The 72,089-nt window shown below is 36.2% G+C and overlaps 2 protein-coding genes across 2 annotated transcripts; both read left to right on the top strand.

Annotated features, from left to right (window-relative positions):
* The first annotated feature begins 12,605 nt into the window (after positions 1-12,605).
* Positions 12,606-17,034, top strand: LOC145957405 (uncharacterized). Its single transcript, XM_083073654.1, has 3 exons — positions 12,606-13,026; positions 15,072-16,757; positions 16,954-17,034. The coding sequence occupies exons 2-3, from the start codon at positions 15,078-15,080 to the stop codon at positions 17,032-17,034; spliced, it is 1,761 nt and encodes a 586-aa protein (XP_082929780.1). The 5' UTR covers positions 12,606-13,026; positions 15,072-15,077.
* Positions 17,035-39,659: 22,625 nt separating this feature from the next.
* On the top strand, positions 39,660-40,569 carry LOC145956884 (histone H3.3-like; the record flags this gene model as incomplete). Its single annotated transcript, XM_083072678.1, has 4 exons — positions 39,660-39,774; positions 39,879-39,954; positions 40,041-40,131; positions 40,226-40,569. Coding segments are annotated over 4 exons (420 nt in total), but the record flags the coding sequence as incomplete, so codon positions are not given.
* Between the last annotated feature and the right edge of the window lie 31,520 nt (positions 40,570-72,089).

Here is a 72,089-nt window from a genome sequence, read left to right as displayed (position 1 = left end):
TTTATCCAACTCATCATCAAACATGGACAAAGCTTTCTCCAATGGTGATGAATTCTTGAAATTGCTTTGAGTTTCCAAATACACATCATCAAACACATCAATTATGAAACAATCCTTATTGCCTTTGGGAAACTTCATTGCTTCAAAAACATTGAAATTCACCTCTTCATCTTGAACTCTCACCTTCAGCTTTCCATCATCCATGTCTATGATAACTCTAGCTGTCTTCATGAAAGGTCTGCCCAGAATCAATGGAACTTCCAAATCTTCCTCCATGTCCATCACTACAAAATCAACTGGGAACATGAACTTGTCAACCTTCACGATCATATCTTCCACTATGCCATGTGGAAGCTTAATTGATCTGTCTGCCAACTGTAAAGTCATTCTTGTAGGTCTAACTTCCACTTCTCCTATCTTTTTCAACATGGATAAGGGCATCAAATTAATACTGGCTCCAAGATCTAAGAGTGCCTTACCCACTGACAGATTACCAATTGATACAGGGAGAGTGAAACTGCCTGGATCTCTGGACTTCTGAGGTAGAGACTTCTGTATAATGGCACTGCATCCTGCTTCAAGCTCCACAGTCTCTTCTTCAAGAATTCTCCTTTTCTTAGTTAACAATTCCTTCATGAACCTAGCATATGTGGGCATTTGCTCCATGGCTTCAGTGAAAGGAATATTAATCTGGAGCTTTTTTATGATATCCAGAAATCTCAAGAACTGCCTTTCTTTTTCTTTCTTGGAAGGAGCATGAGGGTAAGGTAAGTTCTTTACAGGAACAACAGAATTAACTTCCTTGCCCTTCTTTTTATTCTTCTCCTTCTCAACTTCATTTTTCTCTCTTATTTTCTCATTATTTACATTCTCACTCTTATTGTTTTCTTCCTCATTCTTCTCACTTTCTTCCTCAACCTCCTTCAATTCATTATTTTCTCCCTCATTCTCAGCACCCTCATTATTCTCACTCACTCCAACATCTGCACCAACTACCTTCCCACTTCTTGTTGTTATGGCCTTGCAATGCTCTTTAGGGTTGGTCTTGGTATTGGCTGAGAATGGTCCTCCAGACATGTCAGCTAATTGTTTAGCTAGCTGACCCACCTGCACCTCCAAGTTCTTGATAGATGCCTCTGTATTCTTCTGGTTGTTCATAGACACCTGCATGAACTGGTTCAGAGTATCCTCCAACTTGCTGGTTCTTTCATGCATAGAAGGATAAGCAGGCTGGTGTTGTTGTTGTTGTTGTGGTGGTGGCCTATTGGATGGTCCAGCTTCATTCCTCCATCCATAACCTTGGTTGTTATTGTTGTTTCTCCAACCTTGATTCCCCTGCATATAATTGTTAGTATTATAATTACGGGAATTAAAATTACCTCCTTTCTGTTGGTTCCCCACATAGTTGACCTCTTCTTTATTTGGAATTTCTGAACAGTGACCATTGGGATGATCTCCTCCACAAAAATCACATTTTAGGGAAGGGTTTGGTTGATTTGAAGAAGAAGCAATAGCATGAAGCTGTTGTGGAATCTTGGCCATCTGCTTAGTCAATACTTCAATCTGTTGGGACAACAATTTATTCTGAGCAAGGATTGCATCATTAGTTCTAAGATCAAGAACTCCTCTTTTATGAGATTGGTGTCTCCCATGCTCTGCTTGGTGATCAGAAGATGCCAGAGATTCTATGATTTGAGTGGCTTCCTCTGGACTCACAGTCATCATAGTGCCACCAGCTGCAGCATCCAATAACATCTTCACCTCAGGCTTGATTCCATTCACAAAGAAATTGAGTTGAGCTATATCTTCAAACCCGTGGTTAGGACATTTCCTAAGCAATGACTTAAATCTTTCCCAGGCTTCACAAAATGGTTCATCTGCACCTTGCCTGAAAGTAGTAATTTCTGACTTGGCCTTAATATACTTGGATGATGGATAGAATCTGTTCACAAACTTGTTTTCCACATCACCCCAGCTTGTCAAACTCTGATTTGGGTGAGATTGTAACCAAACTTTAGCTTTTCCTGTTAAAGAGAAGGGAAACAACCTCAAATATACAGCTTCCTCATCGCCTTCAGGAATTCCCATAGTTCCACATAACTCATAGAAATTTGAAAGGTGTGAGTGTGGGTCTTCATGATCAAGGCCAGCAAATTGTTGTGAGCTAACCAAGGTAAGGAAGGCAGGCTTCATCTCCATTGCTCTAGAAGTATTTGGAGCTGCAATGCTAGAGAAATGCCTAGGACCGTGTTGTTGTGCATAATCACCTAGGGTCCTTCTTGGCTGCCTACCTGTTCCACCTGTTCCCTCTTCAGCCATTTCTGTTTCGAAGTGTGGTTGATTTGATGAAGTAGAAGAACTCAGAAGATCTTGCTGTTGTTTTTGGATTCTCTCTAACTGTCTCAGCCTTCTTGTTCTACTGTTGTTTCTCCTTGCCGTTCTTTCAATTTCGGGATCAAAATGCAATTCTTCGGCTGGAGTTTTTCCTCGCATACACTTTTAAAGAAGTCTGCACAGCAAGGTAAGTCCACAAAACACAACAAGACAAATATCTATATATTATAAATATTCACAAAATGAATTATCTACACAATTACTAAATCACAAGATTAAGAATTACTAAATAGCACCAAATCCCTGGCAACGGCGCCAGAAACTTGATGAAGATTTTCGCAAACCTATCACTTGGCAAGTGAACCAAGTTTCGAAGTAGTATTTAAAGATCGTCCTCAGGGATTTGCGTGTTTAGTAACTCTCGCTCAAATGATTTAAAAGAGAATGAGTTTAAAAATTCAATTGAGTGAAAACAGATTCAAACAACACAATAAGGCAAATGTAGTAAAGACAATGATTAAGAAACAAGGATTGGCTCAGATGCACTTGCTAACTCATAGATCTTCTTAGCATAAATGCAATTCTAATTTCATTATTTCCACGTTCATTAAATAATCCAACAAGATTCCTTAAGGTTGAATCCTAAAGTCATCAAGCTCAAAACATGATTCCTCAATGTTTTGAGTCTAACACTTCGCATTAAGAACAATAACTTGAACAATGTGACTAACCAAATCAAGTCTATTCCTAGAACAAGAGGTGATTAGGTGCAAGATTCAGTTCGGGTTTTCGAAAGCGTTTTCCAACTGGATTCAAAAGCCAAAAATCATACAACGGTTGATCAAGCCGATATAAGCGTTAAGCGAAGAATCATTACACAAATAATGAGATCAAAATGCATATATTTAAGAAGAAGAGGAGTTAGTAGTTACATCTAACCAATCCTTAAGAAGTTTAGCCACCCATGGCCATTACAGAATCAAAGAGTGAAAAGAAGAAATTACAAAGCAAAGGATGAAGAAATGGAGTTGATCTTCGTTCCCAAAGGATCCAGCTTCCAAGTCTCTGTTCTTCCTTCGTTCTTCCTTCTTCCCAAGCTTTTCCCCTGTTTTTCTCTGTTTATTTCATGCTCTGTATATCCTCTGGTTCTCCTCCTTTTTCCCTTTTTATATCAGCTCTAAAACTAGGCAAAAAGTGAAATTTTTAACTCCACCGCTGCAGCTGTAGAACCACATCTATGGCTGTGGAGAATCCTTCAAGGTGAAGTAACTTCTGGCGCTGCAGCTGTAGCTTTGCAGCCATGGCTGTGGAGACTCCTTCATTATTAAGCAACTTCCTGAGCTGTAGCTGTGGAACCACAGCCATGGCTGTGAGTCTCTGTGGCTTCTCTTGATTTCCCAAGCCTCAACGCTCAAGCCTTGGACCCTGCAGCTGTAGCTTCAAGTCTCTGGAACCAAAAATGAGCACTCCAGATTTCCACAGCTATAGCTGCAGAACCACAGCTATAGCTGCAAGTCTCTGGACCTCTAAATCCTTCCCAGACTTCCACAGCTTAAGCTCCAGATCCACAGCTATGGCTGTGGATCTCTGCCTAGCCAAAAGATCCTGCACAAAATGAGAAAATTCATTAAGATTGCTACTACTCCTCTACTCTTATAGTATGACTTAATTCTATAAATTAAAGGGGTGAAATACATATATATTATCTACAATTATATATAAAGATTGCCAAAAATTGAGTGCAAAACTACAAGAAAGGACACTCAACAGAAGGGTAGTAGCTTATGTTTCTAGGCAATTGAAAATTCATTAGAGGAATTACCTTACCCATGACCTTAAGTTAGCGATTGTAATATTTACACCTAAATTTGGAGACACTACCTGTATGGTTCCATGCTTGAGGTATTTAGTGATCATAAGAGTCTTAGATATCTTTTGACTAAAGGAGTTGAATATGAGACAAAGGATATAGTTGGAATTTCTTAAGGAATAAGATTTTAATCTTATTTGTTATTATATGGCTAAAGCCAATGTGGTGGTTGCTGCTTTGAGTAGGAAACCTTTACGTTTATCTTCCCTTATGATTAGAGAGATGAATCTTTCGGCTCAAATTAGGGATTTAAGTTTGACATGTGAGATTACTCCTAGCAGTGTGAAACTAGGTATGACTCGAGTAACGAGTGGATCGTTGAAGGAAAATGGAGAAACATAATTAGTGGATTCAATTTGGTGACAAGACTTGGAGACCAAGTATGAGTACGGAATGAACTTACACTTAGGCGCTTAATCCTTGGAGAGGGTCATAAAATTAAAGCTAATATTGTGACAGATGCCTTGAGTAGAATGATCATTCATCTATCATTTTTGATGATGTAAGGGTTGGATTTGATTGAAGAGGTTAGAGACTTGAGCTTGATGTGTGAGCTCACCATTAGGAACATTGAATTGATTATGTTGAAAGTGACTAGTGAATTATTGGATGAGATTAGAGAAGCCTAGGAGTCATATCCTTTCTTAGTGAACCAAGTGGAGAATTTTGGTAGGAGTAAAAATAACATTTTTTGAGTAGGAATCGACGTTGTTTTGGTGTTCAAGAACAAAATTTGGGTGCCTAGTAATCCTGAATTAAGAGAATGATCTTAGAAGAAGGACATAAGAGTACTCTTAGTATTCATTTGGGAGCTACTAAGATGTATTAGAGTGGTGCAACGGAAGCGTGGTGGCCTAAGGTGAAGAGAGGAGTAGAGGAATTTGGGTACTCATGTGTAGTATGCCAGAAGTCTAAGGTACAACACTAGAAGTCTTTAGGATTTTTATAGCCTTTAGACGTCCCATTTTGGAAGTGAGATGGTGTGTAAATAGACCTTGGTTGTAGGTTTGCCTATACACACTTAAGAAATTTGATTTTTTGGGTTATAGTGGATAGACTCACCAAGTTTGTTAGTCTTATCCTTATTAATATTAGATATTCCTTAGAGAGATTGATAGAGTTGTACATCAGTGAGGTAGTGAGGTTACATGGGATTTTCTAATAGTATATTTTGTGATAGGAAATATACTATTAGTCGAGTCCATGACATCATTGCATGATAAATGAGTGTACATGTGATGTTGATTATGTATATGTAATGTTTATGTGTGATTGGTAACTTGTAATATGTTTGTTGTGTGTGTGTATACTATCTAACCTTTATTTCTGCACCTGAACCTGAGTGAGATGTTTCTCACTCCCTTATATTTATTTGTATGTATTTAAATTGTGTTGCAGGTGATCATCAACGTGAGGATGTTGGTGATGAGGCTTAAGCTTCAGTTGGGCATGCTCTGATAGGATATGTGACATCGGGGCATAGCTAGGCTTAGTTTAGGATGCTATTTCCATTAACTATTTGAAAACTCAGTTTTATTTCTTGTAATTTCACTGACATGTTATTTGAATTAAGTTTATGAATGTGAACTCTTTACCCTTATGTGGTTGGAGGTTTGGTTTTTAATAATGAGGAATTTTATTTTTATAATTATTGTATATGTATGTTGGGGTAAAGGGTGTCACACCAATAGTTAAACATTTTTAATTTTTTAATTATTAGTTGTCTTTATTGGTCTAAATGTGTGTAACAAAATATAGATGTGTGGATTAATCTATCTAGGAATTATATATGTTTTCATTGATGGTTAAAACATAAATAAACAAAAGATGGGTGTGTGAATCAATCTAACTAAGAATTATATTTGTTTATTATAGGTTAAATAAACATTTTTATTTTAAAAAAAAGACACATATACATCAGTTCAACTGTGAACAAATGTAAATGAGAACATAATTTTACATTTGTGACACCCATCTACCCCAAGTATGATACCAATTAAATTCATATGCAAAACATATAAAAAAAAAATACCAACAACAAACAAGGAGTGAGAACAATCTCACTTTATATGGAATGAGCTACAATCCTTGACATCCCATCCCTTCACGATAAACGAATATAATAACAATTAATACTTCAAAATATAATAACAACAACTCATACTTCAAGCTATAGTAATCACAATTCATACTTCAAACTATGATAATCATAATTCACAATTCAACTTCAATAATAGAAAACATCAATTCCATCCATCAACACACACATAGAAATGTAATGCGATGTGCACCTACATTTAAATGCATGGGTATCCGACCATCACCATCAAAAATATACTGTTGATACCTAAGTCCCGAGTTAACCTTGGGCTATACCAACACAAAAGTGCTCCCACCAAAACACCAATAGGTTCCCACTAGAACCACAGAGATAGGTTCCCACCAAAATCACAGAATTATGCAAATATGACACATGTCACAACCATGCAAATGCTTTTATATAACTTCATCACAATCATCATATCATTTATTGTTTATCAACATCTATATTCATCCACATCAATTGTCACCCATACAGATAATAATCATCATTCATAATATATATATATATATATATATATATATATATATATATATACATTCATCATCATATAATCAATCATAAACATCATAAAAACATCATTTACAACATCATAAACCCTTATACGCCTAGCGTCATTCCACATACCCAACATTAAATCACAACAGAGAGCATCATAATCCTTATACGCCTAGCATCACACTTCCACTCAACTTTAAATTACAATAGAGAGCACCATAATCCTTATGGCCTGATGTGGACATTTTCCCGCTTGGCACCAACACGTTTGGGTAGATCCTTCATACAGATGAAGGCACACTCGGGGTCAAGCACATGAGTCTAGTGCTAAGTGCGATCCAACACTGAAACACCTCAACATCAGACAAAAATCTCGAAGCAAACATCACCCAATCAATCATAAGAATTATAATCACTCAAAACAAATTTTACATCTAGGAAATTCACCAATTTCGGCGTCTATAACTTCCACTTCTGAATTTCATTAAATTTCTTCCCTTAGGGTTCTAACCCCTTTCTACATAGCACTTAATTAATTACTCTCACAACGTCTGATCATCAAATAAATTACATATTCAAGATCTACTCAGTAAATCACATCAAACGCACATAACATGTCATCAAATAGATAACTTATGGGATTGGGGCCAATCTTTCTACCTTTCATGCATACACCTAATCCTTAGAAATGAGTGTTCTCACTCCCCCCTTACCTAGAGTGATGCAATATACGAGTCTTTTTGGAGCACCCGAACGTTAAGGAACGTGAAATGAAATAAATGAATAATAATATCCCTCTTTCTCCCTTTTCTTACAATATATAACTCATATTTCTCTAAATCCCCTCTTATCTTCATTATTTCTAATACTTTCCTGAATAATTAAATCTATTAAAATGAATAAAATAAAATTATTAATAACAAAATAAAATAAAATAATCATTATCTTCCTAATTAATAATTACTAATTATTAGAAAAATCTTAGGATGTTACAACATTAGTTCACTTAAAAATTGATGTAGATTGAGACATAAATCTACATCGATTGTTTATGAAAATCGATGTAGCTAGATTCATGTACTAATCTATATCGATTTTCATTGAGAACCAATGTCGATGTGAATATTTTATTTTGATTCAAAAATTGATGTAGATGTCTATACATTTTCTAAGTCACCCTATTTTACATCAATTTTGGAATTGATGTAGATACCTTCACACATGATTGATCTAGATAATACTTCTTGGTGACCTTTTGCCTTACCAAGGTTTTGTTTTGTCCAACTAACAAGTTGTGGTTGGATATAGTTAATATTAATCCAACAAAAAATGAAAAATAAAAAAATTAAAATATTAAATATCTTTGTTCAATTGGCTTGTGCTATAAGTTGGAAGTATGAGACTAACATCTCTACCTTAATATTCAAACTAAATAATCTTGACTAACAAGAATCTATATACCAAAGGTGATCACAGGGAGATACTAGGAATTTCATTTACGCCTTCGAGTAACTTTCACTAGTAATAAATAAAGGCTAGTAAGTGGATGAAAAGGGATAATTAAAAAAATTACCTTTCGTGGTTGATAAAATGGCTACAAAAATTGTCTCCAAAAGCTTTTTGTTTTAGTGGATTTTTACCAATATTTAATATAACAATGAGTAATTCTTTTACTAACGTTTGATACACCAACCTTAAATTAATTGTTGGTAAAATTTTAGTAACTGTTTAGAGCATTTTCTATTGTGATTCTTATTAGTAATTTATTAAAGTTTTTATTTTACATTAAATATGATCTACCTTACCACATCATTTTTAAGTAATTCACTCTACATTTTTACAAATTTTACATCAATGTTGGGATTTTATAAGCAGCCCACACTTTTATAATTTTTTTATATACACTTCATTTTTTTGACAACTTAAAAAATTAAATTAATTATTATATATAAATATTAAGTTAATTAAACATAATAAATAATATTTTACCTAAAAAATAATTTATATAATTAATTTAATGCATATATAAAATATTAAATAATAAAGCAATTACATTCATGATATAAGAATGATGGATAAGTAGTTTTCTATTGGTGGGTGATGAAGAGTTGATGATGCATGTATATGTATTTTTTTATATGTGAGAGTGATTTGTATTCTCTTTTGGTTATTGAAAAAATCAAGACTAAAAAATGTTATTTTTTTAATTCATAAACTTATTTAAGGATTGTTGCTTATTTTTAAATACAACATCTGTTATCTGTGGCAACAATATAAAAACGTTGTTGAAAGCCAAAAAAACCGTTCCTAAAAGTTTAGGGAACGGTTTGGCAACGGTTTTTCAAGCGTGGATTTATCAACCGTTGCCTATTTCAATATGCAACGATTTTTTGGCCTGTGCCCACGATGTCAAAAAAACCGTTACCTAAACTTTCAAGAACGGTTTTCATGATCTTCAGTGGCAACGATTTTTTTTTTTAATTTAAGGCAACACTATTAATTTTTAAAGAACGGTTTTAGAAATGTAGTTTGTTTTTATAGGCAACACTTTTATGACCGTTGCTAATGACATTAGGGAACATTTTTTTAAGGTTGTCAATGAGATAATATAGGTAACAATTTAGACTAAATTTAACCGATGTAGATTGTCTTTAAAAAAAATAAAAAAACTCATGCTTATTTTTGGATTATTTCTGATTACCTTAAATGAACATATATATAGCTTTAGAAATTTCATATTTCATATTTAATCCCCAAGGAGCTGGTTAGGAGCAGTAACCAAACTGAAGAAAGAATATGAAAAAAATACAATAATATGAACTTCTAACGGAGGAACCAAAAAAACCCTCTGAGCAGATTTTCCTTAATCTTTCCAATATATATAATTCTCAGCCAGGAATTTACAGCTACCACAAAAGTATAAACAATCAAATAAACCAAATATACACAAGTATAAATACAATAAATAAGGAATTTCCAATATATACACCATGTAAAGCTTTTCAGGGACCTTGAATGCTTGATTTTCATCCCGCAAGTGATGTCAGAAATTCCATCACCTGCAGATACAATACAACATTGGTTAAATTATGACATCAAAAAGCAATATCAATATAAACAATCAAAAAGTAAACTAAACTTAGATTCTTAAAATAAAAAAAGTAAGGCCAGGGAGTGCTTTATTTTCTTAAATGGACTAGTTCATCTAATTAGATTCAGATTCAGTTCAAAAAATAAGAAAACATACAACTTACAAATTAATTAAAATCAAGAGAATTACCTGAAGCAGCCTTAACCAGTTATCTGCAGCCTGCAAGAGAGAATTTGATAGTTGACTCTCACTAACTCCATTTTGCTTCCAAATAGATCCCTTTAACTTATAAGAAGCCATTGCGAAAGTTCGTAAGGAAATCTTTGGTACACCATCCATGTCATTTGGATAAACCAAAATTGGAGCCCGAGTACCTCCATTTCCTACAAAATGTAATTAAAAACAGTTCAAGAAATAATGAATATTGCTCATAAAGTGTAATCATCTTCACATTTTTGCAATAAACCATTGCTTATACATTAGAAACCGAGATAAAATCAATCAGCAAGCGATCTATGACTAGAATCAATTTTCCTGTTCTTATTTGACAATTCAAATTATGTCTTTCAGAGTGCCATGCTTCTAACAAATTGTTCCTTACGAGTTTGTCTTTAATTTTGATTTTTTTTAGCATTTATATATGTGTAGCACAAATTATTTAATCTACATAAAAAATTTCAATATATGACCATCCTTCTATGTGCTATGCCACTACAACATTTTTAAGATTGGCTTACCGTTCTTCAGCAAATTAAAATTCATAATTAAAATGTTAAAATTATTTTAAAAATCAAATTATTTTTAAGATTGGCTTACCATTTTTAACATTTTAAAAATGTTAAAAATCAAATTATTTTTATTTTTAACATTTTTAAACATTCTTCAGCAAAATTAAAATTCATAATGGCATAGAAGCAGCAATGGATTAACATACTATGAAAATTGTAATAGTAAGTTCACTTATACTAAATCATAGACACTATACAGGAAATTAGTGGCCAGAACAGGGGAAGAATAAAGAAAGAATACAATGTTTAAAAGGTTTTCAATAACTGAGATTAAAAATAGTCATGGTTTACCAAAAGCCAAACCAATTGGTAGTATCTAAAGACCAATTCAACATAGCACAAAAGAGATCCATGAAGCACCTCACTGAAAAAAATTATATGTTCAAATATAAGAGAAATTTCAATATTCCCTCAAATGTTGCCTGCCTTCAAGACTACACCAACAGTAAGTGAGACCTAAAGCAAATTTTGAGATCATTTTTTTTTTCTTTAAATGAAAGAGATATATATTAGGTCTTTTATCCAACATAGGAGACATTTTGTCAACATGTGTAACCTTTTATTTTATAAAATCTAATAGCAAATAATTTTTTGTTGGTAGGCATAATTCCTAAAGCTTAAGCTTTTATTGCCTTACTACTCTTGGGCCGGAATTTTCGTATAAAGAGATATAGTGGTAACTGCAAAAGGATTTGTGATCTCTTACAATGCAAGGATAACCAATTTTCCATGGTAAAGAAAAATCAGAATTAAATCCATCTTACTCACTATAATAACCAGTTCCTATCCTAATTCTTCCTGATTTTCGGACGTAGACTATTTTCAAGTCTTTAACTTTTGATATCCACAACACACATTAATATCAAGCTCCTGGTAAAAAATGTAGTCACAAATAATATTACCTGCAAACAACTTAAATTTCATAATTTAGCTTGAATCTAGCACAGCAGCTACTACTACACATATATTTCCCAGGAGCGAGTTAAGTGACAGTTTGCTAATTATTCATTAACGTGAGTTAAGCTTAACACATAATGATAGAAAATTTTCAATCAGCCATCAACATTTTTCTCTTGAAAGAAGAAAATTAAACAAATACATCCGATCTCAAAACCTTCATCTCTCAACATTTGTTCCTCACAGAAGACCAGGTGCCTTCCTTAACAATCACAGATATATCAATCAAGGAATTACCTCAACCGGAATCGTGCGGTCACCAGCAACACTTAGCAAGTAGTCTTCATTATTCCATTTCATCTTGGCCGGCCAGTGAGCCATACAATCACTGATAATAACCGGGGAGCCAGACAGGTAATGATCCTTCAGGAATTTCTCCAACGACAACTCTAATTTCTTCACCACAAGCTTAGAAGAAAGTGACTTCATAGGTAAAAGTTGGAGCACCTACAGTGTAAAAAGCTATAACATAAATGTTAGAACACAAGAACCGACAATACATATAACAAACGCAGCCATAACACATAAATAATCAAATTCCAATATTAATGAATAATCAATCAATGACGCTAACACTACATGTTCTATTCAAAAAATAGTTTCGATTAACATGAATATTTAGCTATTTAAATAAACTTCATGATTGAGATTTGGCAAATGCTGATTAAAACTGAACGATGAAAGAGAACAAAGAGGAACGGACCTAACCTCTGCTACATTAAACTCGCGATCCACGAGTCAGTGCTCGGAGTTCCCCAAATCAGAAACCCTAGCACCGCTCCTCCGTGTTTCGTCGCTGAGTTCCGCCTCCCCCGCTCTCTGTCTAAGTCCAAGAAAAAAGCCCGCGTCCACACCCTCATCGACCAGCTCGGCCTCCACTCCGCCGCCTCCACCGTCATCGGCGACGAAACCCACTGCGTCGTCTCCAGCGTTGAATGTAACATTCCAAAAAATTTTATTTTTATGTATTTTTATACGAATTTTACTATTCACGTATACGTATTGTACTATTTACATATACGTATTTTACTATTCATATATACGTATTTTACTATTCATATATACGTATTTTACTATGCAATTGCATAGTAAATGGCTGCTGAAGGGAGCTCACGAGGGAAGCAAGTTTCCATTTATAAATGAATTTGAATATTTTAATGAATAGTGCATAGTAACTTATAATATTATTTTAATGAATAGTAACCTATGCATAGTAACTTCAAAAATTCTATAAATAGGAGCTTAAGGTTTTTGAAAATTCATAATTTTAGAGAGAAGAAATTCTAGAGAAATAAAAAGAGAGAATAAGAGAGGAGGTTCTGCTCTAATTCCGGTCCCGATTTAAGAAAAAGAGGAGGAGGTTCTGCCCAAGTTCCTATTCATCCAGGTACGGGGGAAAAGGGGATTATTTATATGTAGAGTACATGAGGGAATTGGGTAGAGGAATAATTTCTTAAAATCACGTTTAATTTATCTGAATGGAAGGCCGAGCCTCCTATTAATTTATAATTTGGAATTTATCTGAATGGAAGGCTGAGCCTCCTATTATTTTGTAATTTAAATGTTCTTGATAAAAGGCTAAAATTTACATCTTTGTTATATTTTTTATGATTTGGAAAATATAAATGGATTCCTAACTAGGAGGCACTGCCACCTTTACTGGAGTTAATTTATATTTTCTCTATTATTATCTATATATATATATGTATTCCTAGTTTTTCACTATATTGTAAGGATAGTACTTATAAGACTTAATCTGGTATGTATGAGTTTGAATTATCACATTGATTCCATGTTCTATGTATGATTGAGGTTGGATTGAGGGGAAAAGGTTTTGGTTAGGGTTTTCATGATTTCTTCATGATTTCCATGGATTAATGGTTAAAACTTAATTTTATTGCTTAAAATGATGTTTTTTGATATTGTTTATGTTTTTTTTAATGGTTCAAATTCGTGTAATTTGGATTGGATTCATGATTGGAAGGAATTTTCAAGGTTTTCATGGGTTGCTGGTTGCAGAATGCGCTGGGCGCGCTGAGTGCAAGTCTGGGCGCTGAGCGTGAATATTTTGATTTTGAGGTCTTAATGAAAGTTGTAGCCTTGGATTTTAGCTTTCCAATGGCGTTGGAATCACCCAAAAAGGAGGTCTAGAACTCCAGATATGGATGTTTTAGTGAAGAGGGGTCAAGCTGTCAGCTTTATCTATAGCTGTTGCGTTTTTTATCATTTTTCACAAAGTAGATGATGGAATTAGGACTTGATGTCTTCATGAGAGTTATAGGAAATTTTCTTATCTTTCATATGAAATAAGGATGAGCATGGTAGGAGTAGTATAACCCCTGATACGCTGTTTATAGTTTATACTAATTATTCTATTGATTATTATATTAGTTATTGTTATGTTATTTGATGGATGATATTGATGTGAATTTGAATTATGAGTTGAGATATTGTATGATTATGATTGTGATGTCTCACATTGATGACTAGGATGGCACGACCCCTGGGTAAGTGGTGCTATAGGGAAGGCGTGACCCTAGTATGATGTGGGATGAGTAGGACAGTTAACACCACCACTTATGTCGCTTATGGCAGCCCTGACATAGGGTTAATTGCAAGAGATTGTATTGATTGTAATGTGATTGTGTTTCCTCACACCAAAATGGCGAGGGACGGCACGGCCCCTGGGTAAGTGATGCTACAGGGAGGGCGTGACCCCTGGTCTGGTGTGGGTTGAGTGAGGCAATTAACCTGTATCACTTGTGTCAGATGTGGCGAGGCCTTGGCATAGTGTTAATTGTTGGATTGGCACGAATGTTGTATGTGAATATGATGAGTAATTGATATATATATATATACACTATATAATGAGTTATGATGAAATTATACTGTGATATGATTGAATGTATTTTGCATATAGATAATTTTTCTTTTCTCACCGTATAAATTGTTGATATTTTAGGTGGAGAGGATCCAACTACAAGTGGTATATAGAATGCCATCCGTTAATTTGGGAAATGCTCTGATAGTGTGACATCGGGGTAAGAGGATCTCTAGGATAGAATATTTGGTATTGTAATAAATGTTATTTTCTTTGAAAAATGTGTAAACTCTTGAATTTTATCTTTCAAGTTTTATTTTTCAGTCAGAACAGTTATGAAGTATTATGTGAACCCTTTTACCAACTTAAAAAGTTTTATTTTCCTTAATTTTTTTATTATATTTCGATATATGTGTTGGGGTAGTAAGGGTGTCACATTTAGTGGTATCAGAGCAGGTCGATTCAATCGGCCGTGAGTTATGAGTCTATTGTGCTTGTTTGGTAGATGGATGATGTGGCAAAAAAATTAATTGTTGAACTTATTGATAATATGACGATTGATTGAGTTTGTTGTTTTAGAGTATGATTGTTAACTTTTTGGGGAAACACAGAAAACAATGGCAGGAGGTAGAAACGATCGTGCAATAGCCGATGCTTTGCAAGCAATGGCTCAGGCTCTTGGTAATTTGAACCAACGACCAGACATTGATTGGCTAGAGAGATTTCAGCGAAATAATCCACCAAGTTTCCGTGGAGGCTATAATCCTGACGGAGCTGCTGACTGGATATTTGAAGTCGAAAAGATATTCCAAGCTATGGGATGTCCTATGATACAGAAAGTGACTTTAGCTGTCTTTATGCTTTCTGGGGAGGCTGGTATTTGGTGGCAAGGTGCTTTACAAAGAATGATGGCTGCGGGAACTCAAGTAAACTGGGAAAATTTCAAACGACTGTTCTTGGAGAAATATTTTCCCCGAGACGTGAGACATAAGAAACAAGTAGAATTCCTTGAATTAAAACAAGGAGAGAATTCAGTGGCTGAATATGTGACTAAATTTGAAGACTTGGTTAGATTTTGTCCTATGTATGATGGCGTAGACAATGAGGAGGACAAATGTGTGAAGTTTGTGAGCGGTCTGCGCCCTGAAATCAAACAAGTATTCAATTATCAAGGGATCACACACTACCATGAATTGGTGAACAAGTGCAGAGTTTATGATGAGGACAACCGAGCTAGGGTAACTCATTATAAAAGTGGAGGACCAATGAGAAATAATAAGTTTGGTTCATCCAAGGGTAAACCTTATACCAAGTTTACAGGGGACTCAAGTTCTAAGGTGAATAATCAGGGTTCTATCCAACAAAGAAGCCAAGTTCCAATGGTTAGCCAAACGTCTGGAAGAGGAAGTGTGAGTTTTGTTCCACACAACAACTGTTTCAAATGTGGAAAGCCAGGTCATAGAGCAGCTGAGTGTCGGATGCAAAAGGTAATGACATGTTTCAAATGCAAAGCAGAAGGACACAAGGCTAGTGAATGTCCTCAGAATAGGAAAGAAACAATAGAGACTGGAGGAAACGCTAGCAAACCTCGAACCACAGGAAGAGTATTCACTTTGAGTGGTGCTGAAGCTACTCAATCCGAAGACTTAATTCAGGGTATGTGTTTCATTAACGGAACTCCTTTAACCGTTTTATATGATTCTGGTGCGACTCACTCTTTCATATCACATGCATGTGTGTCTAAGTTAAAATTACCTGTCTCTTCCTTGTCTTTTGAGTTAATTGTCGAAACACCCACTAATGGTTCTGTAATTACTTCTGATGTCTGTTCAAAGTGTCCTCTGACTATTGAAGGTAGAGATTTCATGGTTGACTTAATTTGTTTACCTCTAAGTCAACTAGATGTTATTTTGGGTATGGACTGGTTATCTTCCAATCATGTCCTTTTGAATTGTGCTAGTAAATCTATTATTTTTGAGGAGTCTGTTGAAAAAGTGAGTAAGGATTATTTGACTGCCAACCAAGTTAAGGTATCTTTGCAAGAAGATGCCCAAGTGTACATGTTGTTAGCTTCTCTGAATTCCGAGAAAAATGTTTTGGTAAATGAATTGCCTGTTGTGTGTGACTTTTCGGATGTCTTTTCTGATGTGTCTAGCTTACCACCCAGAAGAGAAGTAGAATTTTCCATAGATTTAGTTCCAGGAGCAGGACCTATTTCTATTGCACCTTATAGGATGTCACCCATAGAGTTAGTGGAACTGAAAAAGCAAATAGAAGACTTGTTAGAGAAGGGTTTTGTGAGACCTAGTGTATCACCTTGGGGAGCACCCGTACTTCTAGTCAAAAAGAAGGATGGTAGTATGCGGTTGTGTGTAGATTATCGCCAGTTGAACAAGGTGACCATTAAGAACAAATATCCGTTGCCTAGGATAGATGATCTTATGGATCAGTTGGTAGGTGCTTGTGTGTTTAGTAAAATTGATCTTAGATCAGGGTACCATCAGATTAGAGTTAAGAGTGAAGATGTACCTAAGACAGCCTTTAGAACTCGCTATGGACACTATGAGTATCTAGTAATGCCTTTCGGTGTGACGAATGCTCCTGCAATTTTTATGGATTACATGAATCGGATTCTTCATCCGTATTTGGATAAATTTGTAGTTGTCTTTATAGATGACATACTAGTTTATTCCAAGACTAAAGAGGAGCATGAGGAACATTTAAGGGTAGTACTACAAACACTCAGGGAGAAACAACTTTATGCTAAGTTGTCCAAATGTGATTTTTGGCTAGAGGAGGTGAGTTTCTTAGGGCATGTAATTTCGAGTAGAGGTATAACAGTGGATCCATCTAAAGTTGAGGCTGTGCTGAATTGGGAGGCACCTAAGTCAGTTAGTGAGATTAGGAGTTTTCTTGGATTGGCTGGATACTATAGAAGATTTATAGAGGGATTCTCTAAGTTAACATTACCCTTGACAAGCTTGACTAGGAAAGGAGTTATATTTGTTTGGGATAATAAATGTGAGGATAGTTTCCGAGCCCTTAAGGAAAAATTGACTAGTGCACCTGTTTTAGTGTTGCCTGATCTTAGTAAAACTTTTGTGATTTATTGTGACGCTTCTAAGATAGGTTTGGGTGGAGTGTTAATGCAAGAAGGAAAGGTCGTATCTTATGCATCTAGGCAATTAAAAATACATGAGAGGAATTACCCCACCCATGATCTTGAATTAGCAGCTGTGGTATTCACACTTAAGATTTGGAGACATTATTTGTATGGTTCAAAATTTGAGGTGTTTAGTGATCATAAGAGTCTTAAGTATTTATTTGACCAAAAAGATTTAAATATGAGGCAAAGGAGATGGTTGGAATTTCTTAAGGACTATGATTTTGATCTTAATTATCATCCAGGAAAAGCTAATGTGGTAGCTGATGCTTTGAGTAGGAAATCTTTGCATTTGTCTTCTCTTATGATTAGGGAGATGGATCTTTTGACCCAATTTAGAGACTTAAGTTTGACTTGTGAAGTGACTCATAATAGTGTGAGATTAGGTATGACTCGGGTGACTAGTGAGTTGTTGAGGGAAATTGGAGAAGCTCAGTTAGTGGATTCATTTCTAGAGGCTAGACGAAAGGATATAGGACAAGGGATTGGAGGAGAATTTACCTTGGGTGCAGATGGAGTGGTAAGATTTAAAGACCGAGTATGTGTGCCTAGTGACCCTACACTTAAACGATTGATACTAGAGGAAGGTCATAAGAGCAAGCTTAGTTTTCATCCAGGAGCAACGAAGATGTATCAAGATCTCAGGAAGATATTCTGGTGGCCTAGGATGAAGAAAGATATAGCTGAATTTGTGAGTGCCTGTCTAGTATGTCAGAAGGCTAAGATAGAGCATCAAAAACCTTCAGGACTACTTCAGCCTTTGAGTATACCCGAGTGGAAGTGGGATAGCATCTCTATGGACTTCATAGTTGCTTTGCCTAAAACTAGGAAAGGGCATGATTCCATTTGGGTTATAGTTGATAGGTTGACCAAGAGTGCACATTTCCTACCTATTAACATTAGGTTTTCTCTGGAGAGATTGGCTAGACTGTATATTGATGAAATCGTGAGATTACATGGGATACCATCTAGCATAATTTCAGACAGAGACCCTAGATTCACCTCTAGATTTTGGGAGAGCCTACAACAAGCTTTGGGAACCCAACTGAGACTTAGTTCAGCTTACCACCCTCAAACTGATGGTCAGACTGAGAGGACTATTCAGTCTTTAGAGGATTTGCTTAGAGCTTGTGTTTTAGACCAAGGAGGAAGTTGGGATAGTCTTTTACCTTTGATAGAGTTTACCTATAATAATAGTTACCACTCTAGCATAGGTATGGCACCCTATGAAGCCTTGTATGGTAGGAGGTGTAGAACTCCTTTGTGTTGGAGTGAGCCTGGAGACAATGTCATCTTAGGACCTGAGATTGTGCAACAAACTACTGAAAAAGTTAAATTGATACAGGATAGGATGAGGACAGCTCAGAGTAGACAGAAAAGTTATGCTGACAGAAGAAGAAAGGATTTAGAATTTCAAGAAGGTGACCATGTATTCTTGAAAGTCACTCCGTGGACTGGGGTTGGCAGGGCATTAAAATCCAGAAAACTTACTCCTCGATTTATTGGTCCTTTTCAAATCCTTAAAAGAGTCGGTAATGTTGCCTACCAAATAGCTTTGCCTCCTAATCTGTCAAATCTTCATGATGTTTTTCATATTTCTCAACTTCGAAAATACATTCATGATCCTTCGCATGTGATTGAGTCGGATCATATTGAGGTTAAGGAGAACTTGACGATGGAAGCTACCCCGGTGAGAGTCGAGGATCGAATGGTAAAGCAACTTAGGGGTAAAGAAATTCCTTTGGTAAAAGTTATTTGGGGAGGAGCTATACCAGAAAGTGCTACTTGGGAACTAGAGGAGAAGATGAGAACTTCATATCCATTTTTGTTTAATTCAGGTAATTTCGAGGACGAAATTTCTAAAAGGAGGGGAGTAATGTAACATTCCAAAAAATTTTATTTTTATGTATTTTTATACGAATTTTACTATTCACGTATACGTATTGTACTATTTACATATACGTATTTTACTATTCATATATACGTATTTTACTATTCATATATACGTATTTTACTATGCAATTGCATAGTAAATGGCTGCTGAAGGGAGCTTACGAGGGAAGCAAGTTTCCATTTATAAATGAATTTGAATATTTTAATGAATAGTGCATAGTAACTTATAATATTATTTTAATGAATAGTAACCTATGCATAGTAACTTCAAAAATTCTATAAATAGGAGCTTAAGGTTTTTGAAAATTCATAATTTTAGAGAGAAGAAATTCTAGAGAAATAAAAAGAGAGAATAAGAGAGGAGGTTCTGCTCTAATTCCGGTCCCGATTTAAGAAAAAGAGGAGGAGGTTCTGCCCAAGTTCCTATTCATCCAGGTACGGGGGAAAAGGGGATTATTTATATGTAGAGTACAAGAGGGAATTGGGTAGAGGAATAATTTCTTAAAATCACGTTTAATTTATCTGAATGGAAGGCCGAGCCTCCTATTAATTTATAATTTGGAATTTATCTGAATGGAAGGCTGAGCCTCCTATTATTTTGTAATTTAAATGTTCTTGATAAAAGGCTAAAATTTACATCTTTGTTATATTTTTTATGATTTGGAAAATATAAATGGATTCCTAACTAGGAGGCACTGCCACCTTTACTGGAGTTAATTTATATTTTCTCTATTATTATCTATATATATATATGTATTCCTAGTTTTTCACTATATTGTAAGGATAGTACTTATAAGACTTAATCTGGTATGTATGAGTTTGAATTATCACATTGATTCCATGTTCTATGTATGATTGAGGTTGGATTGAGGGGAAAAGGTTTTGGTTAGGGTTTTCATGATTTCTTCATGATTTCCATGGATTAATGGTTAAAACTTAATTTTATTGCTTAAAATGATGTTTTTTGATATTGTTTATGTTTTTTTTAATGGTTCAAATTCGTGTAATTTGGATTGGATTCATGATTGGAAGGAATTTTCAAGGTTTTCATGGGTTGCTGGTTGCAGAATGCGCTGGGCGCGCTGAGTGCAAGTCTGGGCGCTGAGCGTGAATATTTTGATTTTGAGGTCTTAATGAAAGTTGTAGCCTTGGATTTTAGCTTTCCAATGGCGTTGGAATCACCCAAAAAGGAGGTCTAGAACTCCAGATATGGATGTTTTAGTGAAGAGGGGTCAAGCTGTCAGCTTTATCTATAGCTGTTGCGTTTTTTATCATTTTTCACAAAGTAGATGATGGAATTAGGACTTGATGTCTTCATGAGAGTTATAGGAAATTTTCTTATCTTTCATATGAAATAAGGATGAGCATGGTAGGAGTAGTATAACCCCTGATACGCTGTTTATAGTTTATACTAATTATTCTATTGATTATTATATTAGTTATTGTTATGTTATTTGATGGATGATATTGATGTGAATTTGAATTATGAGTTGAGATATTGTATGATTATGATTGTGATGTCTCACATTGATGACTAGGATGGCACGACCCCTGGGTAAGTGGTGCTATAGGGAAGGCGTGACCCTAGTATGATGTGGGATGAGTAGGACAGTTAACACCACCACTTATGTCGCTTATGGCAGCCCTGACATAGGGTTAATTGCAAGAGATTGTATTGATTGTAATGTGATTGTGTTTCCTCACACCAAAATGGCGAGGGACGGCACGGCCCCTGGGTAAGTGATGCTACAGGGAGGGCGTGACCCCTGGTCTGGTGTGGGTTGAGTGAGGCAATTAACCTGTATCACTTGTGTCAGATGTGGCGAGGCCTTGGCATAGTGTTAATTGTTGGATTGGCACGAATGTTGTATGTGAATATGATGAGTAATTGATATATATATATATACACTATATAATGAGTTATGATGAAATTATACTGTGATATGATTGAATGTATTTTGCATATAGATAATTTTTCTTTTCTCACCGTATAAATTGTTGATATTTTAGGTGGAGAGGATCCAACTACAAGTGGTATATAGAATGCCATCCGTTAATTTGGGAAATGCTCTGATAGTGTGACATCGGGGTAAGAGGATCTCTAGGATAGAATATTTGGTATTGTAATAAATGTTATTTTCTTTGAAAAATGTGTAAACTCTTGAATTTTATCTTTCAAGTTTTATTTTTCAGTCAGAACAGTTATGAAGTATTATGTGAACCCTTTTACCAACTTAAAAAGTTTTATTTTCCTTAATTTTTTTATTATATTTCGATATATGTGTTGGGGTAGTAAGGGTGTCACATTGAACGGCGCCGCGTCTCCATCGGCATCGACATCATCCACGACCCCATCGTCCTCTTCATAGAGGCAGCCTGCAAGCTCAACTCCTGCTCCGTAAAAAGCACCTCAGTGAGCAGCTTGAGAAAGGAGGAGAACGGCTGCCTGGTGTCGCGCGCTGACAGTGCAGCGACGGAGTCAGCGCACGCAGCTCACACTATAAAGTCTGGCCAGGGGGAGCGCCAGCTGAAGAGGAGAGAGGCGGCGACGTGGAGTGGCGGAGGCAGTGGAAGAGGGCGAGGGAGGGGGCGGAAGAGGGCGAGGGAGGGGGCGGAGAGGGCGATGACGAAGAGAGAAGGGGTGTGGGGTTGGGAGATGAGGAAGGGTATGTGAAGAGGTGGGGAAACGAGTGTGAAGGTATCTTTCTTAGTAGTGCAAGAATAGTTTTGTTAATATTGAAAAGAGAATAGTGCACGCTTTGATCAATTGTTGCCTATATGTATTTTTGGGAACGATTTTATGATTGTTGTCAAACAAAATGCCAACAGTTTACAAAGTTGTTGCCTATATGTGCTTTTGGGAATGATTTTATGATTGTTGTCAAACAAAATGCCAACAGTTTACAAAATTGTTGCTTATATGTACTTTTGGGAACGGTTTTATGATTGTTGTCAAACAAAATGCCAACAGTTTACAAAATTGTTGCTTATTCCATATTTCGAGAACATTTTTTTAGGGGTTGCCTAAAAACTCGTTGCCTAATATAAAAAATGTTGTAATGACAATTATTCATGTTGTTATTAAAATCCAATAAAAATTACTGATAAGTATCATTACTTTTTAATAAAATATATCACAATCACTTTTATTTGGATATGCATTAAGATAACTAAAGGACATATTAATAATTACCAAAAGTGTTTTTGTAGTGATTGTGAAATTTGTATAATTTACTTGATATCGTAAATTTTATGTTCATTGTTCACGATCACAAATAAAAGAATCATTTTATTTTGATATACACCCAAAAATCACTTGTTAGTGGTTTATAAATAAAAAGTATTAAATAAATTAACAATTATTATTATTATTATTATTATTATTATTATTACTATTATTATATATTAATAATGTATTTATATAGAGTTAATATCACTCGGTCAATTCATTCTAGAAAAGTAATGACACGATTTTAATTGAAATATTTTATTAATATATGATAACATTAACAAATATTTTTAAAACATTTATTGACTATTTAAAAAAATAAAACGTGTTAAGAAAACATTAAAATATTAAAATATTCAATGTATTATATGTTGTATTTTAAGAAATAACTTTATTTGTTAAATATTTGTTATTGATTTTAAAATATTGTTGGCTATTTCAAAAAAAATTAAGAAAAATGTTAAGTGGTTAACAATATTCAGTATATTAAATCTTGGTCAAAAATAAAAAAATTAAGAAAAAATGTTAAAAGTATTCAGTATATTAAATGTCATATTTTAAGAATTAATTAATTTTATTTAATTTTAAGAGGTATATATATCCTTAGAACAATTGGTGAACATTCAAAATATTCCCATATCAATATTCTCACAAGTACAGGAGGTGAAAACTGCAAAATGGCTTCCCGCACCAATCAAATTTTCCTTTTGGGACTATTATGCATCGCTTTGCTTTTGAAAATGTGTTTTATACATGTTTTCCATCAAATTGTTCTTATGGGATAGGTGGTAATCTAACATTCTTGAGTTAAAAAGAATGTTTTACTATAGTAAATATGTTACCTTAATTTTCCTAGTTAATGTAGTCAAAATCTTTGGTTCCCAAAAATATTTATAACCAACCAAACGAATTTAATCATTCCTACAAATCATGATTTCTAAGATTTATGATTCCCAAGAATCATGATTCTTAGGCATGAAAATATTTTCTTTTTACCAAACGCTCCCTTAAAGTGAAGTTTTATAGAGAAGTTAAAGAGATGTGCTTTAGAGCTAAATAAATTTGTCTTCTGATTCCACGAAGATCTTCCTTGTCTTCTCCTAAAACCGAGAATGGTGGAGGTGTTGGCAACGATGACCATGGTTATTGTGGTGGCTACAAAAGTGTCATTGTAAAATCTCATTTTTCATAAATAAAATAAAAAAAGTGTTTAATAAAATAATTATATTCCTAAATTAATTTTGTTATTCATACAATTAAAATGTTTTATTAAATAAAATAACACTACTAGAAAAATTAATATTTGTGACGAATTTTGTGACGGAAAAAATAGCATCGCAAATAGTGACGGATTTTGTGAGGGATTTTTAAGTTTTGTGACGGACAAGAATTTAATGACTTTTGTGACGGATTTTGTGACGGAATATATTCCGTCTCTAAAAATCCGTCACAAATTTTGTCACTGAATCAAAAAAAAAATATTTGTGACGGATTTTGTGACGGAAAAATTTCCGTCTCTAAAAATCCGTCACAAATTTCATCACTAAATTAAAAAAAATGTTTGTGACGGATTTTGTGACGGAATGAACTTCGTCTCTAAAAAATTCGTCACAAATTCCGTCACTAAAATGAAAAAATTTAGTGACGGATTTTTCCCTCTCAAAATTCCGTCACAAATAGGTAAAAATATTTTGTGAAAAAAATTGTGACAAATTGTTCCCTCTCAAAATATTAAATTTTATTTATGAAACTTTTATATTTAAGAATTATGCATAATTAAAGAAAATATGTTAATTTTTTTTTTAAAAATAATAAAATTAAGAATATTTTATTTCATTAAAGGACTGAAAAAATTATAAAATTCATTTAATTAAATAAAAAAATTGTCAATTTTAAACATAAGAGACTAAGACATTCATTAAAAATATTTTAAAAAAAACTTGTGAAAAAAAAAATATTAATTTAATTTTGGCTTAATTATATTTTTGATCCCTCAAGTATTGTAATTGTGCAATTTTGATCCCTAAGATTTTAATTGGATAATTTTAGTCCCTAAAGAATTGTAACTGTGCAATTTTAGTCCTTTAATTTTTAATTGAACAATTTTAGTCTCTCAAAAATCATAATTGTGCAATTTGAATCTGTCTCATTAAAAATTTAATAATTTTAAATTTTTAATATATATATATAATAATTTAAAATTATACCATTATTTGCTTATTTAAGTTAACATATACTATAATTTTTATTAATGTAACAAATGATATATATTTATTGTTACTAAATAAATAAAATTTATATATTATTAATAATTTAATATTGCTAATAAATTAATATCAATAATATTTTTAGTATATTTATAGATAAATTGATAATTTGATAAATATAACTTAGTATATATTAATATACTTTTACAAAAATATAAATATAGTAGATAAGATATGTATATTTATATTTTTGTAAAACTATATTAATATATAATAAGTTATATTTATCAAATTATTAGTTTATGTATAAATATACTAATAATATTATTGATATTAATTTATGAATAATATTATAAAAATATAATATATATGAATATGAATAAAAAAACTAAGAAAACATAATATCTTGAAACCCTTCATTGAGTCATATCAGAATATTTATTATAATTTTAATTATGATTTTTATAATCTTTTGATTTAATACTGGATTTCTTTCGATTATAATATTTTAATGTATTTTATTTGAAGTATCAGTTAAAATATTTTATTATCTTTTCATTTTAATTTATTGTAAAATAATTAGAATATTTAATTTAGTATCATAAAAAAAATAATCATTTTAAGATTTAATTTATTTAATTTCATTATTTATTATAATACTTTTATTTATTGTATTGATAATTTTTTTAATTAAAATATATTTTAAAATTTTAGTTAATTCATTATCATTCACTTATTTTATTAAAAAGTGATCAAATATAATTTATTTTCAATTAATTTAATAAAATAAAAACTTTAAAATATATATTTAAAATCTGTAACAATTTCTTAAATACTAATATTTAATTAATTTTAATATAGACTAAATTTAATATTAGAAAATTTATTGTGATTTTAGTTATAATTTTTATTATGTTTTGATTTAATATTGGATTTCTTTTGATTATAAAACATAGTAAATAAATGAGTGATGAGTATCCTCGATTTGTTTTGATTTGTTTCTAGATTTGTTTTGATTTCAATTTCAATGTTTACTTAAATGAGTGATGAGTATCCTCGATTTCCATATTTCTTTTAGAATTAGGCTATAAATATAACAAAAAATTTAGAATTAGATTGATTTTCTGGATTTTATCTTCTGAATTTATTTATCTTGATTTTGTTTTCAATTTTTATATAATCGGGTGATAAATATGAATAAAAAATTATATATAGTTAGCTTTAATTTTTTTAAATTTATGTGTTGTTATATATATATATATATATATATATATATATATATATCATAATTTTTCTATAATTTATGATATATTATATATATATACATACTAAATCAATTATTCATCTTTCGATATAAGATTGATTTCTTTTGGTTATGATATTTTAATATATTTTATTTAAAATATCAATTAACATATTTTATTATTATTATTATTTAATTTATTGTAAAATAATTAAAATATTTAATTTAACATCATTTAAAAAATAACCATTATAAAATTTATTTTTTTTTAGTTTAATTATTTATTATAATACTTTTTAGTTACCGTATTAACCAAAAAATTATTTTTAATTAAAATATATTTTTGAATTTTAGTTAATTCATTATCATTCACTCACTTTATTAAAAAGTGATAAAATTTAATTAATTTAATAAAATAAAAACTTTAAAATAAATATCTAAAATCTTTAACAATTTCTTAAATACAAATATTTAATTAATTAATTTTAATATATACTAAATTTAATATTAGAAAATTTATAAATATTTTAGTTATAATTTTTATTATCTTTTGAATTAATATTGGATTTCTTTTGATTATGAAAGATAGTAAATAAAATTTAAAATCTGAATGAGTTTGTTTGATAAAAATATTTAATTAATTTTAATATAATAAATTTAATATCAAAATATTTACCTAGATTTGAGTTATGATTTTTATAATGTTTTGATTTAATATTGAATTTTATTTATTATAAAACATAATAAATAAAATCTAAAATCTGTTAAACGAATCCACACTCCCTCTTGCCCTAGCAGACCTCTTTCTCTTCTCTGTTAAACCAATCCACACTCCCTCGCCGGCCACCACAACTCCTTCTCCGTTTAACCATTATAACAGTTCCTCACCCGACCACCACACCTCTTATACTAATAATACTAATAATAAAGAAGATTGTTTCATTTGGTGTCCACATATTTCTTTACTTATTTTATTCTTAATTGGTATTTCAGTGTGTGTATTACACATGCTAAATATTTACGATATATAACAAATTTATAATAAATTATATATACCAATCAATATTAGATTTGAATATGTAAAACATAATAAATAAAACCTAAAATCTATAGCAATTTCTTTGATACAAATATGTAATTAATTTTAATATATAATAAATTTAATATCAGAATATTTATTATAAATTTAGTTATGATTTATATAATCTTTTGATTTAATATTAAATTTCTTTTGATTATAATATTTTAATGTATTTTATTTGAAATATCAGTTAATATATTTTATTATATTTTTATTTTAATTTATTATAAAATAATTAGAACATTTAATTTAACATTATGAAAAAAATAACTATTATAATCTCCTCTAATTAAAAAATATAATCTTTTGATTTAATATTAAATTTCTTTTGATTATAATATTTTAATGTATTTTATTTGAAATATCAGTTAATATATTTTATTATATTTTTATTTTAATTTATTATAAAATAATTAGAACATTTAATTTAACATTATGAAAAAAATAACTATTATAATCTCCTCTAATTAAAAAATATTTTTCCACTTAAATGTTTTTTCTCTAAAAGATAAAACAAAAAGAAATTAGTATGTGACTCTACAAGTACTTCCCTCTCAAAAGATAAAAAAAATCTTTTCATTTCCCTCTTAAAAGAATCAAAAAAAGAAATCCCTAAACCCTCTTTATCAATCTTTTCATTTCCCTCTTAAAAGAATCAGAAAAAGACCCTCTTTATCAGTACATGGCTCCTTAATGTTTCCTAAATCCTGTGATGATTCCTGTGCCTCCAAAGTGAACCCTAAATCCCGTTTGCATCATTTTGATTCCTTTTGACGCTTAAGATTCCAGTGAGGGTGAGGGAGGACGAACGAGAATGCCCGTTACGTGACTGAAACGTGTCTCGACACCGACTGGATGGGCCGCGAGTCTACGGAGGAACGGTTGGGGACTAAAATTGCACAATTGTAATCTAAAATTACCCAATTAAAATCTTAGGGATCAAAATTGCACAATTGCAATACTTGAAAGATCAAAAATACAATTAAGCATATAATTTTTTAGCTAAAAAAGTTAAAAATGAATGTGTAATTAGAAAAGTTTAAAATATTTATTTTTTAATTTAATAATTTAATTATAATATAATAAATTTTAAAAAAACTTATAAATTAAAGTAAAGAAATCAGAAGTGTCAATTTATTTTTCTAAGTTATTGATTTGTTATTTTTTAGTTTAGTTGTTTATTGAAAAATGTCTTTCTAATGTCATAATTTTATAATTTTAAAGTGTAAATTTTTAGTTAAAAAATTAAAAGTTTCTTATTTTATGTTAATAAAATAATATCTTTTAATTTCTTTATTTTTATGTTTAAAAACAAACTATAAATTAATGTAATTTAAATTTAAAAGTGACAAGGATAATTTACAAGTTTTTAATAATTTTTTTTAACTTTAATTGCTTCTAAATGAAGGAAAAAAAGTAAGAAAACAAGATAACTTGAAACCCTTCATTGAGTCATATCAGAATATTTATTATAATTTTAATTATGATTTTTATAATCTTTTGATTTAATACTGGATTTCTTTTGATTATAATATTTTAATGTATTTTATTTAAAGTATCAGTTAAAATATTTTATTATCTTTTCATTTTAATTTATTGTAAAATAATTAGAATATTTAATTTAGTATCATAAAAAAAATAATCATTTTAAGATTTAATTTATTTAATTTCATTATTTATTATAATACTTTTAGTCATTGTATTGATAATTTTTTTTTAATTAAAATATATTTCAAAATTTTAGTTAATTCATTATCATTCACTTATTTTATTAAAAAGTGATCAAATATAATTTATTTTCAATTAATTTAATAAAATAAAAACTTTAAAATATATATTTAAAATCTGTAACAATTTCTTAAATACTAATATTTAATTAATTTTAATATAGACTAAATTTAATATTAGAAAATTTATTATGATTTTAGTTATAATTTTTATTATGTTTTGATTTAATATTGGATTTATTTTGATTATAAAACATAGTAAATAAAATCTAAAATCTGTATAAATATCTTTGATAAAAATATTTAATTAATTTTTAGTTTCCCTCTAAAACCCTAGGTGAAATTGGAGAAGATCAGCAGCGGTGTGCCTGTAGCTCATCCCTGACAGTGGATATTATCCGTAGATAAATTCTGTAGGTAAAACATATTTTTATTATCTTTTCATTTTTATTTATTATAAAATAATTAGAATATTTAATTTAACATCATTAAAAAAATAATCATTATAAAATTTATTTTTTAGTTTAATTATTTATTATAATACTTTTTAGTTACCATATTTATCAAAAAATTATTTTAATTAAATATAGTTTAGAATTTTAGTTAATTCATTATCATTCACTCACTTTATTAAAAAGTGATAAAATATAATTTATTTTTAATTAATTTAAATATAAAAACTTTAAAATATATATCTAAAATCTGTAATAATTTGTTAAATACAAATATTTAATTAATTAATTTTAATATATAGTAAATTTAATATTAGAAAATTTATAAATATTTTAGTTATAATTTTTATTATCTTTTGATTTAATATTGGATTTCTTTTGATTATGAAAGATAGTAAATAAAATCTAAAATCTGTATGAGTTTATTTAAATCAGTGATTAAGTTTGATTTCTTTCACTAGATGTGTGACACCCTCTACCCCGCATATCATAAATCAATAAATTTAAATAATATAACTTTAATAATCAAACATGTTTACAGAGTATCACATTTTTAACAAACATAATCAGCGGAAATTACAAAGAAATAAATCTCAAAGTTTTCAAAGTAATTAAAATAACATTAACAACCTAATCTAATCTTATCTATACCCCGATGTCACATGTCCTATCAGAGCATAGCCCATAAAGAAGCCTAAGCTTCACCACCAACATCCTCAGCCTCATGCTGATAATCACCTGTATAACGGTTAAAGAAAAACAACACAAAGAAAAAGGGAGTGAGAAAACATCTCACTCGGCTCACAGTGTAGAAATATATACCAGATAGTCAAGCACAAACAAAATATGTATAACATAGATTAATAACAATATCACATCTTACTCATTCAAGGCATATTCATTTGTCATATAACATCAAAAGACACATGTATGGACACGGACTACATTTTATCATGCATGTGGCGCCAGTCACTTATCACGTAGTATATTGCCGCTAGCAATACACAAAGAGTAGTCTAGGAGTACATGCCGGGACACAACCTCTGCGCACTCTCACTAGAAGGACATACTACCAGAGTCTCGTCGGGATAGCTAAGCCGCGCAAGATACATCCCATGCACACAATGGGCGAGACTGGGACTTCCAAACCGAGCCATCCCCAAGGACTGATCCCCACAGCTTTTACACTAGGGGGCCTTCTCTGGCGGCGTATTCCATATCGTACCCTTATCACTTTATGCAAATGATGCATGTCAAACAAGACTCTATGCATTCTCATATCACTTTATCACTTTCCATGGTCATTTCTCTTTATCACATTTCATATCTCATTGTCACATTATCACATTATCTATCTCATGGTCAATCATATCTCATGGTCATTTCACATCATATTTCATCATCACATCATATCATTAGAAACATCACATTCACATTATCATATCATATTCATAACTTTCACAATCATAATCTCAACAGAATTTCTATTCATACACACATATTAACCAAGCAATTAGAACATACAAACAATATAACATACAACAAACACAGGATTGGGGGCCAATCCCACTACCCAGCATACAATCCCACACCCAGAGCGAGATTTCTCACTCCCCCCCTTACCTGGATGACAAGCGCTGAAACTAAAGAAGAGCTTCCTCCTCTAGGCTCCTTCTACTAGGATAGAATCACCTCCTATGGATTCCTCTAGGTCTTCAAAGAGAAGAAGAGGAGAAGAAGAGAGTATAAGAGAAGAGAGAATGAGAATTGAGGGATGGTTTGCAATGGAGAAGTGAAGGGCTATTTATAGCCTTCAAGACACATTAAAAAATGGAAAATAATGAAAAAAATCTTAGACAAAACTAAGTGGAATGAATTAGTGAGATGAATTATTAAAGTTGGTGGGATGAATTAATGGAGTTGGTGCCATGTTCTTTTCCTCATCGACTTTAGCTACTGATTTGGACCTTATAGACAGCCGAATCTGAAAATATTTCCTTCATGAAATTTGTAGGATTTTCTCTTATCTTTCCATAGCCACCAAGTTTGTATCATTTGAACAACCACCGACCAAGTTATACCCCACAAACCGAGGCTTGCCAATCAGTCCAGCGAGAACCAATTGTATCAATCAAATTCCAATTTTGACCTCCTAAACGACCGAATTTGCAAATGGCTATTTCTGTAAAAGTTGTGCTTTTTTCTCTTAGATTTCCATTGACACCAATTTTGCATCATTTGGACCATCACAGCCCAAGTTATGCCCTAAACACCGAGGTTTGCCAGTCAGCCCAGCGAAAACGATTTTATTGAAAAGAAAGTTTACAACTATCTAATTAAGCCCAACAATATACATATATTTCTAAAGCCTACAATTAAGCATAAATGAAATGTGAATTAGCTACAATTGAAGTAAAATATAATCACAAAATTATGACCAAATACCATATAATAATAATAAAAACTGGGATGTTACAATTCTCCCCTCCTTTAAGAAATTTCGTCCTCGAAATTTACCTGAAAACAGGAATGGATGAGCTTCCCGCATTTTGCTTTCTAGTTCCCATGTAGCGTCTTCTTCAAAGTTTCCTCCCCAAACAACTTTGACTAAAGGAATTTCCTTACCTCTTAGTTGCCTTACCCTCTTGTCCTCAATTCTCAAAGGTATGGTTTCATAAGTGAGGTTATCCTTTAACTGAATGTTGTCGGGTTCCACAATATGAGATGGGTCATGAATGTATTTTCTAAGTTGAGAAACATGGAAGACATCATGAAGATTTGATAGGGATGGAGGTAACGCAATTTGGTAGGCTACATCACCAACTCTTTTAAGGATCTGGTAGGGACCAATGAATCTTGGAGTAAGTTTGCGAGATTTAAGTGCTCTACCAATTCCAGTCCAAGGAGTTACTTTAAGGAATACATGATCTCCCTCTTTAAACTCAAGGTCTTTCCTTCTTTTATCATAGTAGCTCTTTTGTCTACTTTGGGACGCTCTCATTTTATCCTGGATCATCTTAACCTTTTCGGTGGTTTGTTGAACTATCTCAGGTCCCAAAATGGCACTCTCTCCAGGTTCTACCCAACACAAAGGTGTTCTACATCTCCTACCATACAAAGCCTCATAGGGTGCCATCCCAATACTGGAATGGTAGCTATTATTGTAGGTAAACTCTATCAAAGGTAGGAAACTATCCCAAGTACCTCCATGTTCTAAGATACAAGCTCTCAACAAGTCTTCTAAGGATTGTATGGTCCTCTCAGTCTGGCCATCTGTTTGGGGGTGATATGCTGAACTCAACCTAAGCTTAGTGCCTAACGCCTTATGCAAGCTCTCCCAAAATCTAGAGGTGAACCTAGGATCTCTATCAGAAACTATACTAGTAGGAACCCCATGCAACCTTACAATCTCACCTATGTACAACTTGGTTAATCTCTCCAAAGGGTATCTAATGTTAATGGGAATAAAATGGGCAGACTTAGTTAATCTATCCACAATGACCCATATAGCATCCAAGTTCTTCCTTGTCCTAGGTAATCCTACTACAAAATCCATCGAGATGCTATCCCATTTCCACACAGGCACATCTAAAGGTTGTAGCAGACCTGAAGGTTTCTGGTGTTCTACTTTAGCTTTCTGACATACTAAGCAAGCATACACAAATTCCTCTACCTCCCTCTTCATCTTAGGCCACCAGAACATTTTCCTAAGGTCTTGGTACATCTTAGTGGCTCCTGGATGGATACTAAGGCTGCTCCTATGACCTTCTTCTAGGATTGCTTTCTTAAGCTCAGGCACACTAGGAATGCATAACCTGTCCTTAAATCTTAACACCCCATCTACTCCAACTTTAAACTCACTTTCCACACCTTGATTCAACTTCTCTACTTGACTCAATAAGAAAGGATCTGCTTTCTGACCTTTTCTAATCTCATCTATCAAGTTATTAGTCACTCTCAAGGCTCCCAACTTAATACTCCTAGAGGTCAGTTCACACACTAAGCTCATATCTCTAAACTCTTCAATCATGTGCAACTCCTTAATCATCAAAGAAGAGATTCTCAAGGATTTTCTACTCAGAGCATCAGCTACAACATTAGCCTTGCCAGGGTGGTAATTTAATTGAAAATCATAATCCTTAAGGAACTCTAACCATCTCCTCTGCCTCATATTTAGTTCTTTTTGGTCAAATAAGTACTTAAGGCTCTTATGATCACTAAAAACTTCAAATCTAGACCCAAACAAGTAATGCCTCCACAACTTAAGAACAAATACTACTGCAGCTAATTCAAGGTCATGGGTAGGGTAGTTTTGTTCATGGATTTTCAATTGCCTAGAAGCATAGGCTATTACCTTTCCCTTCTGCATAAGTACCCCTCCTAAACCCATCTTAGAGGCATCACAATACACTACAAAGGTTTCATTAGGGTCAGGTAATGCTAAAATAGGGGCACTAGTTAACCTCCTCTTAAGTTCCTGAAAGTTCTCTTCACACTTAGAGTCCCACACAAAAGGTTGATTCTTCCTAGTCAATTTGGTCAAAGGTAATGCTAATTTAGAAAAACCCTCTATAAACCTCCTATAATACCCAGCTAACCCCAGAAAACTCCTGATCTCAAAAACTGACTTAGGTGTTTTCCACTCAAGTACAGCTTCTACCTTAGAAGGGTCTACAGCTATCCCTCCTTCAGAAATCACATGTCCCAAAAAGCTTACACTATTGAGCCAGAATTCACACTTAGACAATTTAGCATATAACTGCTTCTCCTTAAGGGTTTGAAGGACAATCCTAAGGTGTTCAGCATGTTCTTCCTTAGTCTTAGAATATACAAGGATGTCATCTATGAAGACTACTACAAATCTATCCAAATAGGGGTGAAAGATCCTATTCATATAATCCATGAATACTCCAGGTGCATTAGTTACACCGAAAGGCATAACTAAATACTCATAGTGCCCATAGCGGGTTCTAAAAGCAGTCTTTGGGATATCCTCGGATTTCACTCGGATTTGGTGATAACCTGATCTCAAATCTATCTTACTAAACACACAAGCCCCAACTAGCTGGTCCATAAGGTCATCTATTCTAGGCAATGGATACTTATTCTTGATGGTTACTTTATTTAGTTGCCTATAGTCTACGCACAACCTCATGCTCCCATCTTTCTTCTTGACCAACAAAACAGGCGCTCCCCAAGGTGAGACACTAGGTCTAATGAATTGTTTCTCTTGAAGTTCTTCTATCTGTTTCTTGAGTTCAGCTAACTCCTTAGGGGACATTCTATAAGGTGCTATGGATATGGGTGCAGTACCAGGTACTAAGTCTATGGAAAACTCAATCTCCCTCTCAGGTGGTAAGCTAGATATGTCCTTAGGGAAAACTTCAGGAAACTCTCTTACTATGGGAATCTTACTAGGCTCATGGTCTTTCTCAAGAGTTAAACAGGCGAGAATCATGTAAACCTTTTCATTTTCCTTTAAACAAGTTTTTATTTTGTTAGCACTTAAAAACTCTGCGCCCTTATTCTCACCAAAAGATATGGATTTTTCAAAACAATTTAGTAGGACATGATTGGAAGATAACCAGTCCATTCCAAGAATGATATCGAGTTGACTAAGAGGCAAACAGATAAGGTCAACCAGAAACTGTCTTTCAGAAATAGCAATTGGGCATTTGAGGCAAATACTAGAAGTAGATATAGGACCTTCTGTGGGAGTTTCTACCACTAGATCATAGCTCAAATAAGACACTGGCAATTTCAATTTTTGGACACAGGCAAAAGAAATGAAAGAATGAGTTGCACCAGAGTCAAACAGTACAACCAAAGGATTCTCAGCTATGAAACAAATACCTTGTATTAAATTATCGGACTGAGTAGCTTCAGCACTACTAAGAGCAAATACTCTTCCAGTAGTTGTTGGACGTTTAGGTTGAGAATTAGCTCCTGTTCCCATCATACGTTGCTTTGGCGATTGTGGACACTGAGTACTAATATGACCTTTGCCATTGCAATTGAAACATGTTATTTCTTTGTCGGGACAGTTATAGTGTTCATGCCCACGCAGCCCACATTTCTTGCATCGATTAGTAGGGGTAGAAACAGAGCCTCCTACACTAGCAGCACCACTTACGAAAGAATTTCTAGCAACGGATCTACTCTTAGCATGATTTCCTTGAATTTTGGTAGGAACAGAGTAAGGCTTACTCTTACCCATGGCACTAGAACCTGCAGCACGTATAGGACCTCCAGCCCCTTTGTAGAAACTAGCACGTGCACGATTATCACGATCATAGATTCTACTCTTGTTGACAAGCGTTGGATAGTGATAGATCTCTTGATAATTAATTGCTGTTTTTATCTTCGGACGAAGGCCATTCACGAACTTAATACACTTAGCCCTTTCACCACCCTCACCATGGTAATGAGTACAATAGCGAACCAAGGCATCAAATTTTGCAGCATACTCTGCCACTGTATCATTTCCTTGTTTCAGCTCGAGAAATTCAACTTCTTTCTGGCTTCTTACATCATCCGGGAAATACTTTTCGAGGAAGACTCTCTTGAAGTTGTCCCAATTCAATTGCACTCCTCCATCAATCATCCTTTGAAGAGCTCCTTCCCACCAAAAATGGGCATCAGCAGTCAACATGAAGGTAGCCAGCCTCACCTTCTGAGCGAAAGGACACTCCATGGCATTAAAAATCTTTTCGATTTCCATTAGCCAATTCATCGCAACATCTGGGTCATATCCTCCTTGGAAAGTAGGTGGATTATTTTGTTGAAATCGCTCTAACCAGTTAGGAGTGATTTCAGCCCTATTATTGTTACTCACGGCTTGTGCTAACGCTTGAAGAGCATCAGCAATTGCACGATCATTTCTACCAGCCATAATCTAAGAAAATAGTACACATGACAACAAACATAATCAACCATCATGCTAGTATAAATTTCTCAACTATCACACAAGCACAGTAGACTCATAACTCACGGTCGATTTGATCGACCTGCTCTGATACCACTAAATGTGACACCCTCTACCCCGCATATCATAAATCAATAAATTTAAATAATATAACTTTAATAATCAAACATGTTTACAGAGTATCACATTTTTAACAAACATAATCAGCGGAAATTACAAAGAAATAAATCTCAAAGTTTTCAAAGTAATTAAAATAACATTAACAACCTAATCTAATCTTATCTATACCCCGATGTCACATGTCCTATCAGAGCATAGCCCATAAAGAAGCCTAAGCTTCACCACCAACATCCTCAGCCTCATGCTGATAATCACCTGTATAACGGTTAAAGAAAAACAACACAAAGAAAAAGGGAGTGAGAAAACATCTCACTCGGCTCACAGTGTAGAAATATATACCAGATAGTCAAGCACAAACAAAATATGTATAACATAGATTAATAACAATATCACATCTTACTCATTCAAGGCATATTCATTTGTCATATAACATCAAAAGACACATGTATGGACACGGACTACATTTTATCATGCATGTGGCGCCAGTCACTTATCACGTAGTATATTGCCGCTAGCAATACACAAAGAGTAGTCTAGGAGTACATGCCGGGACACAACCTCTGCGCACTCTCACTAGAAGGACATACTACCAGAGTCTCGTCGGGATAGCTAAGCCGCGCAAGATACATCCCATGCACACAATGGGCGAGACTGGGACTTCCAAACCGAGCCATCCCCAAGGACTGATCCCCACAGCTTTTACACTAGGGGGCCTTCTCTGGCGGCGTATTCCATATCGTACCCTTATCACTTTATGCAAATGATGCATGTCAAACAAGACTCTATGCATTCTCATATCACTTTATCACTTTCCATGGTCATTTCTCTTTATCACATTTCATATCTCATTGTCACATTATCACATTATCTATCTCATGGTCAATCATATCTCATGGTCATTTCACATCATATTTCATCATCACATCATATCATTAGAAACATCACATTCACATTATCATATCATATTCATAACTTTCACAATCATAATCTCAACAGAATTTCTATTCATACACACATATTAACCAAGCAATTAGAACATACAAACAATATAACATACAACAAACACAGGATTGGGGGCCAATCCCACTACCCAGCATACAATCCCACACCCAGAGCGAGATTTCTCACTCCCCCCCTTACCTGGATGACAAGCGCTGAAACTAAAGAAGAGCTTCCTCCTCTAGGCTCCTTCTACTAGGATAGAATCACCTCCTATGGATTCCTCTAGGTCTTCAAAGAGAAGAAGAGGAGAAGAAGAGAGTATAAGAGAAGAGAGAATGAGAATTGAGGGATGGTTTGCAATGGAGAAGTGAAGGGCTATTTATAGCCTTCAAGACACATTAAAAAATGGAAAATAATGAAAAAAATCTTAGACAAAACTAAGTGGAATGAATTAGTGAGATGAATTATTAAAGTTGGTGGGATGAATTAATGGAGTTGGTGCCATGTTCTTTTCCTCATCGACTTTAGCTACTGATTTGGACCTTATAGACAGCCGAATCTGAAAATATTTCCTTCATGAAAGTTGTAGGATTTTCTCTTATCTTTCCATAGCCACCAAGTTTGTATCATTTGAACAACCACCGACCAAGTTATACCCCACAAACCGAGGCTTGCCAATCAGTCCAGCGAGAACCAATTGTATCAATCAAATTCCAATTTTGACCTCCTAAACGACCGAATTTGCAAATGGCTATTTCTGTAAAAGTTGTGCTTTTTTCTCTTAGATTTCCATTGACACCAATTTTGCATCATTTGGACCATCACAGCCCAAGTTATGCCCTAAACACCGAGGTTTGCCAGTCAGCCCAGCGAAAACGATTTTATTGAAAAGAAAGTTTACAACTATCTAATTAAGCCCAACAATATACATATATTTCTAAAGCCTACAATTAAGCATAAATGAAATGTGAATTAGCTACAATTGAAGTAAAATATAATCACAAAATTATGACCAAATACCATATAATAATAATAAAAACTGGGATGTTACAAGATGATTACCCTCTATAGTGTTTTTTGTTTTGACAAGATTACCCTCTATAGATTAGAATAGAATAGTATGTTAATTACTATATGAAGTGATTTCTTGTAGATTTATTTGACATATTAGTTAACATATTTCCCTTAAAATTACAAAATCATTTCAACAAAACTATATTACAAAATCATTTCAACAAATTTATAACAATATAAAACTACTCCACAAACCCGTGTTTTATAGCATTTACTTTAGATGAGGCTTTCTCCTTGTTGGTTTTAGTTGGAGAGTTGAGTGATTTCCAAATTTTTTTGCATCCATTGTGTTTGTATGAGAGTTTTGATGGATGTTACGGCCAATGCGAGAGGTTATCTAATAGAGGTTATGGTTATGATTTTTCATGATTGGAAGTGCAAGGTTTTTCTGAACTTCAGCCATGTTGTTGTAATTGTAGTAATTGTGTATGAAAAAGCTTATTAGTGCAGTTGTGACTATTAGGGTGGAAAGAAAATTGATTTCAAGATAGTTTGATTGGCTAGGAACTAAAATTTGTAGTCCTTTTTCTTATATACTGATTGATGAGCCGTAATTTAGTGCTTCAATTCATATCATCAAGGCATTGATTACTTCTCACATTTAGGGTTAATTTCGTAGTTTTATCATGTTTGCTAATTGTCATTTGAATTATGGGCCTAATTACAAAACTAATCAAATTTCTGTTTCTGGACAGTTTGACCTTCGCTCGGTTTTTTGGCCATATCTGGAGCTAAAGGACTCTGAATTGAGCAATCTTGGTGGCGTTGGAAATCTAAGAGAAAAAGCTACAAATGTCTCACTAATGTGCATCTCCTAATTCGAAGCCTAAGATGGTCAAAATGGAGCCCGAAAATGACCCACGGAATCTGGAAACGTTTTGGGCCTTGTTTTACAATGTTCAAATCAGTTTGGGCCCAATTTGACCCAAGCCTTCTAGAAAGGCAAAAGAAACACAAAAGAAACACAAATGATCCACGCTGGCAATCCTCTCATGGACGAAGCAACCAATTAGAAAGAAGCACACGGATTAGCATAATTTATCAAATCCAAATTACCTTTGAATTTGAAGTCTTCAAAGTCCACGGTCTCGGACCCTGTTCCCTTCTTTTCATTATTCTTCCTTCTCACTTTCCAAAATTTAATCTTCCAAATTTCTAATCTTTCAATTTTCCTCTCTCTTCATCCATGGCTCGTACCAAGCAAACAGCTCGCAAGTCCACCGGTGGAAAGGCTCCAAGGAAGCAACTCGCCACCAAGGTATTAGGGTTTTCAATTTTTCAATTACCACTTTTTCTCAATTCCCAATTATTCAATTCACAATTTTTTCTTCAACCCTAATTGAATAAATGTGATATGTGTAGGCTGCGAGAAAATTGCGCCAACAACCGGTGGAGTCAAGAAGCCCCATCATTATCGCCCCGGAACCGTTGCTCTTCGGTAATTAGCTATTTTCTTCAATGGTTTTTGTTCTTGTTTTTCAACACTTTTTGCTAAAAATTGAATTTTTAATATCGTGATTTCAGTGAGATCCGAAAGTACCAAAAGAGCACGGAGCTTCTGATCCGCAAGCTCCCCTTCCAACGTCTCGTTCGTGAAATTGCACAAGACTTCAAGGTATGTTCAAATCTGTGAAGAACCCTAATTTTTCATTTTTCTTTTGTTGTTTGGTTTTGTGACTAAGCTTTGTTTGTTTGAATTGTATTTGCAGACTGATTTGAGGTTCCAGAGTCACGCGGTTCTTGCTCTTCAGGAGGCTGCAGAGGCTTATTTGGTGGGTTTGTTTGAGGACACCAACTTGTGTGTCATCCACGCCAAGAGGGTCACCATCATGCCCAAGGACATTTAACTTGCACGCCGCATCCGTGGAGAATGTGCTTAGGCTTATAGGATAGTTGTTACCTTTCCGTTTTGCAATACTTTTATTGTTTTTAGGTTTTTAGTTAAATTTCAGTTTGCTATGCGATGTATAGATAGATATATGGAGACAGCATTTTACCTATTGTAGTTCCTAGACACCAACATTTGGATAATTGGATTCTGCTCATTTTATAAGTTTTGTGTGGATTTAGCTTGGTCATTTTCAACTGTTTGCATTTTGGTTATTTGGTTATCATATATACTGGGGACTTAAGTTTTCATTGAATCTGGCACGACTGGTAATCGATTACAAGAAATGGGTAATCGATTACCAGAGAACCTTTTAATAAGTAAATTTCGAATATATGATTTTCCATTGTCTGGTAATCGATTACATGTATAGGTAATCGATTACCAGACTCTTAAAAACAAATGGTTCCCTCAAATTTAGTGATCAACAGTTAGTGAGGGATTCATCCCAGTTAGTGACGGATAAAATCCGTCGCAAATTGTGACGGATTTAATCCCTCACAAATTGCGAGGGATTTAATCCCTCACAAATTGCGACGGATTTTTATTAATTTCTAAACATTTATTTTTAGAAATTAGTGACGGAAATTATACTATTTGTGATGCCTTAATTCCGTCACTAATTGTGATGGAAAAAATAATCCGTCACTAAATATTTTGTGACGCCAAATTTTGTGACGGAATATTTTCCGTCACAAATTCCGTCACTAATTGATTTGTGACGGATTTTAACAAAATTAGTGACGGATTTGCTCCCTCTCTAATTTTAATTTTTCTAGTAGTGTAAATTAAAGGGTAGTAACGGAGAAATGAGGTTTTAGTTGGACTCTGAAGTCCAATCTGAAGGCTTATTTAAACACAAACAAAAATAAAGGGTGGTTCATTGTTATGCATTTGTTCTAAATCCTAAGAGCATCAACAAAGGAAAACATAGAAGGAGTGCTACAAAGATTGTCACTCAATATAAAGAGGAGTGAGAATGTCTCATTTATGGACACATATGAAGAAATGGGTAGTGAGGGGACCCTTAAGCCTCTTAGGTTGTATTGGTTGGATTTCGTTTAACACTTGTAATATAAATTTTTTGGCCGAACTGATCACGTGTGAAATTTAATTGTTTGAGGGTTAAGGTCAGATGGATGATTTGGGAGTTTGGTGTGATTTTTTTAAACTCTAAAAATTATTGCAATATGATGTTTAATTTTGAAATGATTATATTAGTATCGTATAATTTCATGATGCAAAATAGAGAAAAAGAGGGTGAGAATTATGTGGGAATTAGTTGAGTTTGATGCAATTACGTGACTCTAGACTGACAAGCATGACCATGGTTAAGGGAACATACCAGTGTAGGAAGCACCACGACTGTGTTTAAGTAAGTATGCTTTTTCATGGCCAAACTTGAGGGAACCACATTTTGTCTTAATGAAGCATGCCCATGCATGCTTGATTTTAGTGAAGCACACCTATACTTAATTTGTGCATGCTCATGCATCCTTTTAAAATGTGAATTAACTTTTGATGTCCTCATAAGAAATGTAGCCTTGGATGTTAGCTTTCCAATGACACTAAAATCATCGAAAAGAAGGTATAGAACTTAAGTTATGATAAAATTAGTGACTAAAGGTCAAGCTATCATAATTGGGCCTAAATACTACAATTTTGTAATTTTTAAAAATAGTAGATGGTAAAATAAACACTTGAGGTCAACATAGAAGGTTTAGATGATTATCTTAACTTTCTAATAAAATTAAGATCAACTTGATAGCATAGGTACAATTGTAAATATCAAGTTTAGACTACAAGATGTCATAAAAGCTTAAGATTAGAAGAGATAATTTTTTAGTTATACTGATGAATTATTTTATTCTTTTATTTCCTATATGTGATACGCGGTGGTTGTACATGATATGACATATAATGTTGATATTTGAATTGAGAATGTTGTGTGTAATATTTGACACATGTTGGTGAATGACAATATGTGAGATGATAATCATTGATGAAGATGAGAGTATGAGTAATGGTAATATGCAATGTTATGATGTGAGATGATGTTATGATGATGATGTATAGTGATAATGTGATGTATGAAATGATGATGATGGTGATGATATGATGAGATGTGTAAGACTATAGGCTACAAACGGCAATGATGAAATCCAAATAGAGCTTTATATGTTGTAGAGAAGTCCAGACTTTTCAGTTTAGTGAAAAAATCTCCAAGTGCTCATTGTATTTGTTGGAATGTGGCATTGTTACGTATGGAGTCCATGCATTCATAACTTTTTGGTAAGGTAGTGTGAATCTATGTACAAGGATCTCTATAGTCATCTACTTAGACCTTGATGGTATTATGGTAATGAGCCTTTAACGGGAGGGGGGTGTGAGGTCACCATGGTCGACTATATTAATGTTTCAATTGGATTGAGAGGGTCATCCAATGTGTGCACTATGCCAAATTCATTAATAGATAGTGCTTATTTTGCTAATTGATAACACTTTTTAAGCGCTATCTATGTGAGCGATGTCTATTAAAAGAAAGTGCTTCTCAATAAACACTATCTAATGACATTAAATAGACAGGGCTTATTGAAGCAAGCACTATGTATGTTAGATTCAGTACAAGGCGTTTTTCTCTTCAATTGTTGTGTATGTTGTCTCCAATAGACATTGTTTTCTATAAAAAAAATGTTTTCTATCTACCCTCCAATAGATGGCACATTCTAGAATAAGTGTTTTCTGTATATGCATCCAATAGATAACACTTTCTTACACAAGCGCTCTATATTGGCAAACTTAATGTAAATCAAAAATAGGAAAAACTAGAACTAAGGACCAATAGCTCCATCAAGTCAAAACCAAAGTTGTTGTACCAAAATAGCTAATGTAACAAAACAAATCATAACTAGAAATAGTGTATAGGTAATGTATATATCAACCTAACATAGTCTTAGAATACTCCATGTCTAATTAATCATGTAATAAAAAGAAAATTTACATGTCATCAACTAGATACAATATAAAAACAAGTGTAAAGATTAAAATTAACATGAACAATGACAATAGCTTCACTTGTCAATGTATCATACATCTGATGACAATCTCGCATATCCTCTTCGAAAACATTTAACTCCATGTAAGGGGGAGTGCGAACACTCATTTGGAGGATTGGGTGTATGCATGAAGGGTAGAGAGATTGGCCCCTAATTCCATAAGTTTTTTGTTTGATGAAATTAGATGTGCGTTTGATGTGATTTAATGTGTAGATTCCAAATATGCAATTTAATTGATGACCAGATGTTTATAGATAATGAATTGAGTTCTTTGTAGAAGGGGTTAGAACCCTTGACCCCCAATTCCATAAGTTTTCTATTTGATGAAATTAGATGTGTGTTTGATGTGATTTAATCAGTAGATTTCAAATATGCAATTTAATTGATGATCAGATGTTTCTAGATAATGAATTAAGTGCTCTATAGAAAGGAGTTAAAACCCTAGAGGGATTTGCCCCAATTCCATAAGTTTTCTATTTGATGAAATTAGATGTGCGTTTGATGTGATTTACTGAGTAGATTCCAAATATGTAATTTAATTGAAGATCAGATGTTTCTGGATAATGAATTGAGTTCTTTGTAGGAGGGAGTTAGAACCCTATAGGGATTGGCCCCCAATCCCATAAGTTTTTTGTTTGATGAGATGTTGTGTGTGTTTGATTTGATTTGATGAGTGGATTCAGAATATGTGGTTTATTTGATAATCATATGTTTCTATATAATTAATTGAGTGCTCTATAGGAAGTGGTTGGAACCCTAAGGGAGATGAATTCAATGAATTATAGAGAAAGGATCTTAGTTGTTTAATTAAGGATAAGAGTCGTAAGCGTTAAAATTGGAGACTTTCTAGATGTAAAATTAATTCTAACCACTTATAAATTGTATGATTGTTTGTGGTTATTTGCCAATTGCGAGGTGTTGCACTGGGCGTGAGAGATGTGTAATACTCTTTGTTGTGGTTAGTCACCAGCGTGGGTTTCCAAGCCTGGTGTAGATGGTCTTAAAGTTTATTTTGGTGTTTCAAATGATGTTTATGATTGATTTATATGATGATGAATGTGTGTGTGTGTATGTGCATGAGTATAGATGTTGACGAATGACGGATGATGATATGATGATGAATGAACGTACATGCCTTGTGATAGATGATTTTTTTATTAATGGATGACCTTGATGTCGATAGACATAGATTTTGGTGAACGATGATTTAAATGATGATCATGATGTGATATTATAGAAGCATTTGCATGATGGTGACATGCATCATACTTGCATATTTGTGGTTTTGGTAGGAGCCTATTAGTGTTCTAGTGGGAACACTGGTGTGTTGATAGCCTCAGGTTAACTCGAAACTTAGGTACCAACTGTATATTTAAGATAACAATGATGATGATGGTCGAGTACCCCATGCATTTAGACGTAGATGCACATTGCATTACATTTATGTGCATGTGTTGTGAATGAGATGGATGAAGTTGCTATTGAAATTGAAGTATATGAATTGTTGCTATTATGGTTCGAAGTATGAATTGTGATTTCTATAGTTCGAAGTATGAACTATTATCATCCTAATTGTTTATCACGAAGGGATGGGATGTCGAGGGTTGCAACTCATTCCTTATAGAGTGAAATTGTTCTCAATCACTGTTTGTTGTTAGCATGTTTTGTATATTTTCCAGACGAGGACCCTCAGCCTTGGGAGGAGCAAAGGGGTGGTCTAGGTGTGTGTAGCTCTACTGCCAATGTGATACCGGGGTTTGAAATGTAATTGTTTATCACTACTTCGTTTACTTACCTTTTCATGACCTAGCTTGTCTTTATATTTTTATGTTTGTGTGAGGATTCAAAGGAGATTTATGAACCACTCATGAGAATTTTGAAGCTATATTTTTATCTTTTAAATGGTATCATACTTGAAGGTATATGAGTGTCAAAACTAAAGGGCATATTAATAACTATCGAAAGTTAATTTTTTGTAATAATCATGAAATTTGGATAATTTACTTGAGATCGTAAATTTTATGTTCATTGTTCACAATCACAAATAAAAGGATCATTTTATTTTGGTGCACACCAAAAAATCACTTGCTAGTAGCTAGTTTGTAAATAAAAAGTATTAAATACATTAACATAAATTATTAACATTATTATTATATATTAATAATGTATTTATGTAGAGAGTTAATATCACTCAGTTAATTCATTATTCTAGAAATGTAATTACACACTTTTAATTGAAATATTTTATTAATATATGATAAATATTAACAAATGTTTTTAAAACATCTAAAATGTTTTTAATTGAAATGTTTTGTCCAATTAACATGTTGTGGTTGGATATAGTTAATATTAATCCAAAAAAATGAAAAATTAAAAAAAAAAGTCAAAATACTAAATATCTTTGTATAGTTACCTTGTGCTATAAGTTGGAAGTATGAGACAAACATCCATACCCTAATATTCAAACTAAATAATCTTGATTAGCAAGAATCTATATACTAAGGTGATCGTGTATATGGGAGACACTAGGAATTTCATATACGCCCTCAAGTAACTTTCACTAGTAATAAATATAGGCTTATAAGTCGGTAGAAATCGGTAATTAAAAAAGAATTAAAGATTGGTAATTCTTTTAGTTTTAGTGGACTTTTACCAACATTCAACATAAAAGTTGGTAATTCTTTTATTAACTCTGATACACCAACCTTTATTTTTTTTAGAGGACCAACCTTTAATTAATTGTCAGTAAAATTTTAGTAGTTGTTGGGCTTACTCGAAGATCTGTGATGACTCGGAAAAAAAGCAAACAACTCGAAATGGGGCACATTCATGAGGTTCAAGGTATCAAATACTTAAGTCATCTGTACTCGAGGTGTACATGAATTAAGGAGCCAAGTCGAATCCAGAGGTGCTCGAATAGGTGGAAATTGCTGTAGAATGCCAGATAAAATGATTTCTTTAGAAATAGTTAAAAGTGCTCGAAGATGGCGCGCTAGAGCGGTTATTAAAATTCAAGAATAAAACACGTGGGAACGACAGTTATCAGGAGTTGGTGGTGGAAGTTATAAACACGTGTTTAATATGGGAAGCGGTTGCCCACCCACGATGCTTACACGTAAAGAAAAACTGCCCTTGAAGAACTCTATAAATACATCAATTTCAGTCTTGTACGAGGTCGGAAAACTCATACTTCAACTTTAACCTTCAAGCATTCTCTGCCTGCACACATGGCTTCTGCGCGAGGAATTATCTTTGGGTATGATTACTTCTCGGCCACATTTTTGTTCTCTTTTTAGGATTAGGATTAGTGTAGGTCTTCATTTACTTATAGCTTTAGACTTTCATCTTGTAACGTTTGAATGTTAAATACATGGAACCATGATCTGTATTGCAAACATATATATTGTTCATTCTGCTCATCTGGGTATTTACATGTGTGGAAATTGCTATTTGTTAATTATCGAGGAAGTCTTAGAAACAAGTAATTATTAATCTTTCTGCTCCTTCTTTTCTCATTTCTGCAAAATTCAAAGCAATACATACCTAAATTGAAACATTTATGTGCTAGTCTAAATAAAAAGAACTCATAAAAACTAATTCCACCATAAACAAATTGGCACGCCTGGTGGGACGCGTTTAATTCAGAACATAATTGGACTAGTTTTAGGTGTGTGAATTGCATGAGATTAAGGAGCGGACGAACTATGTCTACGTCTAATAATTAGAGACACCCAAATGCAAATCATAATAATCATGTAGATATAGAACAAACTAACCCCGACCCTGATAGTGCAACCAATGTGACCAGGGGGGCAGCGTCTCCTCCTGTGTTACTCGAGAATAATGCTAGGCCAAACAATGTTACTCAGGAACTGGTAAATGTCACTAGGGAATATCCTTGGGGTATGCCACCTAATTGGCAGAGCGCCCAACCGGTGCATGTTGAAATGTCAATGCCTTTCGTAGGACCCAATTCACAAATGCACGTATCCCCACAGGGATACAATCCTTGGCCAAATGGTTTGGGTTTTGTTATGCAAGACCCATATCAGCATGTGGGAACGAGTCAGGAAGGATCGTTAATACGACAGGGTAGTTACGTACCTACTAGTATTAGTAATCAAGCTATGATGGCCCTTCGACAACAAATGGATCATAGTAATCATGACATGGTCAATTTGTTGTCAACTCAAATGCACAATATTATGACTCCTCTGTACGAGTTGATAAACAAAATAGGGGATAAATTAGGTAATGAACCTCCTTCGAGAGCAATGAGTGCAAACCTGAATGAAATGGAAAACCCTGGGGGGCATGGAAATTTTCATCAGAACGTAGTTCGACCTAATAGGAATCCCAATGATAACTTAGATCAGATGGTGGAAAGAATATTGAATAGGCATGGACTCGATGTAGGTCGAAATGAGCGTCCATATTTCGTGTCAGCCTTCCCTGATTATATAACACAAGTTGAACTACCCCGAGGATTAAAAGTACCAAAGTTCTCAAAATTTGCAGGAGAATTGACTGAGTCAACAGTCGAACACATAGCTAGGTATGGGGTCGAATGTGGGGATCTATCAAATAACGAATACTTGAAAATGAAGTATTTCCCTAGTTCTTTGACCAAGCATGCTTTTACATGGTTTACCACCTTACCTCCTAATTCGATACACACTTGGGTACAGTTAGAGGGTAGTTTCCACGAACATTTCTTTAGAGAGGAAACGAAAGTGAGTATAGTCGATCTAATGAATATCAAGAGACAAAATAATGAAACCTTAGATGACTATTTAAATAGATTCAGGCAATTGAAATCTCGATGTTATACTAATATACCTGAACATGAATTAGTTAGGATTGCAGCAACAGGGTTAGATTTCTCAATACACAAAAAATTAATGAACGAACAATTAAGAGATATAGCCCAATTAGCCGAGAAAGTAAGGAGGATTGAACAAATTAAGCTAGAAAAAGAAAGATTAAGAAAATTTGACAAATTTGTTTGAAAAGAGAAGGTGGCGTATTTAGAGAATTCCGATCTCACTGAAGATTCTAATTGTGAGGTTTCGAGTGAAGATTTTGAGATCAACTTGGCAGAACTACGCCCTGGCCCTACGTATCAATGTCAAATGTTAAAACCAGGGGATAATGTAGAGGGGAATTCGACCAAGAGATATAGTTTTGACGTAACTAAAGCGGAAAAAATATTCGACATATTGCTAAAAGATAAACAAATTGTACTCCTAGAAAATCATAAGATCCCATCATTTGAGCAAAGAAAAGGAAAGAAATTTTGCAAATATCATAATATGTATGGTCATTGGACTAATAACTGTGTGCGTTTCAGGCATCTGATTGAAAGGGCGATTACTGATGGTCGTCTTGCTTTCGGAGAGAAGGATATGAAAGTTGACACAGACCCATTCGCTGCTCATACTGGATATGTCGAACCAGTTTCTATGGGGGTCAACATGGTGGATGTTACTGTTGAAGAAGATGAAAACATTGAACCTATCTCCGATGAGAAGCTCGAGGAGCTAATGGAAGATTTCGCTAAGGAACAAGAACCTATCTACCCAAAGGAAGGGGACAGCTTGGTTGAATTCTTATCGAAGAAGAAAGAGGCCGACAAAGAGGTTATGTTGTGTCCTCGATGCAGTGCCGTCTTTGACAGGGCTGCGGCTAAAGCCTTCGAGGAGTCAGAAATGATGAAAAGTTACAAAGCCGAGAAGCTGCGCGAAAGGGCTAGACTGCATGCTGGGTCAAAAGCAGGTTTAACCATGAGGCAAGTTCACATGCCTCAATACAATGCCCCAGTAGGAAAGATGGAGATGTATAACTCCTCGAGATTCGGCAATACTTATGTGCCGAATGCAAATGTGCCTGTGGGAAAGTGGAACGCTCCACCTAGGCCAATGATGGGAGGCATGGGTCGAGGAAAACAGGTCGTGAGTCATGTTGCACACCCTATGCAAGGAATGCCTAGGAGGACGTTGAATTCGATAACAGGTCCCAATCGAGTTACTACTACTGGAGGATATGGGCGTGGCTTTCGACAACCTTTTAACAACCTGACTAAGACTCAATGGAGGAGACAGCAAAGGATGAGAAAGGTTACTTTTAAAGGTATTAAGGGAAACCATTTCTCGATTCCTGTACCCCAGAAAGGGGAATCATCTCAAAAGTTCCTAGAGGATGATGAGGACATGATCACGGATTGTTTCGAGAGTGGGTTCGAGGACTCTCTAGAAGACATTTGCGGGATAGTATCGATCTTGCCGTCCGAGTATGCTGGGGCCATGGAGGCCGTGAATGAACAAGAGGACATTCATAGAGAAGATTTTTTCGATGACCCTAATTATGAATCCAAAATCATATGGGTCAATAAAGTCTCGAGGGTTATCCCCAAGTTTAATTCTGTTGTGTTTGATTCTCCCACAGAGGAAATGAAAGGACATCTTAAGCCTCTATTGTTGACATTGATGATCGAGGGGCAAGAGGTGAACAAGGTCTTAGTCGATGGGGGTGCAGTTGTGAACATCCTGCCCAAAACGATGCTGAAGAGGTTTGGGAAATCTTTGGCTGATTTGAAACCCCACAACATAATGATCTCTGACTATGCAGGCAAGTCTTCACATCCTGAGGGTATGATTCTGCTCGATGTGCAGATCGGGAATGTGAAGAGGACCACCATGTTTATAGTGACGCCTTCTAAGGCAAACTTCAATGTTCTGCTAGGGCGAGAGTGGATCCATGGGATAGGGGCGGTTCCTTCGACAGTACATCACATGATTTTCTTCTAGAACGATGATGAGGGGTTAGAGGTCCTCGAGGCTGACCAGAAAACTTATGAAGTTGGGATGTATTTTGCAGACCAACAATTAACAGCATTTGCAAAGACTAAGCCTTTCGATGCTTACAGTTATAGAATGATGGATGAAGAAGAAGGGATCAAGAAGACGTTTTGTTGGGACGTAAGGAGAGATTTTGTGATTCGAGCCGAGAAGGATTCGGCTCCACTTGAAGAATGAAGGATAAAGATCCTTACTCGAGCTTTTTAGCTCGAATATCGGCTTTCGTAGCCGATCGAACGGCCAATATGGCCGAAGAAGTTCAAAGTGAAGAAGCATTTCTGAATGAAGTTGATAAAAATAGTACGGCCACATGGGCCGATGAAAAACAAAAAACAGAAAATCAAGGTGACCAAGGAGTTTCCAACGAAAAAGAAAAACAAAAAATCAAAAATCAAAGAGACCAACGAGTCTCGAGCAAAAAAGAAAACCAAAAAATAGAAAAAGACCAAGAGGTTAGAACGACAAAAGAGCATGAGGGGCAAGAACTTGAATTAAAGTTGGATTGCATCTTTGACGACTCACCGTTAGGATTTGAAAGGTCGACCCAGGAGGAATATAAATTGGAATCCCAAGATCCCCTCGAAGAAATCAACTTGGGAACGGTCGAGAAGAGGAGAATAACGTATGTTAGCAAGTTCTTGCAAGGAGAATTTAAGGAGGAATTAATTCGAATGTTGCTAGAGTATAAAGACTGCTTCGCATGGGACTATGATGAAATGCCAGGATTAGATCGAGAGTTAGCGGAGCATCGTTTACCCACGATTCCTGGGAAGAAGCCCGTAAAGCAGAATCCTCAAAGATTCGCTCCTGAAGTGATCGAGAAAATCAAAGGGGAAATCGAGAGATTGCTTAAAGCGAAGTTCATCAGGACTTCAAGATATCCTGAGTGGGTCTCGAACGTAGTGCCTGTGATAAAAAAGAATGGAAAACTCCGGGTATGAATTGATTTTTGATATCTTAATACAGCAACGCCTAAGGATGAATATCCTATGCCCATTGCTGAAACTATGATTGACGCTGCTGCAGGTAATGAAATTATGAGTTTACTTGATGGTTATTCTGGATATAATCAGATTTACATTGCAGCTAACGATGTGTCGAAAATTGCTTTTCGATGTCCAGGTGCATTGGGCATGTACGAGTGGGTGATGATGCCATTTGGACTAAAAAATGCTGGTGCTACTTATCAAAGAGCAATGAACCTAATCTTTCATGATTTAATTGGTAAGTTCGTGCAAGTTTATATAAATGATATAGTTTTTGGATCAAAAGAAAAGAAAGATCATTTGTATCATTTAAAGTTATCTTTCGAGAGAATGAGAAAGCATGGTTCGAAAATGAATCCACTAAAATGTGTTTTTGGTGTCACAGCAGGAGAATTTTTAGGATTCATTATACACCAGAAAGGGATCGAAGTAGACAAAAACAAAACTAAGCCATCATGGAGACCAAGCCTCCATCGAATAAGAAAGAGCTTCAATCTCTCTTAGGTAAAGTGAATTTTTTGAGGAGATTTATCTCGAATTTTTCTGGTAAAACTAAAGTGTTCTCTCCTCTGTTACGTTTAAAAAAGGAGCAGGAATTTCGATGGAATACAGAGCACCAGAAAGCGTTCGAAGAAATTAAAGTCTACTTGACTCATCCTCCAGTACTTGCACCACTCTCTAAAGGGAAGCAACTCAAGTTGTATATCTCAGCTAGCAATTCGACTATTGTGGGCATGCTGGCGCAAGATGATGATAATGGCATCGAGAAGGTCATATATTATCTAAGTCGAATGTTAGTGGGGGCAGAAATTAGATATTCTCCTTTAGAGAAATTATGTCTAAGTTTATATGTTGCTTGTACAAAGTTGAAGTACTATATTAGGACTCGTGATGTTATAATATTTTGTCGAAGAAATGTGATTAAGTATATGTTGTGTAAACCTGTTTTACATTTTCGAGTTGGTAAATGGGCACTGATGGAAGGTGGCTTAGTTCCATGCACGCCCTTGATCTTGGTTCAACAAGGGAGACTCCAAAAGATGATGAAAAATGAAGGAGATGGTGGCGGAAGCACAAAGGTGAAGGTGAGAGGGTTTGCTCAAGGTTGTTTCATCCAAGTGTAGGATGAAACCTATTTAGGGTTTTGCTTTTATGGTGGAGATGGGAGGAGGTTAGCCAAAGGCAACCTAGTGCTAAGGAAAAGGTTGGTGTTTAGGGTGATGGAGGTGGCGCACAAGGTGTATGGGAGGTGTTTGGTGGGGTGTTGCTCCTTTTGGCTAGCTCACTTCACTAAGGTTGGTGAAGGCCACCCAAGGTAGGCCAAACTCACTCACTCACGGTGGTGGAAGGAGGAGGAGAAGGGGAGGAGGCCGTGGAGTTCCTAGAGACTAAGGAGAATGACAATGAGGCAAAATGCACACTCAATATCATTAATATCCAAAGTGTCTACAAGGAGCTAGACTAGGGGAATATATAGGAAGGCTTGCATTTAGGGTTGCATTTAGGGTGAGTGGCCGAATTTCACTAGGGAGAAATGCACCCTAAATGAAATGCCAAATGCAACCCTAGATGCTACTTGGTGGCCAAGTTTGGCATCTTTAAGGGTTTAGGTTGGCTACAACAAGGTGCATGATAAGTCCATGCATCCTTGGCCCTCCAATTGGGCCTAAGCCTACCTAACACCAAAAAAATGACCAAACAACACCACTAAGTGTGCGTCACCTCCTTAATGGATGCACCCTAGCCCAATTAAAATCCTAAGCATCTAAATTACCCCAAAATACAAGGGCAAAAATGGGAAATACAAAAAAATAAATCCTAGGACTAAAATACCCCAAAATACAAGGGTAAAAATGGAATAAAGCAATAAATTCTATACTACTCAAATTAGCCATAGTCATGAACCATGTGATGGGTCTCACATGAAGTGAAGTACCAAGGATGGTCCTCCATCATACCCTCCTTCTTGAGAAGGATTTAACCACAAATCTTCAAGTTCTTCCATTCCATTGATCCTTGTAGACCCCTAAAATTGTCCGGGTCGGAAATAAAGCTTGAAGACTCTCGAAGACTGAAGGATAATCAGCCAGAAGGACTCCTCGAAGGCCCTAGGAGGGTTCTCTGTAGGTCTAGAGGTCTTAGAATAGCTCAAAATAAGGAAGTGGAGGGAAAAAGCCCAATACGGCCGTACTAAAGTCAATACGACCGTATTGACACTTCAATACGGTCATACTGAAGTCAATACGACCGTATTGACACTTCAATACAACCGCAGCGAACTCAATACGGGCGTATTGAAATTTCTGAATTTCAATACGACCGTATTGAACTTCAATACGACCGTATTGAAGTTCAAAAATTTCAATACGGCCGTATTGCCCCTGTAGGCCGTATTGCGCCTATTCCCTATAAATATGACGTCAATTGGATGTCATTCCACACTTTCACACTCAGTTTTGACTCCCTCCTTGAGTATTCTGGGGTTTTTGAGCAGTGTTCTGCCCTAGAAATCTCTCTGGGAGTCGATCCGACGAAGTTCTGGAATTCCGAGCACTTAGCTTGGAGATTCGAACCTAGTCGAAGGGAAATCCTCCGGATTTCCATAGTCAAAATTTTATAGGAGAGAGCGAGCGAGCTTGTAGAGCGAGGGAACGCCAAAAAGCTTCCCAGTTTTACTCAATATATAAAAGCACGCTTCAAGAGGTTTCTTCTTAAATCCTTCCTTTTACTGCTTTCTGTGTGCATATTTAAACTGTCATCATGTAGATAGTTAATTTATAATCGCTTATAATAAATAGGGGTAATTTAGTAATTTTACGTTGTTATTTTAGAAAATAATCTGTCATAGGGAACCCGAAAGGGGCGCTGTGGGGTGCTAACACCTTCCCCACGCGTAACCGACTCCCTTACCCAACTCTGGTTGTAATGGCCAAAGTTGATTTTTAAAATCAATTGCCTTATCCCTTTTTCCAATGTTTTGAGTAAAACATTGGTGGCGACTCCACGAACCCTCCTTTTACGAAAACCACTAATCCATGGAGGGTCCCGCTTGGGATTAATATGGATTGGTGAGCCTTTTAATAAAATTGCTCGTTTGACGAGGTCTCAGTTTGAGAATAAGTCATTCTAGCAATCCACATTTTTAAAAAAACGAATAACGAGTCCAACCATCCTTCGCGAATGCCGAAAGCCCGTTTCGGGCCGGTGGCGACAGATGGCGACTCTGCTGGGGAAGCCTCGAGAGTCAGTCCCATTTAGTGACAGATTATTTTTAACAAATAATAGTTAAAATTACTTTATTACCCCTCACTTGTATGATAACATGTTTATCTATTTGGCTTTAATAACTGTTGTATGTTTAATTTTCCGCAATTGTTTGAAATAAAATTGCACACAAACCTTTGCACACAACAGTTCCCTCTATACCCGGGGGCATGAGTGGTAATCCATAGGGAGTGGATGTTAGTACGGCCGGTTGATGGGTTTATAGGAGCCTATGAGACCGTTGTCGGAAAACATCACTCAAGGTGATAACCATGAACTTGAGTCCGACGGTGCGTTGGAGCTTTCCATCGACCTACGACGAGAGGAATTGGGTCCCTATAATGGGGGCACCTTGGGGGCCTTTGACCAAGTGAGAACAGTTAGATCCTCCTTGAATATGCACTTTTCTGCAGGAGACCCCTACCTCGTGATTCGCTCGTGACTGTTCGTGGATGAGTGAATTGTTTGTGTAAATGTTTATGTGCAATTGTTTGTGCATTAATAAATAACCTCGTGATAAGGTCTAAAAATAATCCCCATGCATAAAAAACCATGACATGAGAGGAAAGACCAATGTGTGAAAATATAATAAAAGTAAGGAGCATAGGCATCATTATCAATAAAACCTCATGCATCCTCATCATCATTTATAGGTTCACTAATACCCTCTCGATGTGAGTGAAAGAGACCCGTGACTATTGAGATTCTTTTGTGGAGAGATAATAGTCTAGGGAGGGTGATAAACTTTCATCTTAAAAAGGCAGCGCCTCAAAGATGAAAGGTTATCAAGCTCATGTCAAGAGCGTATTCATGAATAAACTAATTAGGTTAAAAAATTCATTTTAGAAAGTGGCTGGTCATCTCTCTGTCCTTACGCGCGCACGGAAAATCAAGAAAATGGAAGCATTAGAGGAGCAAAACAAGAAGCTCACAACCGAGCTTTCACAGCTTAAAGAGCAGATGGCGCAAATGATGGAACTCATGCGTCATCACAACATCCATGATTCTCATCATAGTGATCATGGGTCCCATCATGAGGGAGAGGAGGAAGAGCATGAAAAAGATCCTCCAAACGCCGTACCCCTTGGGGCAGGAATTATAATAAAAGAGCCCGAGGTCTCAAAGGAACAATTCCATGCCCTCGAGGATCGGCTAAGGGCTATGGAGGGGCATGACTTCGATATTAAAGATGCCGCCGACATGTGTTTAGTGAGGGATATTCAATTCCCTCCCAAATTTAAAGTGCCAGATTTCCCGAGATACGTGGGATCGACTTGCCCCAAGAGTCATCTCACCATGTACTGCCGAAAGATGGCTGCATATGCCACAAATGAAAAGCTCTTGATCCACTGCTTTCAAGAGAGCTTAGCTGAAACTGCACTCAACTGGTATATGCAGCTAGATGGAAATCAAGTATGTACATGGAGGCAGTTGGCCGACGCCTTTCTCAAGCGCTACAAATACAACATCGACCTAACACCCGATAGGTCAGATCTTCAAGCCTTGAGTAAGAAAAATGATGAATCTTTCAAGGCGTACGCCCAACGATGGAGGGAGTTGGCGGCACAGATAGAGCCCCCGCTGTCGGATAAGGAGACGGTGTCCTTATTCATCAACTCGTTGACTGGTCCCTATTACGATAAAATGATAGGGAACACAACGACACTCTTCTCGGACATCATCACCATTGGGGAGAGAGTGGAACAAGGACTTAAAAGTGGGAAGCTAGCAAAGCCCTCCCAATCATTCGAAGCTAAGAAGACCTTTGGGAAGAAGAAGGAGGGAGGAGTCAACGCCATAACCATTTCTTCATCTTCTTCCACTTCGAAGTCAGGAAGATCGCAATTCATCCCTGTGAAGAAGTTTGATAAACTTCCGACCACTTATAGCGATCTCCTGCCGAAGCTAGTAGAAGCCAAACTTCTAGCTCATGTTCCACCAAGGAAGATCGACCCACCTTACCCCGATTGGTACAAGCCACAAGACAAATGTTTATACCATTCGGGGGCACCAGGGCATTCAACAGAGAGATGCCTAGCTCTCAAATACAAGGTCCAAAACCTTATTGATGCCGGGTGGGTCACCTTCGATTCGACAGCGCCCGACGTGAGCAAGAATCCTCTACCAAAGCAGGAGTAGAGAATGGCAAGCCACAATAGGGCCCCTTCATATTTTTCTTTTCTTTTAAGGGACTCATGATCAGTACCCGAGATCATGAGAACCTTTTCATGTAAATAAGGGTTTTGTACAGTTTTACATACATATATCAATAAAGAGGCATTTTTCACATTATTCTCTTTTTGTTCTTTTCTCTCTTTCCTCATTAACATTAATAATTCTAAACCTAAACAGAACCAATAAAATAATTATGTCTGTAATTGTTCGCTCTGACCGGGATCCAAAAGTGAATGGGTTGAGTTGGAGAGTGATGAGGAGACCATCTCTCCGGATCTGCAAAGACTGCTAAAACGAGAAACTCGCTTACTCCAACCCGTCAAGAGAAATTGGAGACCGTGAATTTGGGGCAGGGCCGAAAGATAAAAAAGGTCAATATTGGGACCCATATCAGTGATGAAATAAGGACGCATGTTTCCACTATGATTATAATAAAATCATTCTTTCTCATTGCTTCTTTTCTTGCTTATAATAAAATTCTAAACCACATTTTTTTTAACCCTGTTTGAATAAACATGAATGAGGTTAAAATCATCTTAATAATAATAAACCCACATCTTTTTTATGTGGAAGTGTGTGTGTCAACTTGGAGCACCTTTTCTTGGCCTCAATAAGCGCCATCATGGATAAAGAAATCCTAAAGATAAAAAGACCCGCTAGGAATCCCACAAAAGGGTGACCTAGGCAAAAGTTAGGGTTACAAAATAAAAGCAAAAGACCCGCTAGGAATCCCACAAAAGGGTGACCTAGGCAAAAGTTAGGGTTACAAAATAATGAACAAAAACAAAAGCCCGCTAAAACTCCACAAATGGATGTTTTAGGCAAAAGTTAGGGCAAAAGAAAAACAAAATAAATCCATGATGGTACCATCAATTGAATTCAACAAGGGGCTCAAGAAAAGCTATCCAAGTTGTCAAAGCACAATCATTAATAACAAAGATGTGCTTAACTTCATAAAGTGTTTAATCGAACAAGCCTAAACACTTAAGCCTACCTTGGCCACCCATTCTTACAAAAACCATTTTTGAAAAATAAAACCCCTCTAAAGACACAAACTTTAGAACAAAAATATCTTTCCTTTCTCTTCTCTCTTGTCCCAAAAGATTTTAGAATAATCTAGTGGAAGCATGGAGAAATAAATCATCACTGAAAATGGATCTAATCTGAATAATAAAATGGTGGAAGAACTGTGCCAAGAATTCAAGATCCAACACCGCAACTCTTCCCCATATCGGCCAAAGATGAATGGGGCAGTCGAGACAACCAATAAGAGCATCAAGAAAATAGGGCAAATGATGGTTGCCTCAGACTGGCACGAGATGTTACCCTTCGCTCCTCATGGCTATAGGACTTCAGTACGTCCATTTACAGGAGCTACTCCATTCTCACTCATTTATGGGGTGGAGGCAGTTCTACCCATCGAAGTCGAGATACTCTATCTAAGGGTAATCATGGAAACAAAACTTTCCGAGGCAGAATGGGTTCAAAGCCAATATGACCAGTTGAACCCTATCAAAAAGAAACGGCTAAACGCCATATGCCATGGTCAAGCCTATCAGAGGAAGATCAAAAAGGCTTTTGACAAGAAAGTCCACCCTCGAGTCTACCATGAGGGAGAGTTGGTAATGAAGAAATTACTACCAACTCAAAAGGACAAAATCGGAAAGTATGCCCCAAATCACGGAGGACCATACGTGGGAAAACGAGCCTTCTCAGGAGGAGCATTGATCCTCACAAACATGGATGGAGAAGAACTTCGATACTTAGTCAACACTGACGTGGTAAAGAAGTACTATGCTTGAAGACGTTGCTTGCATAGGCCCGCTAGGATGAAAACCCAAAAAGGGCGTCCTAGGCAAAAGTTAGGGCAAAATAAAAAGCCTGCCAGTACAAGGGTACTAGGCAAAACAAAGGCAAATTTACCCCGTTAGGATACGTCCTAAGCAAAAGTTAGGGGCAAAAGAATAAGATGTAAAAGCAAAGCAAGCAACGATCGCTTAAACCGAAAACCGAAAGGCGGTTCAAGTGATTATCTTCTAGAAGCAAGCGTCTTGCAGCATCTACACTCCTGGCTCAGGCCGAAGCAATTAGGGGAACGTAAAGAGCAACAATTACAGATATAATTGTTAAGCCCAATGTATATAGCCTACCCTGGCCAGCCATTCTTCAGAAATTTCCTTCTGTATATCTTTCTGTAAAAACACTTGTGAATATCAATAAAATATCCATTTGTTTCTTTTCTCTCTTGACCATGTGATTATGCCTCTGAATTGGTTTTTCATAAAAATTGTACGAAATTCCATTAATAATCGGTCAATAAAAGAAAATTGGAGGGGTTCCTGTAAAATCCATAATCTCCTGCATAAAGGCTCACAAAAATACTCCCTCGCGTCAATAACAGAAAGTCCTCCAAGAAGAAGAGGATAGGGAGAGCCACTCACTTTTCTAAATAAATGAACAAAAATAAAAAATTGTATTGCACACACATTAGTTGCACATTCAAAGACCTTATCATGAGGCAACCGCATAAAATAGAAAAATAGAAAATTGCTTGTGTATGACAGCAGCAAGCAAAATACAAAGATTCAGAAAATCAACAGCATCATACAGAATAACTGAGCCTGGAGAGGCTTGCCGAAAGAATACTCTCAAAATAACTGAGCCTGGAGAGGCTCGCCGAAATAATACTCTCTCAGAATAATTGAGCCTGGAGAGGCTTGCCGAAATAATACTCGTACAGAATAATTGAGCCTGGAGAGGCTTGCCGAAACAATACTCCCACAGAATAATTGAGCCTGGAGAGGCTTGTCGAAATAATACTCCTTCAGAATAATTGAGCCTGGAGAGGCTTGCCGAAACAATACTCATACAAAATAACTGAGCCTGGAGAGGCTTGCCGAAATAATACTCTCTCATAAATTTAATTTCTTTAGCACTTTTAATTTCTGTACAGCAAAAGCCAAAAACATAAAAAAGGCAAAATACAGAAAAAGCCAAATCAGAAGAAAAGGCAAAATACAGAAAAAGCCGAAAATAAAAAAGGCAAGGATATAGAAAATCCAACAAACAATTTGTACCAAATAACTAAGCCTGGAGAGGCTTACCAAAATAATACTCCACATCCTCCACAAATATGCAGAATAACTGAGCCTGGAGAGGCTCGCAGAAATAATACTCCCCAGAGGGAACCTCAGCTCAAGCTCACGGAAAAATCCCCAGCGAGAGCTATCAAAGCAAAATCGACGCAATCCCCAATGGAAGTGCGATCATCCAAACAGTATATACAAGTCAAAGGACTTAACACTTCCTCAGTGGAAGATAGCTCTCCGACTCAAAGCACTGAGCGAGGCTAAGCCTGTAGAGGCTTCCTAAATAATACTCTGGGATACAATAAGATCCCCAAAATCCCCAATCGCCTACTCAAGAGGCATCCCTGCAAAAAGGAGAAGAAAATCAAAAATATCAATAAGTATTCCCCAAGCGGAATCCGGCTCTTAGCCAAACATCAAACGTCAAGCCGATACGCCTAACAGAAGAGGCTAATCAAAATCAACGACAGAATCCCCAGCGGATAACAGCCTACACAGAGGCAGCAAAAATCAGAAAATCAAAAAGAGATACCCGAATAAGGATGAACCGGGATACTCCACCAACGTCAAAGGACGTCAGCCAAACATAAGGCATCGCTCAACTCAGAGAGAAAGAGCATTTGTGTCTACACCCTAAGGAGTCAAAAATTCCCATGGGTACCAACTAAGCAATGCAAGTTGGGACACAAGAACCTATGAATGACTGCACATCCCCTAGACGGATCCCTGCATTATCCAGCCCTCAGCGGCACAAAATCAGAAAAACAAACTGTCGAAGCAGCATTGTGGACTGTGGAGACAAACTATACTCAACTACCTCATTTTGAGAGGCAAAGTCTGGAGAGACAATACTCAAACAAAGTCTGGAGAGACAGTACTCAAACAAAGTCTGGAGAGACAGTACTCAAACAAGGTCTGGAGAGACAGTACTCAAACAAGGTCTGGAGAGACAGTACTCAAACAAGGTCTGGAGAGACGATACTCAAACAAGGTCTGGAGAGACGGTACTCAAACAAGGTCTGGAGAGACAATACTCAAACAAGGTCTGGAGAGACGATACTCAAACAAGGTCTGGAGAGACAATACTCAAACAAGGTCTGGAGAGACAATACTCAAACAAGGTCTGGAGAGACAATACTCAAACGAAGTCTGGAGAGACAGTACTCAAACAAGGTCTGGAGAGACGGTACTCAAACAAAGTCTGGAGAGACGGTACTCAAACAAGGTCTGGAGAGACAGTACTCAAGGTCTGGAGAGACAATACTCAAGGTCTGGAGAGACAATACTCAGCCATCAGCGTCGTCAGAGGCACGTTGGTGTTAAACTCAGCTACCGAGGATGTCAGAAGCGCCGAGGTATGCACCCACCTGGAGAGGCTACTCAACAATTTTCCACCGGAAGACATTACAAGTCAGAAGGTCAGCACATCACCCGGACAATTGGGTCAACTCCTTTACTTGTCAGCCGGTACACCAAAAGGCCGTCCGACTAAGTAAAGGGGGGGCAGCTGTAGACCCCTAAAATTGTCCGGGTCGGAAATAAAGCTTGAAGACTCTCGAAGACTGAAGGATAATCAGCCAGAAGGACTCCTCGAAGGCCCTAGGAGGGTTCTCTGTAGGTCTAGAGGTCTTAGAATAGCTCAAAATAAGGAAGTGGAGGGAAAAAGCCCAATACGGCCGTACTAAAGTCAATACGACCGTATTGACACTTCAATACGGTCGTACTGAAGTCAATACGACCGTATTGACACTTCAATACAACCGCAGCGAACTCAATACGGGCGTATTGAAATTTCTGAATTTCAATATGACCGTATTGAACTTCAATACGACCGTATTGAAGTTCAAAAATTTCAATACGGCTGTATTGCCCCTGTAGGCCGTATTGCGCCTATTCCCTATAAATATGACGTCAATTGGACGTCATTCCACACTTTCACACTCAGTTTTGACTCCCTCCTTGAGTATTCTGGGGTTTTTGAGCAGTGTTCTGCCCTAGAAATCTCTCTGGGAGTCGATCCGACGAAGTTCTGGAATTCCGAGCACTTAGCTTGGAGATTCGAACCTAGTCGAAGGGAAATCCTCCGGATTTCCATAGTCAAAATTTTATAGGAGAGAGCGAGCGAGCTTGTAGAGCGAGGGAACGCCAAAAAGCTTCCCAGTTTTACTCAATATATAAAAGCACGCTTCAAGAGGTTTCTTCTTAAATCCTTCCTTTTACTGCTTTCTGTGTGCATATTTAAACTGTCATCATGTAGATAGTTAATTTATAATCGGTTATAATAAATAGGGTAATTTAGTAATTTTACGTTGTTATTTTAGAAAATAATCTGTCATAGGGAACCCGAAAGGGGCGCTGTGGGGTGCTAACACCTTCCCCACGCGTAACCGACTCCCTTACCCAACTCTGGTTGTAATGGCCAAAGTTGATTTTTAAAATCAATTGCCTTATCCCTTTTTCCAATGTTTTGAGTAAAACATTGGTGGCGACTCCACGAACCCTCCTTTTACGAAAACCACTAATCCATGGAGGGTCCCGCTTGGGATTAATATGGATTGGTGAGCCTTTTAATAAAATTGCTCGTTTGACGAGGTCTCAGTTTGAGAATAAGTCATTCTAGCAATCCACATTTTTAAAAAAACGAATAACGAGTCCAACCATCCTTCGCGAATGCCGAAAGCCCGTTTCGGGCCGGTGGCGACAATCCTTCAAAAGAAGTGAAACCACAATTAGGGGAGTAAAATATTAAAACTTAACTATGCAATCCTTAAGTACATAATTTGTTGAATGAAGGTGCTTAGGGCAAAAGGAAAGAGCCAAAGAGGCATCACCATTTAAAATTTATTGACCCATGCAATTCATTCACCAAATCATCTAACTTAGGATTGGGTGCCTTTTATTCAATGATGGCTTTTAAAAGGTGCTCATCCTCCATTGCCATCTTTCTTTGGCACCAAAGAAAAGAGGATGGCACAAGGGTTAAGGTTCACTTGAACCTAGCCCTTTTTCTTCAAAGGAAAAATTCTTTTTATTTTTTCTTTTCTTTTTGTTTTTGTTTTTGCTTTTCTCTTCATCATCTTTCTTAGCCTTTAGTTTGAGTTGGTCCTCATTCACTTGAGAGGGTGATAGAGGACACCACACAAACTTCTTACCTAAGTGTTGGAAACTTATTTTATTGGTGAGGCCATCATGGATTATGTGCTTGTCAAATTGCCATGGCCTCCCAAGCAAGACATGACTAACCTCTAATGGCACTATGTCACACAAAACATTTTCTTTATAGTTGCCAATAGAGATTGGTATGCTTGCTTGTTGGTTGACTACAACACCTCTTTCCTCATTGATCCATGTCGCCACCGGCCCGAAGCGGGCTTTCGGCATTCGCGAAGGATGGTTGGACTCGTTATTCATTTTTTAAAAATGTGGATTGCTAGAATGACTTATTCTCAAACTGAGACCTCGTCAAACGAGCAATTTTATTAAAAGGCTCACCAATTCATATTAATCCCAAGCGGGACCCTCCATGGATTAGTGGTTTTCGTAAAAGGAGGGTTCGTGGAGTCGCCACCAATGTTTTACTCAAAACATTGGAAAAAGGGATAAGGCAATTGATTTTAAAAATCAACTTTGGCCATTACAACCAGAGTTGGGTAAGGGAGTCGGTTACGAGTGGGGAAGGTGTTAGCACCCCACAGCGCCCTTTTCGGGTTCCCTATGACAGATTATTTTTAAAAGAACAGTATAAAATTACTAAATTACCCCTATTTATTATAAGCGATTATAAATTAACTATCTACATGATGACAGTTTAAATATGCACACAGAAAGCAGTAAAAGGAAGGATTTAAGAAGAAACCTCTTGAAGCGTGCTTTTATATATTGAGTAAAACTGGGAAGCTTTTTGGCGTTCCCTCGCTCTACAAGCTCGCTCGCTCTACAAGCTCGCTCGCTCTCTCCTATAAAATTTTGACTATGGAAATCCGGAGGATTTCCCTTCGACTAGGTTCGAATCTCCAAGCTAAGTGCTCGGAATTCCAGAACTTCGTCGGATCGACTCCTAGAGAGATTTCTAGGGCAGAACACTGCTCAAAAACCCCAGAATACTCAAGGAGGGAGTCAAAACTGAGTGTGAAAGTGTGGAATGACGTCCAATTGACGTCATATTTATAGGGAATAGGCGCAATACGGCCTACAGGGGCAATACGGCCGTATTGAAATTTTTGAACTTCAATACGGTCGTATTGAAGTTCAATACGGTCGTATTGAAATTCAGAAATTTCAATACGCCCGTATTGAGTTCGCTGCGGTTGTATTGAAGTGTCAATACGGTCGTATTGACTTCAGTACGACCGTATTGAAGTGTCAATACGGTCGTATTGACTTTAGTACGGCCGTATTGGGCTTTTTCCCTCCACTTCCTTATTTTGAGCTATTCTAAGACCTCTAGACCTACAGAGAACCCTCCTAGGGCCTTCGAGGAGTCCTTCTGGCTGATTATCCTTCAGTCTTCAAGAGTCTTCAAGCTTTATTTCCGACCCGGACAATTTTAGGGGTCTACAGCTGCCCCCCCTTTACTTAGTCGGACGGCCTTTTGGTGTACCGGCTGACAAGTAAAGGAGTTGACCCAATTGTCCGGGTGATGTGCTGACCTTCTGACTTGTAATGTCTTCCGGTGGAAAATTGTTGAGTAGCCTCTCCAGGTGGGTGCATACCTCGGCGCTTCTGACATCCTCGGTAGCTGAGTTTAACACCAACGTGCCTCTGACGACGCTGATGGCTGAGTATTGTCTCTCCAGACCTTGAGTATTGTCTCTCCAGACCTTGAGTACTGTCTCTCCAGACCTTGTTTGAGTACCGTCTCTCCAGACTTTGTTTGAGTATCGTCTCTCCAGACCTTGTTTGAGTACTGTCTCTCCAGACTTCGTTTGAGTATTGTCTCTCCAGACCTTGTTTGAGTATTGTCTCTCCAGACCTTGTTTGAGTATTGTCTCTCCAGACCTTGTTTGAGTATCGTCTCTCCAGACCTTGTTTGAGTATTGTCTCTCCAGACCTTGTTTGAGTATCGTCTCTCCAGACTTTGTTTGAGTACTGTCTCTCCAGACTTCGTTTGAGTATCGTCTCTCCAGACTTTGTTTGAGTACCGTCTCTCCAGACTTGTGCATACCTCGGTGCTCTCGACAACTGGGTAGCTGAGTATTGCCTTTTAGGCTTTGAGATGATTTTGTCTCCACAGTCCACGATGCTGCTTTGACGGTTTTTTCTGATTTTGTGCCACTGAGGGCTGGATAACGCAGGGATCCGTCTAGGGGATGTGCAGTCATTCACAGGTTCCTGTGCCCCAACTTGCATTGCATTGTTGGTACCCATGGGGAATTTCTGACTCCTTGGGGTGTAGACACAGATGCTCTTTCTCTCTGAGTTGAGCGATGCCTTATGTTTGGCTGACGTCCTTTGACGTTGGTGGAGTATCCCGGTTCATCCTTATTCGGGTATCTCTTTTTGATTTTCTGATTTTTGCCTCTGTGTAGGCTGTTATCCGCTGGGGGATTTCGTCGTTAATTTTGATTAGCCTCTTCTGTTAGGCGTATCGGCTTGACGTTCGATGTTTGGCTAAGAGCCGGATTCCGCTTGGGGAATACTTATTGATATTTTTGATTTTCTTCTCCTTTTTGCAGGGATGCCTCTTGAGTAGGCGATTGGGGATTTTGGGGATCTTATTGTATCCCAGAGTATTATTTAGGAAGCCTCTACAGGCTTAGCCTCGCTCAGTGCTTTGAGTCGGAGAGCTATCTTCCACTGAGGAAGTGTTAAGTCCTTTGACTTGTATATACTGTTTGGATGATCGCACTTCCATTGGGGATTGCGTCGATTTTGCTTTGATAGCTCTCGCTGGGGATTTTTCCGTGAGCTTGAGCTGAGGTTCCCTCTGGGGAGTATTATTTCTGCGAGCCTCTCCAGGCTCAGTTATTCTGCATATTTGTGGAGGATGTGGAGTATTATTTTGGTAAGCCTCTCCAGGCTTAGTTATTTGGTACAAATTGTTTGTTGGATTTTCTATATCCTTGCCTTTTTTATTTTTGGCTTTTTCTGTATTTTGCCTTTTCTTCTGATTTGGCTTTTTCTGTATTTTGCCTTTTTTATGTTTTTGGCTTTTGCTGTACAGAAATTAAAAGTGCTAAAGAAATTAAATTTATGAGAGAGTATTATTTCGGCAAGCCTCTCCAGGCTCAGTTATTTTGTATGAGTATTGTTTCGGCAAGCCTCTCCAGGCTCAATTATTCTGAAGGAGTATTATTTCGACAAGCCTCTCCAGGCTCAATTATTCTGTGGGAGTATTGTTTCGGCAAGCCTCTCCAGGCTCAATTATTCTGTACGAGTATTATTTCGGCAAGCCTCTCCAGGCTCAATTATTCTGAGAGAGTATTATTTCGGCGAGCCTCTCCAGGCTCAGTTATTTTGAGAGTATTCTTTCGGCAAGCCTCTCCAGGCTCAGTTATTCTGTATGATGCTGTTGATTTTCTGAATCTTTGTATTTTGCTTGCTGCTGTCATACACAAGCAATTTTCTATTTTTCTATTTTATGCGGTTGCCTCATGATAAGGTCTTTGAATGTGCAACTAATGTGTGTGCAATACAATTTTTTATTTTTGTTCATTTATTTAGAAAAGTGAGTGGCTCTCCCTATCCTCTTCTTCTTGGAGGACTTTCTGTTATTGACGCGAGGGAGTATTTTTGTGAGCCTTTATGCAGGAGATTATGGATTTTACAGGAACCCCTCCAATTTTCTTTTATTGACCGATTATTAATGGAATTTCGTACAATTTTTATGAAAAACCAATTCAGAGGCATAATCACATGGTCAAGAGAGAAAAGAAACAAATGGATATTTTATTGATATTCACAAGTGTTTTTACAGAAAGATATACAGAAGGAAATTTCTGAAGAATGGCTGGCCAGGGTAGGCTATATACATTGGGCTTAACAATTATATCTGTAATTGTTGCTCTTTACGTTCCCCTAATTGCTTCGGCCTGAGCCAGGAGTGTAGATGCTGCAAGACGCTTGCTTCTAGAAGATAATCACTTGAACCGCCTTTCGGTTTTCGGTTTAAGCGATCGTTGCTTGCTTTGCTTTTACATCTTATTCTTTTGCCCCTAACTTTTGCTTAGGACGTATCCTAACGGGGTAAATTTGCCTTTGTTTTGCCTAGTACCCTTGTACTGGCAGGCTTTTTATTTTGCCCTAACTTTTGCCTAGGACGCCCTTTTTGGGTTTTCATCCTAGCGGGCCTATGCAAGCAACGTCTTCAAGCATAGTACTTCTTTACCACGTCAGTGTTGACTAAGTATCGAAGTTCTTCTCCATCCATGTTTGTGAGGATCAATGCTCCTCCTGAGAAGGCTCGTTTTCCCACGTATGGTCCTCCGTGATTTGGGGCATACTTTCCGATTTTGTCCTTTTGAGTTGGTAGTAATTTCTTCATTACCAACTCTCCCTCATGGTAGACTCGAGGGTGGACTTTCTTGTCAAAAGCCTTTTTGATCTTCCTCTGATAGGCTTGACCATGGCATATGGCGTTCAGCCGTTTCTTTTTGATAGGGTTCAACTGGTCATATTGGCTTTGAACCCATTCTGCCTCGGAAAGTTTTGTTTCCATGATTACCCTTAGATAGAGTATCTCGACTTCGATGGGTAGAACTGCCTCCACCCCATAAATGAGTGAGAATGGAGTAGCTCCTGTAAATGGACGTACTGAAGTCCTATAGCCACGAGGAGCGAAGGGTAACATCTCGTGTCAGTCTTTAAATGAGACAACCATCTTTTGCACTATTTTTTGATGTTCTTATTGGTTGCCTCAACTGCCCCATTCGTCTTTGGCCGATATGGGGAAGAATTGTGGTGTTGGATCTTGAATTCTTGGCATAGTTCTTCCACCATTTTGTTGTTCAGATCAGTGATGATTTATTTCTCCATGCTTCCACTAGATTATTCTAAAATCTTTTGGGACAAGAGAGAAAAGAAGGGAAAGATATTTTTTATTCTGAAGTTTGTGTTTTAGAGGGGATTATTTTATTTTTGAAAAAATGGTTTTTGTAAGAATGGTTAGCCGAGGTAGGCTTATGTGTTTAGGCTTGTTCGATTAAACACTTTATGAAGTTAAGCACATCTTTGTTATTAATGATTGTGCTTTGACAACTTGGATAGCTTTTCTTGAGCCCCTTGTTGAATTCAATTGATGGTACCATCATGGATTTATTTTGTTTTTCTTTTGCCCTAACTTTTGCCTAAAACATCCATTTGTGGAGTTTTAGCGGGCTTTTGTTTTTGTTCATTATTTTGTAACCCTAACTTTTGCCTAGGTCACCCTTTTGTGGGATTCCTAGCGGGTCTTTTTATCTTTAGGATTTCTTTATCCATGATGGCACTTATTGAGGCCAAGAAAAGGTGCTCCAAGTTGACACACACACTTCCACATAAAAATGATGTGGGTTTATTATTATTAAGATGATTTTAACCTCATTCATGTTTATTCAAACAGGGTTAAAAAATGTGGTTTAGAATTTTATTATAAGCAAGAAAAGAAGCAATGAGAAAGAATGATTTTATTATAATCATAGTGGAAGCATGTGTCCTTATTTCATCACTGATATGGGTCCCAATGTTGACCTCTTTTATCTCTCGGCCATGCCCCAAATTTATAGTCTCCAATTTCTCTTGACGAGCTTCTTGATCTAGCAATCTTTGCAGATCCGGAGAAGTGGTTTCCTCATCACTGTCCAACTCAACCCTTTCACCTTCGGATCCCGGTCAGAGCGAACAATTACAGACATAATTATTTTATTGGTTCTGTTTAGGTTTAGAATTATTAATGTTAATGAGGAAAGAGAGAAAAGAATAAAAAGAGAATAATGTGTGAAATATGCCTCTTTATTGATATATGTATGTAAAACTGTACAAAACCCTTATTTACATGAAAAGGTTCTCATGATCTCGGGTACTGATCATGAGTCCCTTAAAAGAAAAGAAAAATATGAAGGGGCCCTATTGTGGCTTGCCATTCTCTACTCCTGCTTTGGTAGAGGATTCTTGCTCACGTCGGGCACTGTCGAATCGAAGGTGACCCACCCAGCATCAATAAGGTTTTGGACCTTGTATTTGAGAGCTAGGCATCTCTCTGTTGAATGCCCTGGTGCCCCCGAATGGTATAAACATTTGTCTTGTGGTTTGTACCAATCGGGGTAAGGTGGGTCGATCTTCCTTGGTGGAACATGAGCTAGAAGTTTGGCTTCTACTAGCTTCGGAAGGAGATCGCTATAAGTGGTCGGAAGTTTATCAAACTTCTTCACAGGGATGAATTGCGATCTTCCTGACTTCGAAGTGGAAGAAGCCGAGGATATGGTTATAGCATTGACTCCTCCCTCATTCTTCTTCCTGAAGGTCTTCTTAGCCTCGAATGATTGGGAAGGCTTAACTAGCTTCCCACTTTTTAATCCTTGTTCCACCCTTTCCCCAATGGTGATGATGTCCGAGAAGAGTGTCGTTGTGTTCCCTATCATTTTATCGTAATAGGGACCAGTCAACGAGTTGATGAATATGGACACCGTCTCCTTATCTGACAGCGGGGGCTCTATCTGTGCCGCCAACTCCCTCCAACGTTGGGCGTACGCCTTGAAAGATTCATCATTATTCTTGCTCAAGGCTTGAAGATCTGACCTATCGGGTGTTAGGTCGATGTTGTATTTGTAGCGCTTGAGAAAGGCGTCAGCCAACTGCCTCCATGTGTGTACTAGATTTCCATCTAGCTGCATATACCAGTTGAGTGCAGTTTCAGCTAAGCTCTCTTGAAAGCAGTGGATCAAGAGCTTTTCATTTGTGGCATATGCAGCCATCTTTCGGCAGTACATGGTGAGATGACTCTTGGGGAAAGTCGATCCCACGTATCTCGGGAAATCTGGCACTTTAAATTTGGGAGGGAATTGAATATCCCTCACTAAACACATGTCGGCGGCATCTTTAATATCGAAGTCATGCCCCTCCATAGCCCTCAACCGATCCTCTAGGGCGTGGAATTGTTCTTTTGAAACCTCGGGCTCTTTAATCATGATTCCAGCCCCAAGAGGTATGGCATTTGGAGGATCTTTTTCATGCTCTTCCTCCTCTCCCTCATGATGGGACCCATGATCACTATGATGAGATTCATGGATGTTGTGATGACGCATGAGTTCCATCATTTGCGCCATTTGCTCTTTAAGCTGTGAAAGCTCGGTCGTGAGCTTCTTGTTTTGTTCCTCTAGCGCTTCCATTTTCTTGATTTTCTGCGCGCGCGTGAGGACAGAGAGATGACCAGCCACTTTCTAAAATGAATTTTTTAACCTAATTAGTTTATTCATGAATACGCTCTTGACATGAGCTTGATAACCTTTCATCTTTGAGGCGCTGCCTTTTTAAGATGAAAGTTTATCACCCTCCCTAGACTATTATCTCTCCACAACGGAGAATCTCAATAGTCACGGGTCTCTTTCACTCACATCGAGAGGGTATTAGTGAACCTATAAATGATGATGAGGATGCATGAGGTTTTATTGATAATGATGCCTATGCTCCTTACTTTTATTATATTTTCACACATTGGTCTTTCCTCTCATGTCATGGTTTTTTATGCATGGGGATTATTTTTAGACCTTATCACGAGGTTATTTATTAATGCACAAACAATTGCACATAAGCATTTACACAAACAATTCACTCATCCACGAACAGTCACGAGCAAATTACGAGGTAGGGGTCTCCTGCAGAAAAGTGCATATTCAAGGAGGATCTAACTGTTCTCACTTGGTCAAAGGCCCCCAAGGTGCCCCCATTATAGGGACCCAATTCCTCTCGTCGTAAGCCGATGGAAAGCTCCAACGCACTGTCAGACTCGAGTTCATGGTTATCACCTTGAGTGATGTTTTCCGACAACGGTCTCATAGGCTCCTATAAACCCATCAACCGGCCGTACTAACATCCACTCCCTATGGATTACCACTCATGCCCCCGGGTATAGAGGGAACTGTTGTGTGCAAAGGTTTGTGTGCAATTTATTTCAAACAATTGCGGAAATTTAAACAAACAACAGTTATTTAAAGCCAAATATATAAAACATATTATCATACAAGTGAGGGGTAATAAAGTAATTTTAACTATTATTTGTTAAAAATAATCTGTCACTAAATGGGACTGACTCTCGAGGCTTCCCCAGTGAAGTCGCCATCTGTCGCCACCGGCCCGAAACGGGCTTTCGGCATTCGCGAAGGATGGTTGGACTCGTTATTCGTTTTTTAAAAATGTGGATTGCTAGAATGACTTATTCTCAAACTGAGACCTCGTCAAACGAGCAATTTTATTAAAAGGCTCACCAATCCATATTAATCCCAAGCGGGACCCTCCATGGATTAGTGGTTTTCGTAAAAGGAGGGTTCGTGGAGTCGCCACCAATGTTTTACTCAAAACATTGGAAAAAGGGATAAGGCAATTGATTTTAAAAATCAACTTTGGCCATTACAACCAGAGTTGGGTAAGGGAGTCGGTTACGAGTGGGGAAGGTGTTAGCACCCCACAGCGCCCCTTTCGGGTTCCCTATGACAGATTATTTTTAAAAGAACAGTATAAAATTACTAAATTACCCCTATTTATTATAAGCGATTATAAATTAACTATCTACATGATGACAGTTTAAATATGCACACAGAAAGCAGTAAAAGGAAGGATTTAAGAAGAAACCTCTTGAAGCGTGCTTTTATATATTGAGTAAAACTGGGAAGCTTTTTGGCGTTCCCTCGCTCTACAAGCTCGCTCGCTCTCTCCTATAAAATTTTGACTATGGAAATCCGGAGGATTTCCCTTCGACTAGGTTCGAATCTCCAAGCTAAGTGCTCGGAATTCCAGAACTTCGTCGGATCGACTCCCAGAGAGATTTCTAGGGCAGAACACTGCTCAAAAACCCCAGAATACTCAAGGAGGGAGTCAAAACTGAGTGTGAAAGTGTGGAATGACGTCCAATTGACGTCATATTTATAGGGAATAGGCGCAATACGGCCTACAGGGGCAATACGGCCGTATTGAAATTTTTGAACTTCAATACGGTCGTATTGAAGTTCAATACGGTCGTATTGAAATTCAGAAATTTCAATACGCCCGTATTGAGTTCGCTGCGGTTGTATTGAAGTGTCAATACGGTCGTATTGACTTCAGTACGACCGTATTGAAGTGTCAATA

The sequence above is a fragment of the Cajanus cajan genome, chromosome 4 (genome assembly GCF_000230855.2).
Source record: "Cajanus cajan strain Asha chromosome 4, NIPB_CcT2T_4, whole genome shotgun sequence".
In the NCBI taxonomy this organism is placed as follows: Eukaryota; Viridiplantae; Streptophyta; class Magnoliopsida; order Fabales; family Fabaceae; genus Cajanus; species Cajanus cajan.
This window is presented reverse-complemented; position numbering and strand designations above follow the sequence as displayed.

What these genes read in the sequence shown, in the direction of transcription:
- LOC145957405 (XM_083073654.1), top strand. Translation starts at nt 15,078, where the DNA reads ATGGCAGGAGGTAGAAACGATCGTGCAATAGCCGATGCTTTGCAAGCA. An exon ending in ACTTGTTAGAGAAGGGTTTT is followed by an intron (nt 16,758 to 16,953) that starts GTGAGACCTAGT and finishes ATCTTAGATCAG; the next exon opens with GGTACCATCAGATTAGAGTT.